Source organism: Primulina tabacum, chromosome 9, assembly GCF_025594145.1.
Source record: "Primulina tabacum isolate GXHZ01 chromosome 9, ASM2559414v2, whole genome shotgun sequence".
Classification (NCBI taxonomy): domain Eukaryota; kingdom Viridiplantae; phylum Streptophyta; class Magnoliopsida; order Lamiales; family Gesneriaceae; genus Primulina; species Primulina tabacum.
Window position 1 is genome coordinate 33,078,165 of NC_134558.1, and position 63,158 is coordinate 33,141,322.

At 33.5% G+C, this 63,158-nt stretch overlaps 6 protein-coding genes across 7 annotated transcripts in view; 4 read left to right on the forward strand and 2 right to left on the reverse strand.

The window, feature by feature from the left end:
* LOC142504428 (uncharacterized) overlaps positions 1-2,542 on the reverse strand; it is a 7,113-nt gene extending 4,571 nt beyond the window's left edge. Inside the window, exons 1-2 of the mRNA XM_075617296.1 lie at positions 2,156-2,542; positions 1,875-2,000 (exon numbers count right to left, since the gene is read on the reverse strand). Of these exons, the coding sequence (XP_075473411.1) occupies positions 1,875-2,000; positions 2,156-2,542 (513 nt within the window). The remainder of the gene's footprint in view (positions 1-1,874; positions 2,001-2,155) is intronic.
* A 24,296-nt stretch (positions 2,543-26,838) lies between these two features.
* Positions 26,839-28,218, forward strand: LOC142555318 (AP2/ERF and B3 domain-containing transcription factor RAV1-like). The gene has a single exon (XM_075666137.1). The coding sequence runs from the start codon at positions 26,934-26,936 to the stop codon at positions 28,017-28,019; it is 1,086 nt and encodes a 361-aa protein (XP_075522252.1). The 5' UTR covers positions 26,839-26,933; the 3' UTR covers positions 28,020-28,218.
* A 5,014-nt stretch (positions 28,219-33,232) lies between these two features.
* LOC142555319 (methionine aminopeptidase 1B, chloroplastic-like) lies at positions 33,233-40,561 on the forward strand. Of its 2 annotated transcripts, none has more exons than XM_075666138.1 (10): positions 33,233-33,452; positions 34,072-34,147; positions 34,913-35,150; positions 36,974-37,135; positions 37,215-37,256; positions 37,789-37,860; positions 37,978-38,057; positions 38,733-38,830; positions 39,687-39,734; positions 39,970-40,561. In XM_075666138.1, exons 1-10 carry the CDS (start codon positions 33,305-33,307, stop codon positions 40,113-40,115), a joined length of 1,110 nt encoding a protein of 369 aa, XP_075522253.1. In that variant the 5' UTR covers positions 33,233-33,304; the 3' UTR covers positions 40,116-40,561. The 2 variants fall into 2 exon arrangements, with proteins under 2 accessions (XP_075522253.1, XP_075522254.1); XM_075666139.1 differs by having other exon boundaries at positions 33,234-33,446.
* Positions 40,562-48,669: 8,108 nt separating this feature from the next.
* On the forward strand, positions 48,670-51,681 carry LOC142504429 (uncharacterized). Its single transcript, XM_075617297.1, has 6 exons — positions 48,670-48,889; positions 49,032-49,373; positions 49,455-49,673; positions 50,006-50,359; positions 50,715-51,182; positions 51,341-51,681. Exons 1-6 carry the CDS (start codon positions 48,670-48,672, stop codon positions 51,679-51,681), a joined length of 1,944 nt encoding a protein of 647 aa, XP_075473412.1.
* A 3,610-nt stretch (positions 51,682-55,291) lies between these two features.
* LOC142504430 (putative mitochondrial protein AtMg00820) lies at positions 55,292-55,969 on the forward strand. Its single transcript, XM_075617298.1, has one exon. The coding sequence runs from the start codon at positions 55,292-55,294 to the stop codon at positions 55,967-55,969; it is 678 nt and encodes a 225-aa protein (XP_075473413.1).
* A 2,767-nt stretch (positions 55,970-58,736) lies between these two features.
* Positions 58,737-60,143, reverse strand: LOC142504431 (zinc finger protein WIP6-like). The gene is made up of 2 exons (XM_075617299.1): positions 59,751-60,143; positions 58,737-59,210 (listed from the first exon to the last, which is right to left on the reverse strand). Exons 1-2 carry the CDS (start codon positions 60,141-60,143, stop codon positions 58,737-58,739), a joined length of 867 nt encoding a protein of 288 aa, XP_075473414.1.
* Between the last annotated feature and the right edge of the window lie 3,015 nt (positions 60,144-63,158).

A 63,158-nucleotide genomic window follows, 5' to 3' on the forward strand; every position in this document is an offset into this window, starting at 1 on the left:
TTGAATTGGCTGCCATCGTCTTTGCTTTGAAGATATGGCGACACTACCTTTACGGTGAGAAGTTTGAAATCTATTCTGATCATAAAAGCTTGAAATATCTCTTTTCACAGTCAGAGTTGAATATGAGACAGCGAAGATGGCTTGATTTGTTTAAAGACTTCGATTGTGAAATCAAGTACTATCCGGGGAAATCTAATGTAGCAGCAGATGCACTGAGTCGAAAGGTGTGTTCTTTATCCTTGTCGACGATTGGTGTTTCGAATTTGATAGAAGATTGCTGTTTGTCTGGATTAGCTTTTGAAACAGATTGTCAGCCTTTGAGATTATGTGCTATTCGAGCTGAACCAGAATTGATATTGAGAATCAAAGAAGCACAGAAAGTTGATCAGAATGTGCAGAATTCGATTGCTATGGTCAGAGCTGGACATCAATCGGAATATCAGGTTCATGATAGTGTTTTGTATGTGAATAATCGTATTGTTGTGCTGAATGTTTCAGATTTGAGACAGCGGATACTAGCAGAAGCGCACAGCAGTCGTTCTAGAATTCATCCTGGTGGCAGAAAAATGTATAATGATTTGAAGACACAGGTATTGGTGGAAACAGATGAAATCTGATGTTACTAAATTTGTAGCCAAGTGTCTGAATTGCCAACAGGTGAAAGCCGAGAGGAAGAAACCAAGAGGTTTACTGCACAGTTTATCTATTCCTGAATGGAAATGAGATCACATTTCCATGGATTTTGTGACGCAGTTACCACGTTCCTCCAGAGGTTGTGATGCGATTTGGGTTGTGATTGACAGATTGACCAAATCCGCATGTTTTATTCCATACAAGATGACGTACAGATATGACCAGATGGCCGATATTTAAATCAGAGAGGTAGTCAGATTGCACGGAGTGCCGAAGTCGATTGTTTCGGACCGTGATCCTCGGTTTACTTCGCACTTCTGGCAGAATTTACAGCAGGCTCTAGGTACGAAGTTACATCTGAGTACCGCATATCATCCTCAGACCGACGGACAGTCAGAGCGGACTATTCAGACATTGGAGGATATGCTGAGAGCCATAGTGCTTGATTTTAGCACTAATTGGCAGGATGCATTGCCACTTTGTGAGTTTTCGTACAACAACAGCTATCAGACGAGTATTGAGATGGCTCCTTTCGAGGCATTGTACGGTAAGAAATGTCGATCCCCTTTATATTGGGACGGATATCTCTGAGGTTCCTGAGATTGGACCTGACATGATCAGAGATATGACTGAGAAAGTGAAGCAGATTCAGAAGAGAATGAAGGCAGCTCAGAACAGGCAATCCAAGTATGCCAACATCAGACGACGACCGTTGGTATTTGAGGCAGGAGACCGAATATTTTTGAAGATTTCACCTTTCAGAGGAGTTGTCCGATTTGGCAAGAAAGGGAAGTTGTCTCCACGATACGTTGGTCCATATGAAATTCTCGAGAAGATAGGAGATCGTGCCTATCGACTCGCATTACCGCCTTCATTATCGGGAATACATGATGTCTTTCATGTATCTATGCTGCGGAAATATCTCCCTGATGATTCTCACATTATTCAGCCAGACGAGGCAGAACTCGATGAAAGTCTAAGTTATGTCGAAAAACCGATCCAGATTATTGATCGCAAGGAAAAGCAACTTTGAACGAAGACTATCCCTCTTGTAAAAGTTCAATGGACGCGTCATGGTACTGAAGAAGCTACTTGGGAGACTGAATCAGATATGAGACAGGAATTCTCAGCATTATTTAACTGATGTGAGTTTTATATTCACTATTCTCTTATATACATTTCCTTTCGATATGATTTGATTGCCTGTGATTTCGGGGACGAAACAGAACACATCGCATCACCTTCTCAACCCATATAGGATTAAATCCGAGCTTACCCATAATTTGTTCTAGGAAGCCCCATTCCACTCTATCGTAGGCCTTGCTCATATCAAGCTTTAATGCCACGTATCCCTTGCTCCATTTTTCCTGCTCCGTATCCAGTGTAGAGCCTCATAACCCAGTAAGATGTTATCTGTTATCAGTCTGCCTGGGAAAAATGCACTCTGGAACTCATCAACTACCATAACCTAAATCTTCCGAAAATGATTAGTTAAGGCCCGGGAGACGATTTTATAGCAGACGTTGCATAAGCTAATAGGCCAGAAGTCCTTCATAAGCATAGGATTTTTAATTTTTGGAATGAGAGTGATTATAGTCTCATTCCACTCATGAAGCGGAGCTCCATCATTCAGAATCCTCAACACAGCCTCTGAAACCTTTAGGCCTACCACCTGCCAATATTTCTGGAGAAAGAATGCCGACATACCATCCGGTCCTGGAGCTTTATCCGGATACATATCAAACAAAGCTTTCTTAACTTCCTCAGGCGAAAATGGAGAACATAATAGCGAGTTTATCTGCTCATTAACCTTCGGTTGAACACAGTCGAGCACCGGATTTATATCTTGGATACTTGGGTCGCCTGATTTAAATAAGTTAGAGAAATAGTCCACCACAATCTCGGCCATCCCCCCCTTATCAGAACACCAGTCATCATGCACCGATAGCAGCCCACTAATAAGTATGATACTTGAATAAATATATGATACTAATGATAATTTTTTAATCCTCGAAATAATATATGATACTAATGATAATTTTTTATGAGGTTAATCTTCGTTCATTTCTATTTATCAGCGGATAGGTTTCACATGATGGGCCGGGCCTAATGTATTTTTTGTGGTCCGTTGACAGTGGATCTGTAAAATTCGCAAATTTTAAATTCGATATATTATTTATATATTTGAAATTTTGTATTAGATTATCAAATATTATATTTAATAATTATCTAAATTATCTAAAAGTGTCGTGAGATAATTAAATCTCAGTATACAAAATATCTAAAGAGTTCAAATTTAAGATGATAATATGTCTATATTTCGATTTTTTAGATATATAAAAAATTCAAGATCCTAGAATTTAATAAGGAGATATTGTATATATACAATTATGTATACGTGTATTTCGAAATTTTGGGTATATACTTTAAAATTTTGGTAAATAAAATACAAGATAAAGATATATGATAAGAAATAATAATAAAGATGCGAAGATAATCTATCATAAATTCAAGATTTAATTTAATATTTCAGACTGAGAAGATAGAAGCTCTCATTTGAAATTTGCACATTGGTCCAATCATCACCTCAGCCAAACCCTCTCATAAGTGTGTAAAAATTTTGACTATTTATTCATCTCATTCTACATTTTACGTTAAAACAATTCACTCTCAAAATTATCTCTCTTTCTACAAAGAACGTGAAGTTCAATCTGGAAGGATTCAAGTTCTCTTGCATTCAACATTGATTTCAACACTAGTAGAAGATCGTAAGTGGAACGTGTATTTTCTTGATATTTTTATAATATTTATCTTCATTGTATGTTGAATTTAAATATATGATGTATTACATGACCATGGATTTCAACAAATATTTTGTGATGTCTTGATCTTGTTTGTGACCTTGTCTAATAAGGTAATATTAGACACTTATGATCCAGTACGAGGAGTTAAGCCATATACTTATGATCCATTTGGGGAGTTAAGACAAATATTTAATGTTCATTGTTTTATATTTTAGATCTACTTGTGAATAAGTTTTAAACTTGAATATATGTTACTTCCAATTACTGTGTGACGACCATATCACTAACTTCTTACATTTCATTTCAGATGAGAATGAGATAGAATATCAAGAATCGACTGAATTTCGAGGATGGTGATTTGGCTAGAAAATTACTATTTCTTTGTGTAATGTTAACATTTATTCGAATAAGTTGAACATTGAGTTTTTTTTTTTTTGTCATTGGGTTATAAGATAATGAATTCGTTGAATAAAATTTATTTTAGATTTAAACTATTGTTGAGGCTTGGTGTTTTTGGTTAATTTAATTATTGAATTCCAAGAACATTGTTGATGTCCATGTCATGCATCTCGGGGCGTGACATATGTGTATATATGTTGGTTCATACTGTAACTTTTCATCCTCAAACTCAGACAATTCATATCATCTCTGAGAAATCTGGAACATTGAGTTTGTTTCTTCATTCGTTTAACCTTAATCATCTGAAATTGGAATGTGACAAATATCAAGGCTATTCTTGGCTTCAGGTCAGTGGATGGTTGTAGTTCAGCATAATATGTCAAAGACTTGAAAATTAGGTCTGGTCAGCGTTCAAAATTGACAGTTCCGGCTATGGAATAGATGGTTTTGACATATGTCAATGGTGTGTCTATAGTTCCACAGTTTAGCTGCAGAAACACCTCGTATCAGTAAAAGACATCAAGTGATGACAAAACTCAAGGATATGACTCCTATTTAAGCCAAAACTCAAAGTGGTGACATTGTAACTTATTTATTAAAAAAGTAGGACCCTGTTCTTCCAGCAGTTTTCGCCTCATCTTCTGTCACAACTTCCTCCTGTCTCTGTATTCTGCCAAAATGCCTATTCTTTTATATTTGGTTGTATTCATCTTGATTCTTGAAATGCTGTATGCATATGCACATCATATCTATATCATGTTTCACGCTGCGATTTCTTATCAAACAATCTTTTCCTGCAGCACTTGCTGCTAAGAGAAACAGGTATCAAAGACAAAAATCCTTGATGGCTCTTGAAATGGAAAGCCAACATGCCAAAGAATTCATACCCACGTACAATGTGAATTGATCATTTTCTTCGATAAGAATAAACATATTTTTTAAATATATATGCCCCAATTGTAGACACGGATACTAGTTGCAGATTGACTAGTTGCTTCAGAATGATGCAGCTCGATGGCCTTTCGATTTTTTCCGGAAGCATGTGTCAAAGAGTTGTATTGTGGTGATGAAGAACGACATGGTTTGTCATGTAGTTTAATTTTTGTTTGTTCACTCGCACAAAGTAGGTTAAAAGTAAGGCAAAGTAGCTTATATTGCAAAGTTTTTGCCATTTGGTATACGTAAAAATACTTATAAATTCGCATCGAGGTTACCTTTAATAACATGTGGTCTTGATTGTTGGCAACTCATTTGGTCTATTGTCTTACTCTTTTTGTTATTATGTGATTAATTTATAAATATGATAAAACAATGTGATAATAAATTGAAAAATGGGATGAAATATCTATTTTTTAACTTTAATTATCGTAAAACTTGACACAAATGTTCCACATATGTATTGAACAATTAATTTAGATCTTCTCATGAAATAATATCTAGCATTAGCATATTCGATTTTATGCTATATTTGATATTATTTTCTCGGGTTATTCGTTATTTGTATTTAGGCGAACCGATTAATTAATAGTTTTTCTAACCCTTTCTACTATCACCACACGTCCCATGTACAAAAAAACATTTCTCGAACTTAATATTTCCATATAGAAAACCATATGTCGAAACCCAAATGCAAAAAAGAAGAAAAAAATAAGCCTTTACAATTTGCTTCAGTTGTCTCTGAAGCGGCAACCAAATTAGCATGTCAAATGGTCGACGATGCACAGAAAAATCGGGTTCTTGGCTACCTGCTTTAGGGCATGGCTGTTACATCTTTTAGAAACAAACATTTGGGCTCGAGGCCCGTGTGTGTTATTGTTTGCCTTTTACACCATTCCTCCCTCTGATATTTGTTTAAAGTTGTAATAATAACTTAATTGGTTTTTCAATTCAATTTTGTAGATTATTTAAATCACATTTTTTTTTCTCGAAATTTAATTCGGAATTCGAGTATAACAAGCATGCACCAATAATATTGTAACATCTAATTAAATGCACATGATATTTTAGCCATAACGTGATACTTGAGTTGGAGTATATCTACATAGATGAATAAGAATTCTTAAAAATCTTGTAGGAAGTTTTTTTTTTTTTTTTTTTTGAATAATTGAAGGGACTAATCAGTCAAAGACATAGATTTGATAAGCGTATGCGTGTAGAGTAGGTCTCTTGTGAGACGGTCTCACGAATCTTTATCTGTGAAACGAGTCAATCTTACCGATATTCACAATAAAAAGTAATACTCTTAGCATAAAAAGTAATATTTTTCATGGATGACTCAAATAAGATATTTGTCTCACAAAATACGACACGTGAGACCGCCTCACACAAATTTTTGTCATGTATATAAGGGACCTATATATTGATTTTTCTTGTAGTAATTATTATTAAAAATATATATTTCATTTCACGTTGCATTGAATTTTTGAATTAAATAATTATTGCTATGCTTGGAAGTCATTAACGCTTTTCTTCGATTTTCTTATTATAGGGAAAATTAAATGAATTATTCAGCTAAATTTAATTTCCAACCATTTTTTTTGGTTGTATATATTATTTTATTTATATCTATGCATCACACACAAATATACACACACACACATAGAATTCAAAAGAACATAATTATTGATGTGATAAAGTTGGCCCAAAGAATTGACACAGAACAAGTGTAGTTTTGATTGAAGCAGTCAATGTAACTATGAGATTTGTTTAAAAAATAATAATGAATGTATATATCTCTATCTTACGTTAAGATTTTGCCTAATAAAACAAAACTCAGAATGGAAAAATGGAGTCGCGTGATTATATATCGATTATATGATTTGACCGATAAAAATACGTGATTATATATATATATATATATATGTATATATAATGTGAATGTTAATGCAAGAAAAATAATAATTAGAATGATTATATAATTTTTATCAGAAACATAAGAAACCAAAGTACGAAATTTGGAGTGGAGACAAGTTAGATTAAAGAGACATGGCCAAGTTGCGTACTCGATGTTGAATTTGCAACCCTAAGTTTCTTCGCACCGTGTCGGCAACATAGAATGGCATAGCTTCAATTTTTTATATCCACACAAATATATATATATATATATAATGGTACTCTCAACAAATATATATATATATAGTGTAGGTAAAAATATTTTGAAAAGTCTTTGTGACAAAAACATCAATTAAACATAATATATGAAGGCTGCGTTGGGTACGTGTGATAAGATAAGTAAATGATTAATAATTAGAGTGATTAAAAAATGAGATATATGGATTAATAGTATGTTTGGATAAATAACATGGTGTTTGGTATGATTCTAAAATGATGGATTAATTTTATAAATTTTATTGTAATGATCAAATGCCCCAAATACTAATTAAATATATATTTTTAAAATAATTGGATTGATAATTAAATAATTATAATTATAATTTAAATTTATTAAAATTAATTTAAATATATTTATTAGAAATAAATTTGTAAATTTGTATTTAATTTAATAATTAAAATAGCAATAATATTTTCGATGTTAACGTTAAATAAAATTTTAGTAATAATTACAATATTATTGTTTTTCTTAAAATAATTATAAATATTTTTAAAATAATTTGATAGATAATTAAATATTTATAATTAATAATTAAAATAGTAGTAATATTTTGAATATTAATTTTAATATTAAATAAAGTTTAGTGATATTATAATATTATTGTTTTTTTAAAATTATTATAAATATTCTTAAAATAATTAAATAGATAATTAAATATTTATAATTATAATTTATGTTTATTAAAAGTAATTTAAATATATTTATTAGAAATATATTTGAAAATATTACGATAATCATTAAACACAATAAATTAGAATTTAATAAATATTTATCTTCATAAGAGATAGGAGGATAAAAATGTAATTTGTGGTGTGTTGATAACTTATCACACTTAATTTGTTAGATTAATAATCAAATAATTAATCATAAAATTAGGTCTTAAACCGGGTCAAAATGATTAATAATATATCTTAAAGTTTTAACCAAACATTAGATAAGTATGTGATTATTCATCTATCCTTATTTAATCACATCAACCAAACACATCTCAAATGTATAATTATAAACATTACCGCCACAACACACATTGCATTTTTACACAATCATTTATTTATATATATATATATATATATATATAGACACACACATTGCATTTTCTAGGATCGAGTGCTTATCGCTTTACCAAAAACTGTAGCTAGTGGTAATGGTGCAACTCAAATCTTTTAAACCGCACAGCAGCTCAAGTACCACGATTCGATCGCTCTACCAAGCAGGGACAATTATTGCACCCAACAATCTCCCTCCCAATAATCGCACTCCTTACAATCAAAGAGAATCGAACCCGTGACATTTGCTCTGATACCAATTGTAGGACCGAGTGCTTACCGCTTTACCAAAAGCTATAGCTAGTGATAATGGTGCAACTCAAATCTTTTAAACCGCACAACAGCTCAAGCACCACGATTCGATCGCTCTACCAAGCAGGAACAATTATTTCACCCAACACGTTTTACACAATCATTTATATATATACAGTCAATTTTGTCATGTACAGTCCATGAAATATGAGTTTTTTTTGGTAATTTGTTGTAGAACGCGATAAAATGGACATTTATATATTGTAAAATTATGATGATATGATAATTATCAAAATTGATAGGAATGAGATATATGATAATTTTACAATTAGTCAGGACAAAATAACAATTATCTATCAAAACATAATAGTGATAGAATAGTAAATCAATGATTAACCATACCAATAGACCTAACTTTTGTCTTTATTTTCTACAATCTTTATATATATTATAAGATTTTTTTCGTCTTTATTATTTATTATATTATAATAGTTTAACACATTTGGATTTGTTTTCATATTCGTGTATCAGGTTAAAACTTACACACAACGCATGTACATCAACTGTTAGTTTTTATAATTTCCAGTTATGTTATTTGTAACAGAGGACTGATAAATATTAATTTGTCAACCATTTAGGATAACCTAACTCGAATTATTAAAGATATTATAAAATAAATTGAAAAAATTTACAAGGACTAGATTCAAGCTTCTATGAACTATATATATAAAAAATAAAGATTCATCATTTTTTTTGTGTGCCAAGAATATAATGATTTACATTATTTACAGTTCAGAGAGGGGATTAAAAATAATAAAATAGAGTATGTCTTTTGTGAGACGATCTCACGAATCTTTATATTTGATACGAGTCAATCCTACCGATATTCACAATAAAAATTAGCACTCTTAGCATAAAAAGTAATATTTTTTCATAAATGACTCAAATAAAAGACATGTCTCACAAAATACGATCCGTGAGACCGTCTCAAACAAGTTTTTGTCAATAAAATAATAGCGTAGATAGTTTCATCTTTTGAACTTTCAAATAATTGATAGTTAAATATTCTTTAACAACGTCTAACTAATTCTATGTTTGCAGTGGTTCAGTTTACGTAGTTCGAAAAGCACACACATTACTCATATTATTAATTAATTTTTAAAAAATCCTAAAAAAATTAATTTTTTTATTTTATTTATTTATTTATATATACCAGGGTATACAAAATAACAATCTGGTTTGAAATAATTTTAAAAAATCACACACTTGTGTGCGTGTTGATGTATGGGGTGTGTGTAATATACAGAGAGAATTATATTTTTGATTCTGTAATTTACATTTGTTTTAATTTTAGAGAGTTAATTGTATTTTTAGTGTATATATATATATATATATATATATATTCAGTTTTGGTATTTTTTTTCAATCAAAAATTGTCTAGCTGATGGTCGGTATATTGAGTTGGAAATTAAATTTGAGGATTTTGATTTTTGTTGGGAAAGTAGTATGACTTCTTTTATAAAAAACTTTCACCTAAACAAATAAAATAAAAGTGAGTCTATTATAAAACAGTTTCACAAATAATTTTTGTTTTTGGTGGAAAGAATTCTATGCAGTTTTTTTTTAAAAAAAATTCCACCTAAGTAAATAAAAATAAGAGTAGATCACTCATGAGACGAGTTGACTTGATCCATATTTGCAATGAAAATAATATTTGTGATATAAAAATAATATTTTTCATGAGTCGGATCGAATTACAATCTAATAAGATATTTTATAATAAAAATAAATTGAAAGTTACGCGACCAAAACTGTAAAATTATCAATTTTGTGAGATAATTTAATCAGATATTTTATACTAAAAAATATATTACAAGTTACGAGATCATAAATGCAAAATTATAAATTTTGTGAGACAATCTAATAAGATATTTTATACTAAAAAAATAAATTATAAATTATGAGACCAAAAATATAAAATCATCTTTGTATACGTGTGAATATATATAATCGTATGCTTTGTATGCACACACAACAAAAGCAACTTGGACACACATTAAAATTAACACGCTTTCTCCCACTTGCTAACGCCAAGTTGGCCTTGAGTCAACTCTACTATTTCAGTAGTTCCTTTCGACAAATCTTGAAATCGGTGTTTTAAAATCACCCACTTACTAGTAAATATTATATATATCCTTTTAAATTTAATTCATAAAAAATATGCTAAATTGATATCCATTTTCGAGCACTATTTCAACGTTTCATTTATCAGCATCCTCCGGATTTTAGGCTGATCATTTCAACTGGACTAATTCCACACATGATTTTTTAAAAAAGAATCTTAAATATAACCATCCATTTGTATTTGCACAAAAAAATCTAGACTTTCACTTTACAATAAAATTTATAATTTAAAAGTTAGCTAAAGTTTTGTTGGCTCTCGCAAATATATATATATATATATATATATATATATATATATATATATAAATATATATAATGGATTTCAAATGTATCAATGTTGAATCAAGTGTTTATCGGTTTACAAAATTCTATAAGTAATGATAAATATATAGAAGATCAAACTTCATGGTTCGATCGTGCTTTAAATAAAGAAAATTATTGCACCCAACTATCAAATATTCGTTTTATCTGGACTCCAAATTTCAGTTATTTCTAACAAATCAAATACTTGGATAAATGACAATGACTTGAAATCCACCCTAGATAAATTAGCACCAAAATTCAGCTAAGTTTAAAAGATTTATATGGTACTTCTGAGTATCCATAACTAAAGGTTTTGATACAATTATAGGCACTCTCTAAGTTTGATGTTGGAGCCACAATTTTACGTTAAATTCACATTTATCGCGGGTCGGATCCATTGTTAAGATGAATGTTATTTGATAAATTAAAACGAAGTTACGTACAAATTAATATTTTAATAGTCTCCACGACCAGAATATGTCAATGGCGAAGAGATGTGAGTTCAAACTCCTGCAAAAATAATTTCCGGTTATAATATTAGGATCAAATGTTTATCCGGTTATAATATCAGGATCAAATGTTTATCAATAGATCAAAAGTTATAATTGTTAGTTAAGACTCAAATTTATTATCTTATACTCGTGGCAACGCCGAGTGCGTTTCTTTGGGTGCTAATGGGTCGGCTGTTAGTCCCATGAGTTCGGAGATGTGTGTGTCTATCTACAAATGTTGTCTCATATCCCGTAGATATTAGTCTTGTCATTTTCTTATTGCCGACCCTATCCCCAGCAGAGACAATATTACCCGTTAAGATTTCGTGTCACTTTTTTTACGGCTCAACTGGCCAACTAGATCCAGCGACACAACGTCAGTAGCTTGACGCACGAGAACTTTCCATGAGACTACTCATCTCAGTACTACTCTCATTCATGGACGCTTAACCCAACCTTCTTCCCCAATAAGTATATAAATATGTTTTTTGGGAGACTTGAACTCATGATATTGCTATGATATCAATTGTTAGGATCAAGCACTTACCACTATGCCAAAAGTTATACATGTTAGCCAATACACTACTTTATTTTCTTATATTTATGGCAGCGCAGAGTGCATCTATTTGAGTGATAATCGGTCGGGGTGTTAGGCTCATGAGTCCAAGGAGGTGCGTGGACGTGTTCAAACTTAAAACCGAAAATCCAAACCGAAAAAACCAAACACAAAACCGAACCAAAAGCCGAATTTTGTAATTCGGACACAAATGTTAAAATTGGAGTTTATTTGGTTCGATTTCGGATTATATATGTCAAACCGAAAAAATCGAAAAAACTGAATTTTAATTAAATTAATAATTTTGTTTATATTTTTATTATATTATATATTTTGATATGATATTTAGTGAATGAAAAACCATTTTGAATAATTTTTAATTGTTTTAGACCTTGTATTTAAATATTTTACTAAGAAATTATGTACAAAAGTTAACATAATATATTTTACAATATATTTATATTATTAATTTAAATAATTATATCAAAATCGAAATAACCGACCGAAATAACTGAACCGTTTTGGTAGAAAACTGAATTGAACCGAAGAAAAATTGTTCGGATATCGTAATATATATTTCTAAAATCGAAAAAACTGAAATAAAAAACCAAAAATCGAATCGAACCAACCGAAGAACACCCTTAGATGGGCGTGTCTATCTGCCGGTGCTCTCTCATATCCCTTACAGATCAGACTTATGTTTTTCCTACCATTGGCCTTGTCTTCAACAAAGACAATTGCTCGTTAAGATACGTCGCTCTTTTTACGACACAACTAGTCAATCATATCAAGCAATACAATGTAAGTAACTTGACACAGAGAACTTCCCAGGAGATCACTCATCTTAATACTACTCTTACTCATGCATACCTAATACAACACCCAATGTAAAAAAAAAAAATATTTTGTCTTTGAGGGGGTGTCCGAGATTATGAAGTAGATAAGCTTTTATCAATGATTAAGAATTCGATTTTTCCTATCAATATATTCTCAGAGAACCCTGTTGCACATGATTTCCTAGTATGGTTTGACTGATTAATATAATTTGCAAAAAATTATGTTAACCCGTTAGTTTACTAAGATATCAACTACGATAAATTCGTCATTAAAAAAGTAGTATTTGTATATACTTATATTTTTTAAAACTGACCTAGTATCAATCCATTCAAGGCAGTTGAATAGTAGCAGTGTTTAAGCCGATGAGTCAATCATTAATTAATATAATATTAAATATTTTGTTACATAAGAAAATAAACATGATAATACACATATATTTAAATAATATTTTATTAAAATATTGCCAATAATAAATATAAATTTATATATATTACATGATCAAATATTTATCGTTTTATCAAAAAATTGATAGTTATTATACGACTACAATTTTTTAAATAGTGTAATAATTCAAGTATCTTGTGTGAACTCTCTCGTATCATTGACAATTATTGTTTTCGACAACCTCATTATAACAATCACCCTTATTGCAATTTATAAAAATCGAATGCCTGACTTTAGTTCTGATATCATTTACAGAATTAATAATTTATCATTTCACCAAAATTTATAAATAATGTAATAATATAAATCAAATAATTTAAATCTTACAACGTACCAAAAATCTCAAAACTCTAATGTGAAGACTGATTATTATTTCTCAACATATATATAATATACTCCGAACTTTAGTGTTCCTTTTCCATTATTGCAGGCACACACAACTTAACTGATAGAGGTCAACTTAAACATTATTCAATGTGAGGTTTTTTTATCTTTCGAGATCCAATCCGAGTGGAAGAAAAGTTTGCTTGCTCAGAATCTGATTTCCACCGTTCGAAATATGCTTTCATATATTTTTAATAACATATCCAAATTTCAACTGAATCCAACTGTTAGTGTTTCATTTGTAGCATTCTCAAGAAAACTGCTCAGATTTTAGTTGTGAACATCATACCTACGGTATTTTTGTCTATAAGAGGGTTAAAACGACTTCCAAACACGATCTCCATCGTTCATAATTTATTTGACGTACTTGTGAACGTACTGTAAAAGTTTAAGCCCGATCGAACGGTTCAATAAGGTGGAAGTAATTTTATAAAGCAGTTAGTTTCTCGGTAGATGTGTTGCTGTGTTTTCGAGTGTCGGTTGCATGATTTTTCTATGGTTTCCGATTTCTTCACGTTTTCTTCAAGTCTAAAGTAAGTGAGTTTTTGCTATGTTATAATTTGCACACTTGTCCTTGGTAAGTGGGCTTGTTTTATAATATTTTGTGTATTAATTATTTCGTTTATGAAAGTTTCGATCGAGCACCGTTATTATGTTTCTATCATTTCTTGATACGATTATCGTATCGTTATATGGCCCCGTCCCTTTATAAGAGTAAAAATTAAGGACTGATATCAGTAAACAATGGAATATAGAGAAATCTCAATGTTTTGGCCAAAATTATGTTTATGGTTATAATAATGACATGTTATGATGATATGATATGTGGTTTTTTAAATTCATGTGTATTTGTTATGTATGTTCTCGAATGACCCTCGCTTACTGAGTGACGACCATATAACTGAACCTTACTCTACCTTCCCCAGATAAATCAGAAGAGAAAACCGAGAAAGATGAACAAGACTAATTTTGAAGCTGATAATAAGAAAAATTAAGAAATTTATTTTAGTTTTCGTTTAGTAAATTGTAAACGCTTCTGTATATTTTTATCATTTTAAAAATATACGTTGTAAAGACAATCTTATGATTGATTATGAGTCATAAAATGGTTTTTGGTTTATAATGTACTATGAGACTTGTTGTTTTCAATTGTCTGGTTGTCAAACAAAGCCGATGTCGACTAACCTTGGTCCTGGGCGTGACAGTAGATATTCTTGCACGTGTGAAAAATACATAATATTATCCTTAATATTAATGAAATTAAGTTGTGATTCAAAAAAAAAAATTTAGTTCTCGACTTCGAATAAAAATATATAGGTTTAAAACTAGAATACAAAAACTCTCATGAAATAGTCTCACGAGTCAATTTCGTTAGACAGATCTCCTATTTTGGGTCATCCGTGAAAAAATTACTTTTCATGCAAAAAAATATTATTTTTTATTGTAAACATAGGTAAGGTTGACTCGTTTGACGAAAAAAGAGTAGGTCTCTTGTAAGACGGTCTCATGAATCTTTATTTGTGAGACATGTCAACCTTATCGATATTCACAATAAAAAGTAATATTCTTAGCATAAAAATTAACATTTTTTCATGGATGACCCAAATAAGAGCTCCGTCTCACAAAATATGATATGTGAAACCGTCTCACACAAGTTTTTGCCATATATCCGTAAAACCATCTTACAAAAGATTTACTCAAACTAAAATTAATAAACTGCATGATCCGGTAGATTGTTATAAATCCAGTTGTCAAGAAAACATCCAAGCGTGTTGTGAACAAACCAACCGGTGAGACATAAATTATTTCATTGAATTATTCTGGTTTTTTAAATGTAATTTTCACCAAAATAATCTTTCACCATGTTTTGGTCAAATTTATCATAAACAATCAGGTCTAAAATTATTAGTGCCCTCATTATCAAATTATTGAATATTTCAAAACTTAGTTAATTGCAACTTTTTAAAAAAAAAAAAAAAACAATATATACTAAATCTTCGAAATATTGATATATATTTCTTATACCATTCAATATCGACGAATTGCTTCACTTAAAGCATTTTTTTTTACTTCTTCTCTAAGATGAACATGTACTTATTATAAATAATTGTCAAATTTAGGACTAATAATTGTTTTATTTATAGACAAAAACTTGTGTGAGACGATCTCACGGGTCGTATTTTGTGAGACGGATCTCTTATTTGGATCATTCATGAAAAAATATTATTTTTATGCTAATAATATTACTTTTTATTGTGAATATCGGTAGGGTTGATCTGTCTCACAAATAAATTTTCGTGAGACCGTTTCACAAGATATCTAATCTCGTTTATATTAAAATTTAATAATATAAAAAATTGTTAATCTTTAAAGTGTTTTTGCCCTTTATGTGTAAACAGGATACAATATTTAGTGATGAATATGGCAACCAAAACCTAAAACAAAAGATTTCACGGAAGCTTTTCGCCATCAATTCCAACAAGAAAATATTTAAATCTGAACGTAAAAATCCGGATATCATGAGATTTTCAGGTGGCGTGGCATCGCAGTCTCTACTAATTTATTAACTCATCTTCCAACTTGCAAGAATAATTAATTTAAACCTACGGAGTTGGGAAAAAGTGCCCTTTCGGTAGACAAACTCGTGTAAAATATTTTTATGAGATTAAGCCTATAAAAATATATATTTTAAAATTCGTTGCAAACAAGTCACTAGCTTGAAAAAGTTGGATTGGACGATAACATATGTGACTAGGTGAAACGTATCCGACGGCCAACCACTATATTTAATATTTTATATATATATATATATATATATATATATAATTTTGATACGATTGCATCAATTGAAGATATCTTTTTATCTATCACTTATGTGACATTCAAATATTTTTGACGTAACAAATAACTAAAATTGTGAATTTACTAGGTGATTGTCACTTCAAGAGTAGATACAGAGTTGAACTTTGTTGATGATGAACAACATATCAAAATTGTAAATCGTTGATCAATTCGATCCAACAAATTTAACGTGAGTTTCCATTTTTTCCTCTTATTAATAAAATAATAATAATAATAATAATCATCATCATCATCGTCATCGTGATATTGTCATTGCTTTAACTGATTAACTGAATTTCGAGGTTGTGATAAGCAGCGATGTTAGAAGATAATCTACAATAATGATATTGATTATCCTCTCCATGTTGTAAAGCTAAAAGGAGAGAAGATAATAGGTTCATTGAGATTTCGATTTGTAATTTTCCACTTCCAAAACCTCACGTTTTCCAGGTCAAGATAATCACCAAATAAGGCCCTACCACTAGATTTACATTTCTTTTTATTTCTTGCATGTCATCATAAAAAAGGATCGCAAATTTAATTTGATTTTGTTCCTGTTTTTTTACTTAGTTTTTTAAGGTTAGCTAGACAGATGACCATGCTTCCAATAAATTGTACGTCATTTGTACATTTTTTTTAAAATTTCCAACTTTGCACATCTTAAGTAATCCGCTCCATTTTAATTTATTCTATCTGCTGTTTCCTTCTCCATTTTAAGTATCATGGAATCGAGTTCTATCACAAAGTAAAGGATACAACAGAGCAAATGAGTCGAGTCGAGCTGAGCTTGAGTATTATTTAAATTTTGTGATCTCAAACTTGATCGAATATTCATTTTCAAGCTCGAGCTCGAATCGTGAAAACATCAACTTACTCGAGTTCGAAAGTTTTGTAACATAATTTTAGGGTTTAAAATTTATATTTATATGGAAAAATATTATTTCTTAAATTATCATATAAATAATAATAATATATAATTACTCAAGTAGCTCGCAAGCTACTCGAGTTTGAAAAGTTAAAATTCGAACGTACACGACTCGAGTGTGGAGTCGAGCTACTCGAATCAAACTCAATCAAATCAAATTCGAGTCGAATTTTGATCGAATAACTTGACTTACTTACACCTCTGGACACATACATGATAATTATTAATCTTACAATTCTGGTATGATCAATCATAAAGCAATATGAGGTTAAAACATACCAAACTAGAGAAATTGTTACACAAACTCAAATAAAATTGTTGATACTTGACGCTATATTTTGCCATAATTCCAAGAATCCATCACGAAGTTACAAATTACAATATGATCGATTACACATGTTATTAAAATTTACATACTCATAATTAATAGTGGAAAGCATGTGAGACAATTTTATAGAGTAGGTCTCTGTGAGATGATCTCACGAATCTTTATCTGTGAGATGATCGTGAGATGAGTCAATCATACCGATATTTACAATAAAAAATAATATTTTTAACATAAAAAGTAATATTTTTTCATGAATGAATCAAATAAAAGATTGTTCTTACAAAATACGAAATGTGAGATTGTCTGATACAAGTTTTTATCAATTTTAGTCTGATTATCCAAATTAAATATAAAATTGGTTGGGTACAAAATTTCAGAGAAGACAGTTGATAATAATATATATAAAATAATAATTAAATGTCTTGTCGACCGATCGTACGTTACATGCATGTGACGAAACCCAACAAGTTCACGCGTTCCCACCTGTAAGTATTTCCACCGCCACACCAAGGACAGCTTCTCCGTATCACTACGCACACATTTGGTACCGTACCTTTTCTCTACGTAACATTTTTCAAAAATAATATCATTTATTGATCGCAAGACTAACTCCGGTCCCGACCCAACATCATCAGTTATTACACTATCTGATTTGATTATCGTTATGATAATTCGACCCTCGTACGCTCACGCATATATATTTAAGAATAGATTTTTTGTGAGACGATCTCACGAATTTTTATCTGTGAGATGAGTTAACCCTGCTGATATTCACAATAAAAAGTAACACTCTTAGCATAAAAAGTAATATTTTTTCATGAATGACTCAAATAAGATATTTGTCTCACAAAATACGATCCGTGAGACTGTCTCACACAAGCTTTTTCCTATATTTAGATCAGATCTCATTTAAAACTTAAGATTTTGATCACAAATGGATAAGTTACAAGTCACCGACTTTGACGCAATCTCACCTGTACATACACGTATATAGAAATGCTGATTAATTCTATATTGAATTAAAACTTTATATTTGACATGAATTACCGACGTTGTAACATGGGACCTTGAGAGTAGCAGCTAGCTAGCTAGGACTATTCGTACGGAATCCCAATATTCTAATCATATTAAATATTATATCCTTCCCATGTTACTCAACATTATTATTATTATTATTATTATTTATAGAGTTAGGAGATTTATGAGAATAAATGCTATACTATATTTCTATACAAGATGCCGTAGCCCACAGATTGTACGTGTTTGCAACTGCTTCTTTGATAATTAAAATTATCAAACAATATTGGTCAAAGCTTTCGATAGAGGAAAATATCTTTTACGAAAGTAGAGAGTATTGATGACTAGGTATTGTATGATATATATAAAAGTTTTAGTGGTGGAGAATATTGCACATGAGCTAAGTATGATCTTGGCAAAAATTTGACCAAGTCCTCTCTGATTTCAAATGCTCGATTGTTGAGGGTATTGACTAATTTGTCAACATTTATACCTAGTGGGGTGGGCTCAACAAGTGGTAGGAAGATAGACAGAGTCATCCCTTTTAACATATATGTTGGTTTTGTTGTGAACAAGTAAAAATTTATGGTAAAAAGTAAAAATCTCAAACTCTCAAAATTTACCAAACTACACACTTTATAATATTTTTCTCTCTACTCAATTGTGATTTTCTTCACAAATGAGAGATCTATTTATAGGAAATCTTTACAAATAATCCAAAAATAAAATACATCATTACCTACATCATCACACACTAATTTTCAATATTTACAACTCTTATTTTCAACATTCAAATATTCAACATTCAAATATTCAATACACATATTTTAAATATTATTTTCCAATACTCCCCCTTGTGATGATGATCATGATACGATGATGTCTTCATTACGTGTTTTTGTACTGCCTCGTTAAAAACCTTACTTGGAAAAACCCATTGGGATAAAAACCATAGTAAGGGAAAAAGAGTGCAGTCACGTAAACTCTCCCTGATGTTGACATGAACAATTCTTCACAAATTTCGTAGATTGCGCATCCCAATATTATATATGTGCTTTCTGAATATTGACGTAGGAAGTGCCTTTGTGAAGAGATCTGATGAGTTTTCACTTGATTGAATGTGACGAACATCAATACATCTATTCTTCTCAAGCTCCTTGGTGAATGCGAAGAACTTAGGAGGAATATGTTTAGTTCTGTCGCTTTTTATGTATCCTTCTTTCATTTGAACAACACATGCAGCATTATCTTCATATAGTATCACTAGGCTTCTCATCAGATGATAATCCGCATGAAATTTGGATATGTTGGGTCATTGATTTTAACCACACACATTCACGACTTGCTTCATGTAGTGCAATAATCTCGGCATGATTTGATGAAGTTGTTACGAGCGTTTGTTTCTGAGAACGCCAAGATATTGCAGTGCCTCCACGAGTAAATACATATCCAGTTTGGGAACGTGCCTTGTGTGGATCAGATAAGTATCCAGCATCAGCATAACCAATTATACTTGGATTAGCATCTTTTGAATACAAAAGTCCCAAGTCTGTCGTTCCTCGTAGATAACGGAATATATGTTTAATTCCGTTCCAGTGTCTCTTTGTTGGATATGTGCTAAATCTTGCCAACAGATTCACGGCAAAAGATATATCAGGCCTTGTACAATTTGTAAGGTACATAAGGGCACCGATGGCACTTAGATATGGTACTTCTGGACCAAAAATATCTTCATCATCTTCACATGGACGGAATGGATCCTTTTCTATGTTTAATGATCTAACAACCATTGGAGTACTTAAAGGATTTGCTTTATCCATATTAAAACGTTTAAGGATCTTTTCTGTATAATTTGTCTGGTGAACAAACATTCCACATTCTTTTTGTTCAATTTGTAAACCCAGACAATACTTGGTTTTTCCAAGATCCTTCATTTCAAATTCTTCCTTCAAGTATGACACAACTTCTTGAATTTCTTTATTCGTTTCAATGATGTTTAAATCATCAACATATACAGCAATAATTACGCATCTGGATGTTGTTTTCTTAATGAAACACAAGGGCATATTGAATTATTTACATATCCCTTTTTCATCAAGTGATAACTTAGTCGATTATACCACATTCGACCTGATTGCTTTAACCCATATAATGATCTTTGGAATTTCACAGAATAACATTCCCTGGGTTTTGAACTTTGTGCTTCAGGCATCTTAAATCCTTCAGGGATTTTCATATATATATTACTATCAAGTGATCCATATAAGTAAGCTGTAACAACATCCATAAGACGCATTTCTAAATTTTCAGATACCGCCAAGCTAATCAAATACCGAAACGTAATTGCATCCATCACAGGAGAATACGTTTCTTCATAATCAATTCCAGGCCTTTGAGAAAAACTTTGTGCAACAAGCCGAGCTTTATATCTTACTATTTCATTTTTCTCATTTCGCTTTCGAATAAAAACCCATTTGTATCCAACAGGTTTTACACCTTCAGGTGTAAGGACTATAGGTCCAAAAACATTACGTTTATTTAGCGAATTTAATTCAACCTGGATGACATCTTTCCATTTTATCCAATCCTGCCGATTTTTACATTCACCAAAAGATTTTGGTTCATGATCTTCGTTATCATTTATGATGTCGATTGCCACATTATAAGAAAATATATCATCAATTTCATCTATATCTTTTCGGTTCCATATTTTTCCAGTATTAATATAATTGATAGAGATTTCATGATTCTCGTCAGTTTGTGGTTCTGACAGAACATTTTCATCATCATGTGTTTCTTCAGGAACACCATTCTCTATTTTGTGATCATCATGTGTTTCTTCAGAAACGTCATTCTTTATTTTGTGATCATCGTGTTTCTCTATGAATTTTCTTTTTCGAGGATTTTTATCCTTGGAACCGACTGGCCTTCCACGCTTCAGGCGTTTAATGACATCATGAGTATCTTCCATTTGTTTCTTTGGAATTTCAATTCGAGCAGGGGCATTTGCAGCATGTATATATGGTTTAGTTACCCCTTTTGTGTCTGCAAATGCATCTGGTATTTGATTTGCTATTCTTTGCAAGTGTACAATTTGTTGTACATCTTTTTCACATTGTTTTGTTCTTGGATCCAGATGTAACAATGATGATACATACCATGTAATTTCCTTTTCGGTATGTTTCTGTTCTCCCCCTAACATTGGGAAGATTTCCTCATTAAAATGACAATCAGCAAAACGTGCTGTGAACACGTCGCCTGTCTGAGGTTCAAGATATCGAATGATTGATGGACTATCATAACCGATATAAATTCCAACCTTTCTTTGAGGTCTCGTTTTCTTTCGTTGCGGTGGTGCAATAGGCACATACACCATACATCCAAAAATTCTCAGATGAGAAATGTCTGGTTCTTTACCAAATGCAAGCTGCAATGGGGAGTATTTATGATATGCACTTGGTCTGATGCGAATTAATGAAGCAGCGTGTAAAATTGCATGTCCCCATATAGAAATAGGGAGCTTTGTTTTCATAATCATTGGTCTAGCAATCATTTGCAGACGTTTAATCAATGATTCAGCCAATCCATTCTGTGTATGTACATGAGCAACAGGATGCTCAACAATGATTCCCATAGACATACAATAATCATTGAAAGTTTGGGAAGTAAATTCACCAGTATTATCAAGTCTAATTTTCTTGATTGTATAATCGGGAAATTGATTCCTCAATTTTATTATTTGAGCAAGTAATCTTGCAAATGCAACATTTCGAGTTGATAATAAACATACATGTGACCATCTGCTGGAGGCATCAATCAATACCATAAAGTATCTGAATGGTCCACATGGTGGATGGATTGGTCCACAAATATCACCCTGAATACGTTCAAGAAACATTGGTGATTCAGTTTGGATTTTGACTGGTGATGGTCTTATAATAAGTTTTCCAAGAGAACATGCTTTACATTGAAACTTATTATTCTGAAAGATCTTCTGGTCTTTCAGTGGATGACCATGTGTATTTTCTATAATTCTTCGCATCATTGTTGAACCAGGATGTCCCAATCGATCATGCCAATTGGTTAATATCGAAGAATTATCAACTACCATGTTTGATTCAATGGGACTTATATGTGTATAATGCAATCCAGTAGGGAGCATTAGTAGTTTTTCAATCACATATTTCTTTCCTGATTTATATGTGATAAGACACATATATTTCTCATTCCCTTCATTCATTGTTTGAGTATCATACCCATGGGAATATATATCATTAAAACTCAACAAATTTTTTTTCGATTGTGGTGAATATAAAGAATCATTGATCAAAAATTTTGTACCATTAGGTAACAAAAATTGTGGTTTACCACATCCTTTAATCAAGTTTACAGGACCTGATATTGTATTCACCGTTGTTTTTGTTGGTTTTAGTTCCAAAAAATATCTTTTATCTCGGAGGATGGTGTGCGTTGTACCACTATCGGGTATGCAAACTTCAGCTTTGCTCATAGCATTTTCCATATTTGAACTTCAAAAAAATATGCAATGAAATAAATTACTTGCAATATATATTTAAATATAACACAAATCATAATTATACAATAAAACATTATTCTATGAATACATGAAAAATAGATTATTGTACATTTATATTCTACCATTATATTGTTCATTTTCAGAGAAATCGTTGAGAAAATCTGCAGCATCAATATTCTTCATTTCTATCCCACCAACATATTGATCATTTCCAGAGAAATCATTCATAAAATCACCAGCATCAAAATGAGTTGAATCACTCAAACGGTCACTGCGTTCAGTGAAGTTGGTCTCCTTTTCTTTCCCCTTTAATGATTCTTTATAAAGTTTACAAAGGTGCTTAGGGGCTCGACAAACTTTGGACCAATGTCCTGGAGTACCACATCTGTAACAAGAACTTTCATATCTTTTTGAGTGCTTCTCATTAACACTTGTATTCTCATGATGCCTTTTCTGTGGATGGTTTGGGACGTTCTTTTGAGATGAGTTATAAAAATAACTATCTCGATTATTTTCAAAACCACGGCCTTGACCACGGCCTCGGCCAATTCCACGTCCACGTCCACGTCCACGACCTCGACCTCGACCAAAACCTTGTCTTTGAATTTGATTTTGGTTTCCAGGTTTAAATTCATTTTTACTTACAGCATTTACTTTTGAAAATGCTGTTGATCCAGTGGGTCGGGACTGATGATTTCTCAGTAATAGCTCGTTGTTTTTTTCCGCCACAAGAATACAGGCGATGAGTTCAGAATATCTCGCGAATCCACGTACTCTATATTGTTGCTGTAGAGTAATATTTGATGCATGAAATGTGAAAAATGTTTTTTCAAGCATCTCAGATTCTGTGACCTCATGTCCACAAAATTTTAATTGCGAGATTATTCTATACATCGCCGAATTGTAATCACTGACTTTTTTAAAGTCTTGGAATCTCAATGTATTCCATTCATCCTGGGCGGTCGGAAGTATAACTTCTCTTATATGTTCGAATCTTTCTTTTAATCCCTTCCACAAAACCATGGGACTTTTTTCAGTCAGATATTCACATTTCAATCCATCGTCGAGATGTCGACGCAAAAATATCATGGCTCTTGCCTTTTCTTGTGACGTGCATATGCCATTTTCTTTAATGGTTTCGCTTAGACCCAATGACTCAAGATGCATTTCTACATCTAGAGTCCATGGACATATAATTCTTTCCCGTGATGTCGAGCGCAACAAATTCGAGCTTTGTTAAATTTGACATGGTGGTACTAAAAAAAATTACGATGCATTTTATTAGTTAATAATTATTGCAATACAAAGTAACGGATAAACAACGAGTACAAGTATTTGTAAAAATAAAGAAAACGCACGAGGAGGATATTCTCCGATAAATACAAGACTCGTGAGTATGACAACCAAAATAATTAAAAATATCCTTGAGAAAGCCATCTTCTTTTTTCTTCGAAAAATTTGATGATGAATAATTTTTAGAGAAGAAGAGAAAGTTGGAGTGATGGAATGTGTTTGTGAGATCATATTTATAGGGCAAAAACTAGCCGTTTTTTACCATTTATGACCGTTGGGGTACAAAAAAAAAATAAAAGTATGTATTTGTATAATTTTATGGTAATAATATGATATATATAATATTAGACATGTTTAAATAATTATGTATATCATATCATAATATTATAATGAGTGTCATAATTTATTTTGTTTAAAAACCTTATAGGCTTTTATACTTGTCGTATCCCTTACCGGGAGTGTGGGATGTCGTCTTAACATCCTCCCAGGATTTATAACAAGTTTATGAAAAATTTATTTTTATTATTTCTAATAATAACATTATATTGTATATTAAATAAATACACAATAAATAAATAACAGTAAAATAAATATAATTATTTTTGTTACATTTTTCTTCTGTTTGAAGCTTGGAAAAGTATGTAGGACTTTTAGAGCTTCGTGCTGATAACGTGTTGTGAAAAAGTAAAAATTTATGGTAAAAAGTAAAAATCTCAAACTCTCAAAATTTACCAAACTACACACTTTATAATATTTTTCTCTCTACTCAATTGTGATTTTCTTCACAAATGAGAGAACTATTTATAGGAAATCTTTACAAATAATTCAAAAATAAAATACATCATTACCTACATCATCACACACTAATTTTCAATATTTACAACTCTTATTTTCAACATTCAAATATTCAACATTCAAATATTCAATACACACATTTTAAATATTATTTTCCAATAGGTTTATATTTGTTAACAATTTCAAAAATATCCACATTAAAATTTTATGAAATTGTGAAGGGTTCGTTGGAAAATATACATGCATTTTATGGGATAAATAAATTATTTATGGAACCAGATGTGCTAAACTGAATCCAGCCAATAAAACAAACAAAATATGGGGATGAAAATTCAAATCAAGACAGGTAGGACTTGGTGAAGAAAATTCTTGTTGGATGAGTTTCTCATGTCTCTTTCGTTTCAAGTCTATCCAGTTATCCTTTTCATTAACATTGGCCCATACACCCCCATACTAGTGGAAGCACATAATTGTTACTCCCCAATCCCCCATCCATTATTAGCCCCTTTTTCTTTTATTTGCATTCATTGTTTTCCAGATAAACATCTCCACACAAACCTTATAATAATATTCATACATACAATGTGTTTGAATTGGTTGAGTATACGAGTGTTTGAATAATAGTTATGAGTTTGATTTCTCCTATCAATACATTTCTCGGGTGAATATGTTGCACAAAACTTGCCAATACGGTTTACCTGGCTAGCATGATTTACATACTACTACGTTAACTCGAAAGTTTACACAGTACACATCGAAGAATACGTAGCGGCTTGAAGTTCCCACCTCATAAAAATAAATATATTCATACATACATGTGTACACACAAACATATATACATGAGATATTTACATTTTTTGTCCAATAACTTGCAAGGTTTTTCATTTTTAGTCATATTGGTCAATTCACAATCTTATTTCATTAATTTTCACCTTTTGTTGTGATTTTAGTCCCTTTTCCCTTTATTGTTGCCGTAATATCGGACACATCGACAATTTATGACACCACATCAACATTTTTTGACTACTTGTCATCGGCTTCTAAGTAGCACATCATGTTCTTCCCTCACATCAACGTTGATATTTATATGAGTATTACACATTGATCAACAAATGGAAGTTAAAATAATAAAAATATAATTTGTCCTTTATAGGTAATTTATATGGTGCATGAATAGTAAGTAACTCGCAAGAAAATGTAAATCTACATGTGTGTAAACATAGATGGGGTGATCATGCTAAATGTCAGCAGCAGCAGCAGCAAAACCCAGGGGGGGATGAACTTAATTACTTAAACAGGTCCACGCTTGATGCATGTGAATCCCACCAAATTGCTCTCGTTATTTTCTTTACCCCACCTCAATGCGTAGCCTACACAACTCCGGCACTTGTATTTTGTTTCGTACGTACATACGTATTCATCATTTGTACATGGATTTAGATATTTAATGGAGTTTACACATATCGAAGAACTTGAAATTTTTATAAAATACTTAACAAAATTAAAAATCATTTGAATTGGTAGAGACCTCATCTTCCTCACCATCTCTAGGGTTGACCCACTCCAGATAAAAATAATAAAAGATGATGTACGATATTATAGCAACTATTTCATCATGTTGTTATTATATTTCGCTATATATATATATATATATCCACCCTTCTTCCCAAGTCCAAGAACTCATTTCATAATTCACTCGTTTTCTTTACAGAATACATAATTTGCTTTCTTTTCTACATACATATATATAAAATGGATGCGAGCTCAGCAGATGAAAGCATGAGTGACTCCACGTCTGTCACACAGCCGCATACCACCTCACCGGCAGCCGTGACCAAGTCTCCGGTGACTCTCTGCCTTGTCGGCAGCGGAGCAAGCGTCATCATCGATTCGGAGAACGGTATCGAAGCGGAGTCCAGGAAGCTGCCTTCATCAAGATTCAAAGGCGTGGTGCCGCAGCCTAATGGAAGGTGGGGTGCGCAAATTTACGAGAAGCATCAGAGGGTCTGGTTAGGTACTTTCAATGAAGAGGAAGAAGCTGCCAGAACTTATGACACTGCGGCGCAGCGGTTCCGTGGCCGCGATGCTGTCACTAACTTTAAGCCGTTGTCGGAGACTGAAGATGACCGGGTCGAAGCGGCTTTCCTGGATTCTCATTCGAAAGCTGAGATCGTGGACATGCTGAGGAAACATACTTACATTGATGAGCTCGAGCAGAGCAGGAAAAACTATGGCGTCAATGGCGGATGTAGCGGCAAGAAAGATGGGACTTTCGGTTTCATCAACGGCGGAGATGCAGCGGCGAAGGACCGGGAACAGCTCTTCGAAAAGGCGGTTACGCCCAGCGACGTTGGAAAGCTTAACAGATTGGTTATTCCTAAACAACACGCGGAAAAACACTTCCCTTTACAAAGCGGAAACAACACAAAAGGGGTGCTGTTAAATTTCGAGGATATGTGCGGGAAGGTTTGGAGATTTCGATATTCTTATTGGAATAGCAGCCAAAGCTATGTGTTAACAAAGGGTTGGAGCAGGTTTGTGAAGGAGAAGAATCTTCGGGCCGGCGACATTGTTAGTTTCCTACGATCAACCGGCCCGGATAAGCAGCTGTACATAGATTGGACCTCGAGAAACAATGGATCAATAGTGGGGTTGGGCCTGGTCCAGCCCGGTCAGATAATTCGGCTGTTTGGAGTGAACATATTTGAGGCACCGAGTAGGGTTCATGCTGCTGCAGCCTTTGAAGATAATGGTAGCTGCAGTGGGAAAAGGATGAGAGAAATCGAGCTTCTGGGATTGGACTTTAGGAAGAAACAAAGGGTTATTGATGTTTTGTGACAATAATATCTTTTAGTTTCTTAATCACTTTTTTTTTTCTATTTTTCTGAATTTAATTTTGTTTCGTTTTCTTTCTTTTTCTCTGTAATGTTGTTGTTGGAAGTTGCTAAAAGTTCTAATTGTATAGTATTTTGACAAAAAAAGAAGGTACATAGGGATGAATTCCATGATTAGAGGTGGAGAGAATTTGAAATATGAGTATGTCTCTTTGTGAGATGGTCTCACGAATATTTATCTGTGAGACGGGTTAATCCTACCGATATTTAGAATAAAAAGTATTACTCTTAGCATAAAAAATAATATTTTTTCATGGATGACCTAAATAAGAAATCTTTCTCACAAAATACGACCCGTGAGACCGTCTCATTTAAATTTTTGCATTGCAATATTACAAAAAAAAACGTCATTTGTTTCTTGGTTTTGAAGTGTAACCTTTACCTTTCATGATTAATTATCGAATTTTCTTGTTATGGTTAATCTTGTGATGGATTAATAAACACTTATTAAGAATGCTTTGAGTGACTGATGAAATCTCTTTTGCAATCTCTAGAAGACAAGGAAATTGAACATAAAAATGAATCGAAATTAATTAAACTAATAAATTATTCCTTGCTTTTAAAAAAAAAATTTAATGAAAGAATCGTCAATCCCTATTTTTAGTGTGCTCTGAGTAACCTTCGACTAGCGCAATAATCTGCAAATTATATTAGTCAGATAAAATATACTGTGCGAGTCATATGTGACAAAATCGTCAAAAAATGTTAGTAAGAAGAATCAAATTTTTAAATATTGATCAAATATTCATGTAATCGTCAATTGAAATATTTTGAGACACTCAACTTTCGACCACGTATACATTAAAAAATTGATTTTTACGTGCCTTGGCCTAATGTGTTGGGATTCTAGTTATACATATCCGATGTTGAGTATGCCTTCTTTGTTGTCTGTATACATTGTACCTGTTTTACTTTCTCCACTTGCATTTCTTGTCTCAAAGTACAATCGATTTCAGAGATTGCAAATCATTTTTAAGATTATACACATCAACACCGGAATCTTTATAAAAGTTATTTCTCTGGTAACAATGTTAGCTACGATGAAATCACGTTTATTTATTGGATATGATGAAAATATATATTCGATAAATGTATGTCTGAACACCGACTAAGATTGCATCTACCTATTGGATTATATATATATATATATATATAGTTTTGATATGATTAACGTCTATTTTGGAGATTATATATATATATATACATACATTAAATATTAGGTATATTTCTCCAAATCAATATCAGTATCCATCTGGCTCCTACTCTGTATCTACCTGCTAAGTCTATATGATGCATGGATCTAATCATAAAGGCCATCTTGAAAGGCTGTAAATCCTTTTCTTTTTCCACCCCAAATATTCCATTTCCCAGCTCCTGAATTAGAGAACATCACAATTTTCAGAGTTATAAGCGGGGACACGAATTTTTTTTCTGACATGCATGGGACTAATTAGCATAATTTATGCTACAAAAATTTAGGATATGATTGGTCTTTTTCTTTTTAAATATTTTTTTTATGGTTTTCATCTTTGCCAAACTAATTTCAACTTGTTAGAAATTGAAAAATATTTAGGGAATCATGGTCATAATTTGCGGTTTAACCGAGCAAAAGGAACAACACTTGAAATGATCAGCATTATATCTTCCATTTCTCTTTGCTATGCAAAAGTTTAGACAAATTCGGGTTAGTTAAGGCTACACTTTTGGCTTTTGTTATATTTTTCATCTTTTTTACACATCCATAATCTGATTCACGCATACAAATAATGTGTTAAACTCTCATCGCCCCTCGATCGGATCATGTTGAACTCGTGTAAAACGCAGAGACATACATCAAACGACATAAATTTATTTTACATAATTCAATAACACCACATGACAATAAATTATTTTTGACGATTTTAATGTACGAAATCTATGATTTTTTAGCTTGATTAGATTTCTTAGCTTGATTTCCGTAATTTTAAATATATATTCTTGAGATTAAGGTAAACATCAGCGTATTTTCTTGGTGACTTCGAATGAGTTGAAATGGGAAGGTTAATGTATAATGTGGCCACGTTCTGGCCACACTCGATTCTATTATATATCATCACTGTCAAATATACTTTTAACCCAATTTATAGGCTTTTTACTCTTTCTTTTCTTCTTTTTGGAAAGTATATATAGTACGGTGGCTTGCATTGGAATATTATTTCCGCATTTTTTAAGGTAAAATAAATTCATTTTAATTAATAAAAAAATTTCTATTTTCAAAATTTATATTCTTACTGTATTAAACTAAAGGTGAATGAATCTGGTACAAAATCTAAATGCAATTTTACCATTTTATTTTATTTAAGAAAAAAATACAATTTTGATACTATATATTTGTTTATTTATAATTTTGATATTTTATGTTTTTCAATTTTACTTTTAGTCCTCATGTTTCAACTTTTAGTATTTTTGGTCATTTTTTTATTGGAATTATTGATGTGATACTTCACATAAATGCTTCATGTCGAAGCCTTGTAGGCGCAACATATATGTTGCAAATGAACCAAAATTGCAAAAGTAACGGAGATAATGTACCAAAACTGAAATTTGATAAAGTACATCGGTGACCAAAATAGACAAATATACATAATTAATATGACAATTTTTTTTAACTTATTCAAGATTATCAATTTTGGCAGATGACTTATCTGACACTAAGATTCTAAATTTAAGACGATTCAGATTATCTCTCCCAACTAAAAAAATTATGAGATTACTCAAAGAAATTTAGGGATTCAGTTGTCGTAGAAGCTTTAATGCTGGACCAGAATAATGGAATCATGTTCTTGCAACTTGTCACAAAACATTCAAATTACACTAACCGACGTTCAACATGTTTTTTTTGCCGCTTTTAAGATTAAGTTTTTGCCTTTTATTATCACTTTACACGAATGATCGACATTACACCGAATATCTTAAAGGAGGTGATCGCATGAAAGACTTCACATTTGGGAAAATTACAGTTTTGGTCTGCATATTTATTTGTTTGAGATTTTGATCATTTATTATGTGGTCAAATTTCAATCTTAGTTTATTATCTTTGACTTTTTCTCAATTTTAGTATGTAATGGAACAATAGCACTCATGGAAAAAGACTTAAATTTCAAAAAATCGGAAGATACAAGGTTAAGACTGAAGTTTGATAAAATAAAGGATTAAAATCGCAAATAATCAAATACATACTATCAAAAATGCAATTTTGTCTTTCAAATTTTTAAGATGAGTTTTTCAGGGTTTTTATTTTTTGGGTAGGGAGGGTTATTTACATTTGAAGAAATTAAATCATCAAAAAAAAAAGGATTTTCTTCAATTTCTTTAAAATATATATTTAACGTAGAATCAATCGCTACTAAAAATTACCTGTAAACGGTACCATATCGTAACAGATAAAAACACTGGCATAAATTTTAAAATATAACGTATTTTGTCGATAAATAGTATAATATACAATTAAAAAATGTTGGGAAAATATATTTTGGTGAATAAAAGAAGAGATGAAATTATATTAAACTTATGGAGAAATAATTTCTTTGTCCATTAACTTGTTCATTTTTTTAGTTTTGATTCATTAAGTTTTCAAATTTTGGTTTTCGTACATCAGCTTTTAATTTTCGACTATCTCATTCAATTACTGACGTGACACTGAAAAATATTGACATGACATTGAAAATACTAACGTCAAATAAAATTTTTTGAATCGTTGAATGTCTCGTCATCGATTGGATCAATATAGACAAAATTTAAAGTCATTATATAAAACCAAACTTTCACAATGTAAAAGACCAAAAGCCTAAATTAAACAAGTTAATGGACAAAAAAATCATTTTCCTAAATTTAATTTTTTTTGGATATAAACGGTCCGTGGTCGGGTTGTTGTTTTTAGTTTATATCCAAATTTGTACAAACGAAAAACCGAAGAAAAGGCCGACATTGATGATCGGGCGATGGAAATTCAAGAATCAAATATACTTTGCTGAATGATGTGTAAAGTAGAATCCTCATCTTTGAAATTTTTTTTTTAAAAAAGAAATAAATAAATAAAGGAATCCTCTTTTTGTGTTCATATATAAATGACAAAAACTAATTGTGTGAGACGGTCTCACGAGTCGTATTTTGTGAGACATATATCTTATTTGGGTCATCCATGAAAATATATTACTTTTTATGCTAAAAGTATTATTTTTTATTGTGAATATCGGTAGAGTTGACTCATCTTACAGATAAAAATTCGTGAGACTGTCTCGCAAGAGACCTACTCTATATAAATATCGCCCTTTAGATATAAAGTACATATACTTGTATTAATTAAGCACACTTTAATAAATATATTTATATAAACACTCACTGTTTATGCCTAAATTTAAGTCATTGAAAATTTATGGAACAAATTATAATTTAAATTCGCAGAAAACTACCTATGTACCAAGAAGTATTAGAATGGGATTTGAATATATTATAATCCCTCTTAATTTTAAAACTAGAATAAATCAAACTCTATTAAACGACAAAATTTTTTAAAAAAACATATAAAAATAATAATAAAGTAGACCAAAATTGATAATTTTAGTTAAAAATAATGCAGTGTGCGGTTTTAAGATTGACCCCCTAATTTTAGCCCACTAAATTAAAGCCCAAATAATCCCATGTATTTCTCCCATCCCTTATACTCACAATAATTACCCATCTTCAACTTGAATCGAAACTAAAGTAAACATCCGTCTCGGTTGGTAAGTAGATAAATATTTTTATATATATACTACTTTACCAACGGAAAAACTCTTGCTTGTGAACGTATTGATAGAGTATATACGCCAAATCGATCACAAAAATTACCGCAAAATTTACATCATTTTTATGTTTGCCATGAATCTTAAAAGGGCATATTGGCGAAATTTCTTCAAAAAAGATTGTATTTCTAAATAGGAAACTTTTGCAATTATAGATATTTTTTTTATAAATACTTTATTAATATTAATGATTTCTTGTCACTTGAATCTAATTGGATTTTGGTTTTTCTTAAAATTGAGTGCAACAAATGTTTACGGGCCCAAGCATTTGTTCGAACCAAACATGGCATGGGCCATATTAAGGAACCCGTTCTTGAACCAAACGGTCCCTTGTCAATCTTGGCCGTTAATTCAATCGCAAACCAGTAGACAGTGGTCTACTTTTTCCGTCCGAATTGAAGTGAGAATGGCTTTTGCAAATGCTTCAGTGTCAGCAGCTCCCCGACTCAGCTCGTCTTCTCTTCTTCATGACGAACCCAAATTATCGGCATCTTTCAGTGTTCTTATGGGGGCTCCGCTCACCTCTTGCCACCCGTTGCCTCTTTCTTGTATGCGTTCGTGTCTGGATAAGGATTTTGAATTATCAATCCGTTTTGCAAACATTTTGAATTGAGCCGTTCTTTTAGATTGGTTTTAGGTGCATTCTACGCCTGCGTAATCGTTCATCTGTATGTCTTTATTATTTCTAGTTTCTATTGTAAGCTTTAGCTCCATTTGCTTTCGTATCAGTATTCACGATAATCTAGTAATATTTTGAATTGGGCCATTGTTATACTTTGAAAATTTAGGCCATTTTGCGTCTGAGTAACTGATTATGTTTGTATTTCATCATTTGAGTAAATTTTGAATTCTTTATGCTTGTTGATATTTGATATCATTATTCATGACAATCTTATAAAATTTTGATTTGGAAATTCTTTTACTGTGATTTAGCTTCATTTTGCAACCAAGGGATATAAAATTGGAGTCTTTGTTCGTTGAAGATTGCTCATAGTAGATATATTATGTTAAGCTCTCACAAGATGATCTGTTAATCCCAATGTTTAAAAAATTGGAATCTATATAGTATACATTTCATGTGCTTAGATTGAGTTTTGTTTTATGAAGGATTTTTTTCTTTTGTGATATTGGATTTAACTATCGTTGTGACATTTTTTGTGAAATTGGTTGTAGGTTCAGATTTAAAAAGGCATTTTGTTATTTATTCGAAAAAACTGTCGGGTTTGGAAGAGGCCATTAGAATAAGAAGGTAATTTTATGCTTTTGTAGGATTATCATAGGTCACAAGTAGCATGAAGTGATTTTTTATAATTTTATTTATTATTATATATCTTTCACTTATAATCTGGTTAAAATAGAAATCAACACTTATTTTTACTGCAATATTTTATTTAAGGTTTACCTTTACAAGTAATCAAAAGCAATGTCGGTTGATTTGGGCATTCTTTCTGTAAAATAACTCATATCCTAGTCTAGTTTCTTGTTCACAAGTTCCTTTCTAGACTTAGATCAACGTAGATAAATATTTTTGTAACTTGATTGATGTGGAACAACAATGTAGCTGGCCGGATTGGGGGAGCAACAGATTTGATTTAAAATTATGTAAATAATGATTTTTGTAATATGTAGAATGCCTACTACAGAATAATCTCTTGAATACTTTTTCTTTTGTGAGTTTGAAATAACGGCAATTGATTAGAACAACTGCTAAGATAAATCTATAGATGCAATTAGACCTAAAATACTATGGGGTGACGAGGATTGAAAAGATATCCGAGTCTTTGTTACTGAGCATGACTGAAGCAGAACCACAAGCTTATATTGTTGTATTTCTAATACACGTGAAATGAGTTTTTATTGAGTCGAATTGAGTTTTTAAGTTTTATATTCCATTTATCGATATATTTGTATTGATACAATTTCTATTGATGCAAATCTTTATTAAACATACTTTCTATCTTGGTCTGCTTTTGCCCAGCATTTCAAGATTGTGAACTTTTTTCTATCAACACAGGGCACATGATCTTCGGAAGCCAACAGTATATAAAAGAAGGCCTCCTCTAAAGCGTGGAAAGGTATCACAACGGCTTCTTGTGCCTGATCATATTCCTCAGCCTCCTTACCTTAGTTCAGAAGCGTTGCCAGAAATTTCAAGTAAACATCAAATTCATGATTCTGAAGGGATTTCTCATATGAGGGCTGCTTGCCAGCTTGCCGCTCGGGTGCTAGAACATGCTGGATCATTGGTTAGGGTGAGAATGAACAGTTTTATTAACTCTAGTATGAGATATTGATACTCTTGGTGCATGTGTCTTTGAGTGGTTACCTACATGTAGTTATTCATTTGTTATTAACAGTTCTGGTCAAAATTTTCTTTTCCCTCTGGGACTTAGTTGAGGCTCGTGTAGCCAAACCATTGAGGTTAAGGATGCAATTACATATCTGAATCAGAGTCTTGCTAACAGCAGTTTGGTTGAACATTTGGACTTACTAAAATTTCTCTTTAACCGATGATGTTTTCTCTACTAGATCTGTTATTTGCGGATCTCTTCTAGTGATCTCCCTTTATTGAATTTTGTTTGGACCATAGTTGCGAAGTGCATCTAGGCCATCCCTTTACTGAATTTTCTTTGGGCCATAGTCATGAAGGGCATAACCATTCATTTTTGCTTATTAGCTGATAAGTATTTGTTTATTTAATAGTCTGTGAAGTACATCTTTGAAACTTCAATTCAAGGAAACATATACCTCGCCTTGCACTTGTTATAACTCTGCACTAGGCATTCGGAGGCATATAGGTTCCATGGGCCTAAGTGTTAGGCAAGGGATGCAAGTTATAGGTGTATTAAGACAGAATATTTTAAATCTAGATGTATGAAATAGATTTTGTTGTAGAAATATATATGTTACAAAATTTTGAACACAATGTGAATAAAATATTATATAATATACACATTTGGATTGTTGTTGCATTGCATTTTCATTGAATCAACAACCATGTAATATTAAAAAGAGCAAAAACAATACTTCTTTCACAAACTCTTCATCTTCCGGATATGTCTTAATGGTCAATCATATTCATTTCTAGAAACATCAAATCTTACCCTTCCATATCTTCTTCATGAATTTCATTTAGGTTAATTTTATCCTCGTCTTCATGCATACTAGTTGACCTATTTGATTTCGAGAAGGATGAAACTGGTCTATTTTGGCTGCCATTGTTATAGTTGACCTTTTTTATTTCGAAAAAGATGCATATCAAGATCTGAATTGGCAAATAGTGCAACGGACTACCCAAGCTTGTATAATATTGATGCATGTTAAATTTTTATTATCATACTCAAAATTATTCTTATTCTCTTCATCACTATCAATATGCAATCTTTCCACAAGCCATCCATTGTTATTATCTATGTCATCTAAAGAAATAGTGTTAATGATGTATAACAACTAATATTATCGCATCAAAGCCCCATTTCATTTGATATGAACCAAATATGTCAGCCGTGTCGGTGCCAACCTACTTATATATTTATTTTGGAGTGAAGCTGCTAACAACAGATACAAATTCCACTACAATTTGAAGTTTATACTAATATACAATGTAATACTTGAACAGTTAAGACACTTCTATTCTTGGATAGTCTCCTTTTTAGGAAAATAAATAGATTCCTATTTTACTCACGTTTTAAAGAGCTACAAGTTAGGTTGTGAACTTGTATGACAAACATACCCAATTCTGTCATTGAAGACCTATAAATCGACAAACAATAATCTACAATTAGAGTAATATTATTATAATCGAAAATATTTGATGACTCGGTGGATTATTATTGAGAAAATAAACTGAATTTATTTTTTAGAATTTTTATAGACAATTGATTTTTGGTTTGTATGTCTGAGGGTTAAAGGAGTTCTAAAAAGTCGATCATTATGTTTTGATAGACTTGATCGGTCATCTTAATTTTCAATCATTACCTTCAACCAACCTTGATAATTTAGGAACGATATGACTTTGTTGGGAGATTATTTTTACTTGACCATTGAAATATACTGACGTTAAATTGCATCCTAGCCATCGGTAACAACAAATGAAATCGATAAGGCTGTTCACCAAATGATCATTGATGCTGGTGCATATCCTTCACCTTTAGGGTATGGGGGTTTTCCAAAGAGTGTGTGCACATCAGTTAATGAGTGCATGTGCCATGGGATTCCCGATTCTCGCCAATTACAGGTATTTTTTCATATGATCAGGTCATGCTTGACTTCTAAAATTGAATTTCTGCAGTAAAAAAAAATTCATCTGTATGCAGGACGGCGATATAATAAACATTGACGTGACCGTGTACTTAAATGTGAGCTGCTGATTATTGATTTCTTGTCGGTACCCATAGATCACTAACCAAACCATTGGGTAGAATATCATTTTTTAAAAATTACATACCATTATAATATTACTTGCCAAGACATGACTGTTTATCGTACACTTTGGACTCAACTAGTGTACGAAAAAATAAACTGTCTCTGCAAATTTGTGAATTAAATTCAGTGATGAAATATATTTTATATCTCTTTTTGGTTTTTACAACTTCAATGTTGCACTTCTCCCACAGCTGAAGATTATGTTTAAGAATTATGTATGGTTCAGCTTACCATTGAATATCAAATTTAGCATGTACTAGACAGCATGAGAAGTTGGTCATGCAGAGGTTTTAAAATATAAATTGATACTCTTAAGAATTTACACAATTGATAATAAATATTTTTTATCAAAGCATTCTAAAAATGTAGGATTTCAAAGATGCACATTTGTCTAAGCACCATATATCTAATCTTGGTTGAAGTCTGAGATTATCTGTAATCCTGTTAATCAGTTGTCTCTTTCAGGGTTATCATGGGGATACATCTAAAACTTTTATTTGTGGCGATGTGAATAACGCAGTGAAAAGGCTTGTTAAGGTATCTTCTGCTTTTATCTGCACCAGCAAGCCTGCAACATCCTTCTAGTTGTATTTATTTTGAGACATTTAATAATTGCGATTTTAGTACCTTTTTACGTTTTCTATTCAATGGCAGGTGACAGAAGAATGCATGTATAAGGGCATTACTGCTTGCGAAGATGGTGCTCTTTTCAGGAAAATTGGGAAGAAAATCTGGTATTAAAATTCAGCTATGCATTCCATATATTGCATGGAATTGCTCGTAGCCTGGAAAGCTAAATCAGAGATATTGTGTGAACTGTGAAAGCTTAGTACCGTACCATAGAATGACCAATAATGGGATATTATAATCTGCACAGATATGACAATCCAGTACTTGAGGATTCACCACCGTATTCAGATATTATAATTTTCACAAGTGTGGTTAATGTTTTTTCCAGTGTCACCTTTTTGGTGAGTGCCAAAGTCTTGCAGGATGATTTATTAGTCCTGTGATTAAAAGGCCAATTAACGTGCACCAATCCTTTGCAGAACCAACAATCCTTGATTTGCATTGTGTTTTTATTTGTTCTTTTTTTTTTACCACAACTAATGATATTATTTATGCTTAGAATTTTTGAAAAAACAGAAGATGACAGTAAATTGGATCTAAAAGCACTAAAAAAAATGGAAGCCGTTATCACAGCCTGGAGAAAATTTTCCTTTCTGATAGTATAAAATAATATATTTTACTAGTTAAACAAAGTGTGGAACAGAAGGCATGCGGTTTTCTTTATTTTATTTTTTTTGTGCTGATATATCTGCTTATGTTGATCTGAAATCTTATAGTTCTGTATTGCATTGAATAGAAGTTAAAATTGTACAGTTTTCAATTTCTTTTTGGTGTCTCAGCGACCATGCTGAAAAATTTGGCTATGGTGTGGTGGACCGATTTGTGGGACATGGCATAGGGACTATTTTCCATTCTGAGCCTCTCATATTTCACCACCGTAAGGCCATTTCTTGAGTTCTACCATATGTATACTGGTTTGTTAATTAGCATGAACATCTACATGCACCTCAAGGGATGATTAATGTTATTTTTATTTATAATTGTTCGTATGCTTATCAGTGCAAAGACTAAAATGATCGAGTATATTAAGTAAAAAAAAGTATCATACTAGGCGAGAGCTTGTGTAAAATTGTTTGATCGGTCATAATTATGGCATTTATCAGTCTACATCTTTTTTATTGTAACCTCTCTAACTTCGTTAGGGTAAAAATTCATGGTAAAGGAACAGTCAATGAGAAAAGGTCATAAAAGGAACTAAAAGTGTTTGGTTGACCAAAAACAAACTAGTTTCAATTTAAATTCAATGAGGTCAAGGATATTGGAACACACTACATCTGTTATGGTTTTACATATTAATTATTCCCCCAACTTGCTCATGTGGTTTATTATTATTATTATCATTTTTTTTAAAGATCATATCACCTTTCTTGAAAGAGAATTTGTAGTGATTGCGAGAAAAACTGATCTGTGTTTTGTGCCTAATAAAATCAATATACTTGTGATAATTTTATTCTTATTTCACTAGTGTACTATTTTGGATCCTGAGGAAAGAATTTACTCATGTTTAAGCAGTAGAGAAATTCGTTCTCTTCCCCTCGATTGTATGTGTTCTACTGGATCCTCATCGCGTTCGTTATTTTGTGAATTCGTTTAAGCAGTAGACAAATTTGTTATCTTCCCCTCCGTTGTATGTGTTCTACTGGATTGTGTTTGTTATTTTGTTATGTAATAACGAAAATTAAAATTCTTGATTGGCCGTGTTATATAATTACGTAAATTATCTTCTTCTGCAGGTAATGACAAGGCTGGCCGCATGGTTGAGGGCCAAACATTTACCATTGGTGAGTGCTGTACATTTATATGTCGTACATGTTATTCTTTTTTGGCTTTGAATCATCGGATGATATTCGAACAATATGAACTGGAGAGGAATATCAAATCTTGATTTGTCCCTTCGAATACAATTGAACTTTGCTACAAATGCTTATCTGCTGATACAAGTTAAATTGTTGCCGGAGAACACATTTCTTAATTTTTTTGGTTTATTTGTTAAAGAAAAGTTTTCCATTCGCGCAGAACCGATTCTTACATTGAGACCTACAGAGTGCATCACATGGGAAGACAACTGGACTACTCTAACAGCCAATGGTTGCCCTGCAGCACAGTTCGAGCACACAATTCTCATTACAAGAACCGGGGCTGAAATTTTGACTAAATGCTAAAATAACCTGTTTAATTTTTTTCCGGCCTTGTCTGTAATATTTTCAAGACAGTCAGCATAAGCTCAGGTATTTGTAAGAACATATGAATCGGGTTCTTCCTGCCATCGAGCCAGAGATAGTGGCTATTGCAGCAAGTTTTACCATAGGTTGCCATATTCGATTTGGCCTGGAGAGCACATTCTTGATTATAGTACCACAGAACCTATGCTAAGTGCATGTGCAAAATTTGCTTCAGGAATGGTATCCCATGTCGGTATTGTTCACCTCTCATATGCTTAAAAAAATTTTCCTTCAGCTAAGGAAAATTCGTCTCTTCTATGATATCTGGTGTGAATTCCATGTAAATTGCAGATTTTTAGTGTGAGAACCCTATTTAATTAGTGTTTGGGTCCCCTATATTGGAAACATGTAAGTTAATGCATGAATGTGATATTGACTTTATATTTCCTTGTGATTTAAGCTTTTAATTGTGGTAATTTTTTCCTTTGCTCGGAAGATAGTGACTTATTTTCGTTCTCTTCTTGTCGAGACCTGAGTTTACTCGTGTAATGTTAAACCCCTTACTGACCATTTTGCCTGCAATTTTATGTATGCATGCATCCTTTAAACCTCATATATACTTTTATGTAAAGTAAGATTAATTATTGCAGAAAAGATAATTAAATTTTAATAATTTTCCATACCAATAAATGTTAAGCCTCAGGTCTAGATTCGTGCAAGTGCGACTGTATAATAAGTTTATATAGTAACTAATTCGTATTTATCAAAGTTTTACAAAAAATAGTTAACTTAAGTTGTTATAAAAGTATATTCTAATCGTTTGATTACCCAATTCAAATGGTCCTCATGATTCAATGTAAGATGGAGTGTGAAGTATCGCGCGATAAAAGTATTATGAGAAATGTTCTTTTAAAGAAAAAAATTGATGTATTTGAAATACCAAATCGATTACTACAAAAATAATCTCTAAAGCAATGATATTGCATGGATATGAAATATGTTTAGACATTGTTTGGTGTGCATGATAAGAGGGGATTGGTTTTTAATCTTTCACTTATCATGTGTTTGGTGTGCATGATTAAGATTGTAATAGGTTCGTTCAGCCCGCATCCGGCCCGCACTGTATGCATTATTATCTTCTTGTTGGTGATTATATAATCATTTGGGAGAGAAGGATGATGTTTGATTAATTTAAATTTTCTTTTAATATCCTAAAGTTTAAAATAATTATAAATTCAAAAAATTTAATAATATTTAAATATAATTTTTAATTTGACTAATATTATAAATAATTTAATTATTATTGATCATATTTTTATTATTATATTATTTTTAACCATAATATTATAATTGTTATTAACCATTATTTAATATTCAAATTTGTATTAATTTTTTAATTATCACAATAAATCCATATTTATGTTATTATCAAAATTTGATTATTTTCTATAATATTAATCAATTTTTTTAGTTTTTTTCCGGAAATTGGAATTAATGAAAATATAATAATTAATATAATATCTTAATTTTATTTATAATTTTTTAAATCAATTAATTCTAGAAATTTTATTTATTTATTCAATTATTTTAAGAATATATTACTAATTAATATATGATGAGGACATTTTAGTAAATAATTAACAAAAATAATCAAGCAAGTTAAAATCATGTCAAACATCATATAGTTTATCATAATGTGTTGTTTATCCTTACTTTTTATTTTATAAACAGTCTTATTATATATCATTTACTTATCCTATCACACGAAACAAACGGTGCCTTATAGTTATCGTACTTTGTTTCGAAATTTTCTTTCTGTGCCTTGCTAGTTTTCAAAGATCACTGCTAAATCAAAATGTGTAAATTAAAGAAAGTGGTTAAATATAATATTCGGAAAATTATTTATAAAACCAATAAAAACAGTTTCATATCCAAAAATCATATCAGTTTTATATTTTATTTAACTACAATTTTTAATGCCAAAATTATATTTTACCTTTGACACGTTTCTTCCAAATTATTCCTATAAATAAATTATTTGAAAATAAATTATTTGAAAATAAATTTTATTTTTATTCATTGTACGTATATTTCCGAACATAACAAAGTTTATTATAAAATATTAAAATGAATTAAAATTAGATGAAATCAAATTCTGATAAACTAATACTGATAGACCAAACTTTCTCAATAATTCCAAGGTAAAATTCTAATATAATTCTGTTAAAACTATTATATAATACCAGTCAATTTTCAAACACATAAATTTTATTTAACATGGGTAAAAATAAATATTTCAATTTTTTTTTTCTGTATTCACGTATCTAATAATTTTAAAAAAAAAACAAATATTTTGTTATTTTCACATCACGACCTTCCGATCGGAGTTTATTTCTTCGGTCTTCTCCTTCTGAAAGCTAAGTACCATCAACACCAATTGTCTATGTAAGGTATCTGATAAATCTCAGATTCGAAAATATTTCCTCACCCATTTCTAATCACCAATCAAGAAATAATCTGCAAGATATATCACTAGATATTTATATAGCTAAATATATGCACGAGTACACATATTACATATACATATATATTGATAATCTATATATATACACACATGCTTGGAAAAAGCCGAACATAAAGTCATATATTATACATGCATGCGCATGCCAAAATCAATGGAATTGTACAAACACGAGACAGTAGGACGTAAATGAAGAGACATGGAACTGAGGGATCGGAAGGAAACAAAATGGGAAGGGGCTTGATGTGATGGTGACACTGTGTGATATAAAAATGGCGGTGTTGTTTTTGGGTAAGGGTTAAAACATTCTAAGTTAATTTGTAATTTCAAGAGTCACTTTCTAGAATATTTATTAGTATTTTGAAAGTCATCTAGGAAGTTTAAATATCTAGTTAATAAGTCTTGAAAAATGTGAGACTAGGTCTATAAATATGCTTATGTAATCTCCATATTTTCTAATCCAAAAATATAATCAAGTGTATTGCATCACTTGAATTCCTATTTCAAAATTTATTCCGCTGTGCCCCTTCAAATTTGGTATCAGAGCCTTCAAAGGTAAGCCTTGTTAGTATTTCTTTTGCCGTAATAAGTGGCAACAATTTTTCAGAAGTTGCCTACTTCTTCAAACTACTTGTTTGTGCTCACGCAATCAAATTGCAACGCAGAGAAGAAATTATAAGTCCACTTTGTTCTCTTTCTTTATAGTAGCAATACGGTATATTGCAATGACTGAAAATTTTCAGATCACAATGTTTAAATATTCTTCGACAGAGGTACCCATATTTGAAGGAGAGCATTATGATTATTGGAGCACCGAAATGATGGATTTCTTCATCTCCGAATATTTATGGGATATTGTTGGAAACTAAATTCCGGCGTTTGACAAAATATGAACCAACTGATACGCGCAATTCAGCAACTGGACTTAACAACTGAAATCAGCTGATCTAATAAAGAAAACTGATCAGTTGGAAACCGATCAGTTGATACATTCAGCCGTATGCTTTTAAGCTAAGCATCCTTCAACTGAACATGCCTCGGAAAAGAACATTCAACCGACAAAGAGACATAGAAGACTGCAACTGAATATGAAACGCCGCACTTCAATCAATACAGCTTAGAACAACGCATTTCGGCTAAAGCAGTTAAGACGCCGCATTACAATAAATGAAACAAACAATGCCCAAGAAATAATGAAGTGGCAATCAACGGATACAAAGATTCAAATATATATCAAGTTATCGTTGGAAGGGAAGCATATAAATATGACAGAAGAACAGCTGAAGAAAAGTGAAGATCATTCCATTCAAAGGTTGCTGTTATTCTGCCAAAATCTCAGCTCACTCTTATTTGATTTATTCGTAGCAGTCAAGGCTACACTTTGAGCTCACTAGCACTTTGTAATAATCGTTAAATTCGATAGTGCTAAGATCAGTTACGCACTGAGAACATTTTGTGATACTAAGAGTTTCAGCTTTTGGCAGTGATAAGTCCAAACTGAAGTGGGTCAGTACAAATCTTGTATTCGATCAAAGTCTTTTAGTGGAAATCCTATCCTTGAGATAGAAGGGGTGACGTAGGAGTAATTGAAATCTCCGAACATCCAGAAACAATCCTTGCGTATTTTATTTTCGTATTCTATCTTTCAGTCAGTTACTTTCCGCAACTACTTTAGCTTAACTAATTGTCATTGACCAACAAGATTCCGAGAATCAGTTTCCCACCAAACTGAACTCAAAATTCGAAAAGATCAGTTTTAATTGTGAGTGTTTATTCAACCCCCCTTCTAAACACTCTTGATATGTTAATCGATCCTATCAGATATCATTGAAAATGATTATCCAGAACCACCTACCGAAGATGGTGCAGATTGGAGTCAAGATCAACAAAATAAATACAAACAAGATCAGAAGAAAGATGCTACTACACTTCGGTATTAAAGCAAGGGGTTAGTAAATCTATCTACCCTAGAATATTCAACAAAAGAAAAACAAAAGAAGCATGTGAAGTCTTGCAAAAAGAATTTCATGGAAATGATAAAGTTGTGTCTATCAAGCTTCAATCTCTATGGAGAGATTTCGATAATCTCTTGATGAAGGAAAGCGAAAATATCAGAAGTTTTTTCTCTAGAGTTGCAGAAATTGTGAATAATATTCAAAGCCTTGGAGATAATATTCAAGACAAACGAGTGGTCCAGAAAATCTTGCGAAGTTTACCACCAAAGTTCGATCATTGTGTTGCAGCAATCGAAGAATTGAAAGATCTTTCCAACTTGTCGATGTTTGAATTAATGAGCTCTCTTCAAGCACATGAAGAAAGAATTAATCGGTCATCAAAACAACTTTTGGAGCAGGCATTTCAATCCAAAGTTGGATTTTCTGATAAGAAACCGAATCATTTTGGGACTTCAAAGAATTCATGGCAGAATAAAAATCAAAGTAGCAAAGGAAAGTGGGAGAGAAATGATCGAGGAAAAGATGAACAAAGAAGTGGGGTGCGAAAAAATTCTCATGATGGTCCTTATTGCATCATATGTAAGAAGGATAATCATGATTCGAAAGATTGTTGTTTCAAGTGTACAAGATGCCGGATTCCTAATCATTCTCAAAGAGATTGTTGGCATCAAAAGAAACAAGGAAAAGAGCATGCCAACATTTCAAAGGAAGAAAAAGAAGATCTCATGTTCTACACTTGCATGAGTGCTGAAACTGAAAATCAAAATGTTTGGTATATTGACAGTGGTTATAGTAACCACATGACGAGTAAGCTTGACATCTTTGTGGAACTTGACAGAAATTTTTCTTCTGAGGTAAAGCTTGGAGATGGCAAGATACAAAAGGTGGAAGGGAAAGGCACCTTCGAGGTTTACTCCAAGCAAGGTAACAAAAAACACATCTAAGATGTTCTTTATGTGCCAAATCTAGCTTAGAATCTGCTAAGTGTTGGTCAACTTATTCAAAAGGGTTATTTGGTTCATTTTGGTGACGATGCATACATGATTATTGATAAGAAGCAAAATTTGACTGTTGCTAAGATTGACATGGCTAGCAACAAAGTTTTTCGTCTCATCATGCCTTTTGATAAGAGTTTTTGTAAGATCCGATTTTTTGCCATGCAATTATAATTGTAAGGAAATTTTAGGATTTGATTTTTTGTATATTAATAAGATATGGATATGGGCAAAGAATTAATTGTTGGAGGTCTTTGTTACCAAGTCAAGATTATCTACACTAAGTCAATCATATTTTCGAATTTGGTAAGAAATAAGTGTAGATTGGGAATACAATATTTAATTAAAAAGGAATGAGTCATGCATGGACATGCATAGTTTCGAAAATTTGGGAGGAAATTTAGAAGGATTAGGCATGATATTTTCAAAATTTTACTAGAGTATATGCTTAGATATTGTGATGCATGGATGCATGGAAAAGTGGAAGAAAATCATCAAACTTGTGCATAAAATCCTTGACTTGGCTACCAAATTTTCGAAAATATTGGAGGACAAGGAATTAAGGAATAAATCTCACAAATTGGTAGAGAAATAAACTCATCATGGAAGGGTTTTTATTTTAGCAAAAATCGTGTGATCTTGTATGCCAAAGGTAGGATTTTAGATGCCATGTTTAGCTCCTTTCCCCTCACCTATAAATACCACACTATACCTAGCCATTCCTCACACCTAAATTTCGAAATTCTAGAGCTGAGAAACTCGAAATTTCCAGCAACTCCCCTAGCCGAAACTCTGCCGAAAAACGTCCCAAAGTCGTCCAAGAAGCCAAGCCAAAGTGCCATCGAGTGAAGGGCAAGGAACGATCGAAATTTCAAAGCCAAGCATCCACGTTTTCTTACATCAATAATTATTGTAAGTGGGCTGTTTTAAATTTCGGTTTTATGCATATGAATTTTCGGTTTTTGATTTTAAAAATTCGGTCGAGCACCGTCTCCCATCTATACGATTTTATGAAATTTTGGTACGTTATGTTTGGCACTGTGAGGACTCCCTGAAAATGGGTAAATTCCAACATATGGCTCTCAACGGTGGGATAGAACCGTTTTATGGCCTCGTCCCCCTAGAGGATTAAAATTTAGGGACTGACGTCAGTAACCGTTGAAAGGTGAAAAATCGCAGTGTTGTTATGTTACGGATACGATGTTACGTTTATGAAAACCATGCTGTATTTATATGTATGTTTCGAAAATGTTATAAAATTGTTATGTTGTGTTCAATATCCCCCATTTACTGAGTATTCTCAAAATACTCACCCCCCTTACAACCTGTCCCAGAGAAATCCGAGGAAGAACTCGAGGAAGAGAGTCCAAACAATTCTGGGGATGGTGATGATTCAAGAGTCTAGATTAAGTTTAAGTTTATTACTATGCAGTTTACGTTTCCGCATTTAACTCTGTCGTTTTTATGAAATTTCGGTATTGTAAGACAATTGTTATTTTCTTTGAAATTATGATATATAAACAGGTTCGGTTAATACTGTGCTACAAAAGGCTTGTTGTTTCGATTGTGTGATTGTTAAACAACGTCGGTGTCAATCCCGAGTTTCGGGGCGTGGTATTTAAGTGGTATCAGAGCCGCCAGGTTCATAATCCGGGTGGGGAAGAAATTTTTCGGGAAAATTTTCGGTGAGATTTTGAAAATCGGCCAATGCTATCCCCTCCAAAACGGCCAACGAGCGATTTTCACCACTTTGTCGTGAGGTAGAAGTCGAAATCGTGAAATTCCTCTGTTTAGGCCTCCGAAACTTCGTTTTTGCCGTTTTAGGAAATATTCGTAGACCCTATAACTTCTCATAGAAAATTCCGAATCCGATTCCTTCGATTGTTCTGGAATTCCCTCGACATATGCTTCGAACCTATATATCTAATTCCAAACTTTCCATTTTTGGAAAAAAAAATATATTTATGTAACTTTCGAAAAATTCATATATATTGCATATTGTCCCTTTGTTATACACTGTCTCTTTCCGATTCTGAGCATTTTCATTTTTTTGATTTCAGGAAATGGTTCCATCTACTCCCATGCGACCCCGCACCCGTGGCCAAGCTGCCATTCGGTTGAAGGAGCTTGCCCTTCACTATCAGTCCCGTCAGATTCAGAGACTTAGAGTCAGACTGAGTGAGAGGCGGAGGGAGGTCGAGACTTTAGCCGCTGAGAAAGAGGAGATTCGTGTGCGCCTTAACCAGTCTATCTATCAGGGTGAGCTAGTTATAAGTGATAACATAGACCTAAGAGATGTCATAGAGCAGTGCAAGTCTCAATATGGAAGGCTACGAGAGGATGCGGAACGTTATCGCAATGAGCTGGAGGAAGAGAAACAGCAGAATGCCAAGGGTAAGAGGAGGCTGGAAAATTCGTGTGAGGCCATGAACAGCCTCGCATATGTAAGCTAACGTCTGACTCAGGAAGTGGAAGCTCTAAAGGACCAACTCAAGCAGAAAAAACAGTATCATCGGCAGTATCAGCAGCATTGGAACGACGAAATGGAAATGGCTGAGGCGGAGATTCAGGGACTTAAGGCACAGGTGGCACAGCTCACAGAAGAGAACGCCCAGCTCACCCACATAGTGGAGATACTTCAAGAGGAAGAGCCAGAGGAGGAGCCGGAAGAGGAGGAGCCGATAGAGATCGACGAGCCTATAGCTGCCATAGGAGATGGAGAGATAGATGATTAGAGTTTCTTAGTTACCTTTCCTTATTACTAAGAGTTTATCTTTCCATTGTTGCTATTTTATTTCAGTCAGTACTATTTGTTTCTTTCAGTACTATTTGTTGCATTCAGTTGTTCATCTACATTAAAAAGTAATAAAGTTATGTTTATTTATTAATCTCAGTTGTTCCAGCATAACTTAATTATTCAATCCTGTCATTATGCATATCAAATTCTTAGAAGCGTTTAAATTGTAGGAAATGGCCGGTAGACCACCAAGACAAAACCGCAACCCCCATTATGCTAACAACAACAATGCCAACGGAGGAGATAATGGGCCACGCCTGGGTTCAGTCTTAACCAGGCCGACCTGATGGCCATAGCCACGATCGTGGCAACAACACTGCAAGGGTTAGTGAACTCGAATGCCAATCAACCACCACCACCTCCACCACAGCACGGAGTCAAGTACCACTATGAGTCACTGCGCAAGAACAGGTGCCCAACTTTCAGTGGCGCTGCTGACCCTGAAGTTAGCCTAGAGTTGGCTCAAAAGCGTGGAGACTCAGCTATGAATATTGGAAGTCCCCAAGGTACTAAAAGTGGACGTGATTGTGCCTTTTCTGGAGGATAGATCAGGCAAATGGTGGGAAGCAATCTCGCCAGCCATGACAGCTGCTGGACAAATCACGTGGCAGCGTTTTAGAGAAGCTTTCCTGAAATAGTACTATCCAGCCGAGGTCAGACTGCAGAAACTGAGCGAGTTTGAAAACTTCATTCAAGCTCCGGATATGTCAGTCGTGGAATACACCTCCCAGTTCAACGCCTTAGGATCTTATGCTCCGGCAATCATGGCGGAAGAAGTTCTGAAATTGCACCGCTTTAAGAAAGGGTTGAACAGCAGGATCCAATCAGCTCTAGCAGTCTACCAACCTGCAAATTTTTCAGACCTGATGGGCGCAGTTATCCGAGCTGAAACTGATATGCAGCGCAGGGAAAAAGAATTTAAGAACAAGAGGCCTATGAGTAGTCAACCCCCACGTAACGGTCAGACTTTCAAGAGGCCTAACCAGTCTGGTTGACCATCAAAAGGGCCTTCGCCTGCCACAAACTACCAAGATATTAAGCCTTGCCCAACGTGCCACTTACGACACCTAGGAGAGTGTCGTAGAGCGAGCGGTGTCTGCTTTGGGTGTGGGAAATCGGGGCACAGAATTGCAGAATATCCTACCGCCGCCAACCGACCAGCAGGCCCGAACAGAGGAACTGGGCCAAACGCAGGAGCAGGCCCTAGTAAACCAAAGGAGGACAAACCAAATGCCAGGGTGTTTGCAATAACGCAAGAGAAGGCAGACGACGCGAACGATGTCGTGTTAGGTACCATATTTATTCAGCAAGTGCCTGCTTATGTGTTATTTGACTGCGGTGCTACACATTCTTTTATGTCTAAGAGATTTGCTAAGAAGTTAAGATGTAAGCCTGAGAAACTAAATGAGTCCCTTTCGAATAGCCACACCTACAAGTAGGGCCATTGAAACGCACGAAATTTGCAGAGATTGTAAAATTAGTATCAGTAGTCAGACTTTTTAGCGCCGACTTGATACAGTTGATCATGGTTGATTTCGACGTAATCTTAGGAATGAATTGGTTAGCAAGAAACAGTGCGATGGTAGATTGTAAGGGAAAGAGAGTCAAACTCTGAACCCCAGATCAGAAGGAAGTCGTCTTTCAGGGTAAATCCAAGGAGCAAAAGTCATTGCTTTCCGCCTCTCAAGCTTGGAAAGCCATGAAATCTGGAGAGGACATCTACCTAGCAATGGTCAGTGAAATAAAAGAAGAAGTCGAGCTGAAACTGAAGGACATCCCGATAGTGAGAGACTTCCCAGATGTTTTTCCAGAAGAACTCTCGGGGACAGTCCCGAACCGCGAAGTGGAGTTCGAGATCAATCTGGTCCCCTGTGCTGCACAAATCTCTAAAGCACCTTACAGGATGGCACCAGCCGAACTCAAGGAGCTGAAAGAACAACTCCAAGAATTGCTAGATAAAAGGCAAATTCGACCAAGTGTGTCCCCCTGGGGAGCTCCAGTACTCTTCGTGAAGAAGAAAGACGGGAGTATGAGATTGTGCATCGACTACAGAGAATTGAATAAGATCACAATCAAGAACATGTACGCTCTACCTCGGATAGACGATTTGTTCGATCAGCTTAAAGGAGCCGCCAGTCTTTTCTAAACTGGATCTGAGAACAGGTTACCATCAGTTGAAGGTCAGGGCTGAAGATATCTCCAAAACAGCCTTTCGAACCAGATATGGGCATTATGAATTCACAGTGATGCCTTTTGGACTAACCAACGCACCGGCAGCATTCATGGATCTGATGAACAGAGTATTCAAGCCATTCCTGGATCAGCTCATAGTGGTATTCATCGACGACATCCTCGTCTATTCTCCTGATGAGACAAGCCACGAAGAGCACCTTCACATTGCTCTGCAAACTTTAAGAGAGAATAAGCTCTATGCCAAGCTTAGCAAGTGTGAATTCTGGCTAAGGAGCGTGTCATTCCTAGGACACGTGATATCAAAAGAAGGAGTGTCAGTGGATCCAAGGAAAGTAGAGGCAATTACAGAGTGGCCAAAACCGAAGAACTCCACCGACATCAGAAGCTTTCTTGGACTGGCAGGTTACTACCGGAAGTTTGTCAAAGGGTTCTCCTTGATAGCCGTGCCACTAACGAAACTCACACAGAAAAATTCAAAATTCATCTGGAATGAGGATTGTGAGAAGAGTTTCCAGACACTGAAAGAGAAACTCGCATCCACGCCAGTATTGATCCTGCCCGCAGAGAATAAAGATTTCACTATTTACAGCGAGGCCTCTAAGGACGGTCTAGGATGCGTACTAATGCAAGAAGGAAGAGTGATCGCTTACGCAAACCGCACGAGCAGAACTACCCTACTCATGATCTGGAACTAGCAGCGTTTGTCTTCGCCTTAAAGATTTGGAGACACTACCTCTATGGTGCTTAATGTGAAATCTTCACAGACCATCAGAGCCTCAATTACCTGTTCACCCAGAAGGAACTTAATATGAGGCAAAGGAGATGGATCGAACTTCTGAAGGATTATGACTTGACCATAAGTTACCATCCGGGTAAAGCAAACAAAATGGCTGACGCGCTAAGTCGGAAGGTCCCAGGCAAAGTGACTCTAGCTTCTCTCTCGGCCCAGCCATGTCTGCAGGAAACAGTCAAGTTAAACCAAGATCGAGACCCGTTAATGATCAAACTTAAGGATCAAGCCAGAGAAAGGAAATCTCAAGATCATCAGATCGATGACAATGGGAATCTTATGGATGAAAGGAAGACTGTCTGTGCCCGAAAGTGATAACCTCCGCCAAGAGATAATGACAAAGGCACACAAATCAAAATTTTCAGTCCCTCCAGGCAGTACGAAAAGGTACAGGGACCTCAAGAATAGTTTCTGGTGGAGTGGCATAAAAAGAGATGTAGCTGAATTCGTCTCCCGATGTTAGGTATGCCAGCATGTCAAAGCAGAACACCAGCGACCTGGAGGATTACTGCAACCTCTGGAAATTCCCGAGTGGAAATGGGAGCATATTTTCATGGACTTTGTGGTAGGATTGCCAAAATCTAGGCAGAGCCACGACGGTATATGGGTGATCGTAGACAGACTCACGAAGACCGCACACTTCCTATCCGTTTGCATGAATTACAATCTCGACAAGTTGGCTTCACTGTACATGGACAACATTGTGAGGCTGCATGGAGTGCCAGTGAGCATCTTATCTGATAGAGATCCGAGGTTCGTCTCGCGCTTTTGGAAGAGCTTTCAAGAGGTCATGGGAACGAAAGTGACCCTAAGTACGGCCTATCATCCTCAAACCGATGGGCAAACGAAGAGAACCATACAAACCTTAGAAGATATGCTGAGAGCATGCGCCCTGGAGTTCAGTAGCAACTGGAGCACTCATCTACCCTTAATTGAGTTTGCTTACGACAACAGCTATCACAGCAGCATTGGAATGGCTCCATACGAAGCTCTTTATGGAAGAAAATGTCGATCACCACTTTATTGGGATGAAGTGGGAGAGAAAGCTATAGTGGTACCCGGGCTAGTACAGATGACCGTGGACAAGGTCAAGATCGTTCGAGAAAAGCTCAAGGCAGCTCAAGACCGACAGAAAAGCTGGGCGGATCTTAAAAGAAGGCCGGTAGAGTTCAACGTGGGCGAGAAAGCTTATGTGAAAGTCCCGCCTATGAGAGGAGTTGTTCGATTCAGTAAGGCCGGGAAATTGAACCCTCGATATATTGGACCTTTTGAGATCTTGGAAAAAGTAGGGCACGCTAGCATGCAGACTGGCACTGCCACCAAGCATGTCAAGAATCCACAACGTGTTCCACGTGTCCCAACTGAGGAGGTACATTCCTGGACCCGAGTCACGTGTTGGAAGTAGAACCACTCTTGACCGAAGGAGGCTTGGGAGAAGACCTGAAATACGAAGAAGTTCCTATCAGAATCGTGGACACCAAGGAACAAGTCCTCAGATGACGCATCATTCCCTACGTCAAAGTGCAGTGGTCTAACCATACTGAGCGAGAAGCAACTTGGGAAGTGGAAGAGAAAATGCGAAAGGATTATCCCTACCTATTTGGAGACCAAGCCAACTCCAGTTTCAAGACGAAACTTCCCATAAGGAGGGAGGGATGTAAGATCCGATTTTTTGCCATGCAATTATAATTGTAAGGAAATTTTAGGATTTGATTTTTTGTATATTAATAAGATATGGATATGGGCAAAGAATTAATTGTTGGAGGTCTTTGTTACCAAGTCAAGATTATCTACACTAAGTCAATCATATTTTCGAATTTGGTAAGAAATAAGTGTAGATTGGGAATACAATATTTAATTAAAAAGAAATGAGTCATGCATGGACATGCATAGTTTCGAAAATTTGGGAGGAAATTTAGAAGGATTAGGCATGATATTTTCAAAATTTTACTAGAGTATATGCTTAGATATTGTGATGCATGGATGCATGGAAAAGTGGAAGAAAATCATCAAACTTGTGCACAAAATCCTTGACTTGTTATCAAATTTTCGAAAATATTGGAGGGCAAGGAATTAAGGAATAAATCTCACAAATTGGTAGAGAAATAAACTCATCATGGAAGGGTTTTTTTTTTAGCAAAAATCGTGTGATATTGTATGCCAAAGGTAGGATTTTAGATGCCATGTTTAGCTCCTTTCCCCTCACCTATAAATACCACACTATACCTAGCCATTCCTCACACCTAAATTTCGAAATTCTAGAGCTGAGAAACTCGAAATTTCAAGCAACTCCCCTAGCCGAAACTCTGTCGAAAAACGTCCCAAAGTCGTCCAAGAAGCCAAGCCAAAGTGCCATCGAGTGAAGGGCAAGGAACGATCTAAATTCCGAAGCCAAGCATCCACGTTTTCTTACATCAATAATTATTGTAAGTGGACTGTTTTAAGTTTTGATTTTATGCATATGAAGTTTTCGGTTTTTGATTTTAAAAATTCGGTCGAGCACCGTCTCCTATCTATACGATTTTATGAAATTTTGGTACGTTATGTTTAGGCACTGTGAGGACTCCCTGAAAATGGGTGTAATTCCAACATATGGCCCTCAACGGTAGGATAGAACCGTTTTATGGCCTCGCCCCCTTAGATGATTAAAACTTAAGGGACTGACGTCAGTAAACCGTTGAAAGGTGAAAAATCGCAATGTTGTTATGTTACGGATACGATGTTACGTTTATGAAAAGCATGCTGTATTTATATGTATGTTTCGAAAATGTTATAAATTGTTATATTGTGTTCAATATCCCCCATTTACTGAGTATTCCCAAAATACTCACCCTCTTACAAACTGTCCCAGAGAAATCCGAGGAAGAACTCGAGGAAGAAGAGTCCGAACAATTCTGGTGATGGTGATGATTCAAGAGTCTAGATTAAGTTTAAGTTTATTACTATGCAGTTTACGTTTCCGCATTTAACTCTGTCGTTTTTATGAAATTTCGGTATTGTAAGACAATTGTTATTTCCTTTGAAATTATGATATATAAACTGGTTCGGTTTATACTGTACTACAAAAAGCTTGTTGTTTCGATTGTGTGATTGTTAAACAACGCCGGTGTCAATCCCGAGTTTCGGGGCGTGACAGTTTTGCACTTAAGCATGAAACATGTCATTATTCTTATTTGTGGCATTTGAGATATGAACACTTGAGTTATAAGGGACTACATTTGCTAAAGTCAAAAAATATGGTTGTTGGAATTCCGAGTGTTGAGAAAGACAATAAAATCTGTGAAGGGTGTATATATGAAAATTGCACAGGTTTCCATTTCTCAAATCTGCTTGGCGTGCAAAAGCTCCATTAGAATTGGTACATGCCGATATTTTTGGTCCTACTCGGACTAGTTCAGTAAGCAACAAGAGGTATTTCTTATTGTTTGTCGATGATTTTACTCGGATGATGTGGATATATTTCTTGAGTGAAAAATCAGAGACATTCTCAGTTTTCCTTCAGTTTAAGGCTCTTGTTGAACGTCAGATTGGTTATTTGATAAAGACTCTAAGGACAGATCGTGGTGGAGAATTTATATACAATGAATTTATTAATCACTGTAAGGAGAATGGAATTCAAATGCAGCTCACAGTGAAATACACTCCACAGCAGAACGGTGTCGCAGAAAGGAAAAATCGAACAATTGCTGAAATGGCTCGAAGCATGCTTGAACAAAAAGGTTTGCCAAAAAAATTCTGGGCAGAAGCTGTGAATACAGCAGTGTATATACTTAATCGTTCACCTACGAAGGCGGTTTTGAATAAAACACCAATTGAAGCATGGAGTAAGAGAAAACCACAAGTCGATCACTTGAAAATTTTGGGTGCATTTCTTATGCATTAAATCAGTCCCCTAGCAAAGATAATTTTGATAAGAAAAGTGAAAATGATTTTCATTGGTTATAGTGATGAATCAAAAGGTTATCGATTGTGGAATCCAATAAAGAATCTGCTTGTTGTGTCTAGAGATGTTGTGTTTGATGAGATGGCTGCATGGCAATGGAATGAATATGTTTGTCAAAGTCCACCAATTCACGATTTCGTAGAACCACCATTTTTTCACAATTGTGAGTCACATCCAAGCACTTCTCAGCAAAGTCCAAAACCTACTACGGTGGAGTCAGATTCTGAAATCTCGGATCCAGATTCTCCAATAAGGAAGGTACGATCCTTGCACGAAATTTATGATTCTTGCATTCTTGCGTTATTCTCTAATGAACCGCAGTTCTATGATGAAGCAAAAAATAATGATGTTTTGATTCAAGCAATGAAAGAAGAGATTGCAGTTATTGAGAAAAATAGAACTTGGGATTTAGTGGATTTGCCTAAAGGAAAAGATGTGATTGGTTTAAAGTGGATTTACAAGACAAAATATGGTGAAGATGGGTCAATAAGAAAGCACAAGGCTTGTCTCGTAGCCAAGGGTTATGCTCAACAGCCTGGAGTGGATTTCAATGAAACTTTTGCTCCTATGGTTCGAATGGAGACAATAATATCAGCTCTTGCAATTGCAGCTCAATTACAGCTCAATGTGTTTCAGTTAGATGTTAAATCAGCTCTTTGAATGGGGAACTTGAAGAGGAAGTTTATGTTATTCAGCCACAGGGTTTCATGATTGAAGAAAAAGAAGATAAGGTTTACAGACTACGAAAGGCCTTGTATGGTTTGAAGCAAGCCCCTAGAGCTTGGAATTGCAAAATTGATGGGTATTTTCTCAAGAATGGTTTTGAAGGAAGCAAGAATGAACCAGCTCTGTATGTGAAAAAGGATGGGAATGATTTCATGGTGGTATGTTTGTATATTGATGATTTGATTTACTTTGGAACTAATACGATTTTTTTGAAGGATTTCAAGGAAAAAATGATGGCATATTTCGAAATGACTGACCTTGGAATGATGAAGTATTTCCTTGGTATTCAAATAAGACAAGCTAATGGAGAAATTTTTCTCTCACAAGAAAAGTATGTAGAGGATTTGCTCAAAAAATTCCGCATGGCAAATTGCAAACATGTTAGCACTCCAATGACTCCAAGTGAGAAGTTGCAGCTCAATGATGGGTCTGAAAAAGTGGATCCAAAAATCTATCGAAGTTTGGTTGGATCACTTATTTATGTTACTCATACGAGACCTGATATTTCATTTGCAGTTGGTGTCATTTGCAGTTGGTGTTGTTTCAAGATTTATGCATGATCCTTCCAAAGTTCATTTCACTGCAGCTAAAAGAATCATGAGGTATTTGCAAGGAACAAAGAAGCTGGGATTGCATTATGTCAAAGATCAAGACAACAAATTGGTTGGGTTTACTGATAGCGATGGGCAGGATGTCAAGATGACAGGAAGAGCACTTTGGATACATATTCTGTCTTGGCTCAAAAGTGATTGCTTGGAGCTCAAAGAAGCAAAAGACAGTTGCTCTATCTTCAGCTGAAGCTGAGTATATTGCAACAACAGAAGCAACTTGGTTAAGGAGAATTCTTGGTGACTTGCAGCAAGTTGAAAGTCAGCCAACAAAAATTTATTGTGATAACATGTCAGCTGTGACAATGACAAAGAATCCAGTGTTTCATGCTCGTTCAAAGCATATTGAACTTCGACATCACTTTGTTCGAGAATTGGTAAGCAAAGAGCATATTCAAATGGAGTTCATTAACACAGATGATCAAGTTGCAGATTTCCTAACCAAAGCAGTTACCGTGGAGAAATTCGAGAAGTTCAAACAGCAATTGAAAATTACAAATTAAGGGGTGTTAAGTTAATTTGTAATTTCTAGAGTCACTTTCTAGAATATTTACTAGTACTTTGAAAGTCGTCTAGGAAGTTTAAATATCTAGTTAATAAGTCTTGAAAAATGTGAGACTAGGTCTATACATATGTTTATGTAATCTCCATATTTTCTAATCCAAAAATATAATCAAGTTTATTGGATCACTTGAATTCCTATTTCAAAATTTATTCCGCTGTGCCCCTTCAAAACAGTGGGGTGTGTGGTATATGTGTGTGTTTCTTGACCTCAAAATAGTTTTAAAAAAAAGTGATGCTTTGGGTGAAACACCAAAACAGAAACTTGCAGTGGTCCATTATCGCCCTTCTGACTGAGCCTGAGGTGGTCTCCATTAGCAGTCCGAGTCAAACCTCAGAACTAGGGAGAATGAGAGAAGGCTGTTTCACCCTCCTCATACTGTATCTTTATCTCTTGTAGACACTTTATTATCTTTTTGTATTGTTTTTTTTTATTTTGTATATTTATCTACTTACGATTTCCATCAAATTTCGATCGTAGCATGTTATATTTATTTTCTGTAATTTTGATATTTTTTTGACGATATATAAAATTGGATTGGCCGCAAAATATACACGTGATAGTTAGTTAGGTTGTGTCAAGGCTTCTATTTTGCTGACGTATGGAATTTTTTGCTTTTTTCTAAATATTTCTTCTCCCTATTCTTTATTATTTTTTCTCACATAGCTCTTATTGTAATTTTCTTCTACTCTTTGCATTTATCAAACCTGATTCTTTTATTGCCTCTATAAACTAATCAATTTGCTTCGCAAAACAATGAAACATTTTAATACGTTTATGAAGAAAAAAATTCCAAAAATACAAAGCATTAGAACAGTAGATATGTTCTGAGACTGCAGCACAGTACAAAATTCAGAAATGATGTCTGCCACTTTATTTTGTTGCTGTGCTGAATTTCCTACACCAAAACTACGCTACTTTGTCTTCTATATTCATTTATCTCCGCATTATTAATGCACACAACCACGGCTTTCCGTACTAATTCTTCACTCTCTTTTCCATCCAAAATTCCTACATTACAGCGGCCGGCCGGGTTAAATGGAGATATTCCCTCCCCACTTAATCTAATATTTGTTATTTGTGTCTGAAATTATCAATTTGAGTCTAGCTCACAGATATTCGATTATATTTTAGGTCGAGTTTAAAGCAAAATGCATAAAAGTATTCTCTAAATAGATCAACTATGGACAGAATGTAAACAAGTATTTTTAGTGTTTTGAATGAGCTAAAATAGAACTAGATTTCGAGCTTGATTTATAAAATATATATATAGATAGTATTAGATTGCATTAATGAAGGTGCATATGCAAAACACTTCACATACCCGAATTGACCTAACTTTTACACAGCACATAAATTTTTATTTTAAAGATCAGCACATTCCTCCAAAGCCAACGAGTCATCGATGAATATTCCAAACAACCAAGTGAGCAAACCCAACACTATTAACTAAAGGGAATTGTTTTTTAAAGATCATCACATTCATCCAAAATCTCCATTTCTATTGCATTCAAAAATTCTAAATTCTTTCTCAAAAAAAATATATTCTAAACTCTTCCCCATTATCATCTTCCTCCCCCTCTTCTTCAGATTCTTCCACAATATCAACCTGATCATACGGGCACAAATTCTCGCTATGCGCCACATGGCCTTCACCAAATGCCCGCACATGATCTTTAAGGGACCTCTTGTGCTTAAAATCCGAGCCACATATACAGAACCATAATTTTTCACAATTCTTCTCATGGGTTCGCCAGTCACCACGCACGGCAAATGGCTTGCCGCACTTGTGGCTGCGGAAAGGTTTTGTCCCATGTTTCCTCTTGTAATGCGTTTGAAGTGTTCTGAAGTCCTTTAATGGCTTTGATCTTGGGTGAGCTATGTTGTTCTTGCAGCCCTCAGCGCAGCAGTAACATGGCATCCGTAGAAACGTGGAAGCGGACTTTGTCCCTCGAAGAGATTCCGGGCCCTTTCGGAATTCAGAGCCATGCCCCCACATATGCATCTATGAGATGAACAAGAAGGAAACAAAATTTATTATTGCTGCTAACATGAAAGAGAGTTCACGTATCAAGAAATTTAAGAAACTGTTAATTATTCTGGGTTTTAGAATACTTAGTCTTGAAGGATGTTTGGTTTAATGTAATTAATGTTAAATTTTTTTCAATTTTTGGACCTAGTACGTAAGACAGAAAACCAGCACATGAATATCGGTGTTTTAAGGAGCTGCCAAAGAATATATTATTAATTTTAGAAATTCGAATTTAACTGTTTATTTTATTCAACACTCTTGTACTTAGGTGGGGGTGTCGAAAGTCACTCAGCTAAAATCATTAAAAAAAAACAACAGAAAAAGGGAAGTAATGAAAAAGGAGAAACACGGTTCTTACAAGAATCCTACATCAAAGCAAATCGAACTTTTGAACAGAAGTCCAAATGTATATTGGTACGAATGTTTATTGAACATAAACTCATAACAAATCTGTCTTCTAGCATATATACAATTACAAACTCAAAGAGCGAATACTGTGGAAAATTCAAGAACCTGCATATTGTTGTATCTGCTGAAAGCTTTGTTGCATATAGAACAACAGAACTGTGTCGGGCCAACAAGGATTTGAGCTGCGGTAGAAATCCAGTACAGTTCTTCACCAACACTCATTGTTCCATTAGTGCTTCTGTCGGCCATAACTACTGGAGAAGAAGAACTTGGTCGGCCAATATGTAGAGCTACAGTCACACCATCTTCATCTTTAGGGTTTCGGGAATCCTGGCCCTGCTTGTGCGTACCGAAACTGTGGTTGTACTTTCTCTGGTTTTGGCCTGGAGGGCAAAGAGAGAGCACAGTTGAGCAGTCATCTTTGCCTTCTTCATCAGGTTCCAAGTTGCAGAAACTGTGATCACTGGAAGATAAGTGTGAGAAAGAATGGGTTTGCATGGCGGTGGGTTTGTTTCTTGGAATTTCGCGAAATGTTAGGCTTCATTAGGGAGACAAGGTTGGAGCGGTAGACCCCTTTTACTTAAATGATGATATCAATATTCTCTTTAATTTATATTATAGTTTATATATATTTAAATGCATATCATCTAATATATATACACACACACTACCATTTAGAACATCAGATTTGGGATCATTTGTTGTGTAAAATTTTTAATTTGCAAAAATAGAAATGAGAATCAAAATTACATTTATCTGAGTTACATTTTAATAGATTTATTGTTATTAAACTAACATGACCACCATTTGTTCTCATTTGTTGGGAAAATCAATTTCATCTTTGGGATCAGTGGATTTTGGCATGCTTGGATTAGGGGGGAGACACAAGGGGAAGTTCAGGGGAAAAAGTGCATAGAATGGTTTATCTTTGAATCAATACTAATTTCTCCAAGACTTTTTAAACTAATTTTCCAAAACCACAAAAACTTAAGGTAAAAGTTTGAGGTAATTGAAAAGGTCGATTTATATTTGATACAATTACAGACATATGGACTCCAAATTGAAATTTTTAAGTAGGGCTGGACCTTCTATGAGGCCAAGTAGGCCACCGCCTTGGGGTACGGTTATGGAGCTGGGTCAATTTTTTTATTACATATATATATTTGAGTTGGTGATCACTGAAATAAAAATTAATTAGCCCAATATTTAAAAAAACTAATTTGAAAATTTTATGTTTATAATCGATCAATCTCCATCTTTTCTTAAAATTCATTTTGAATAATTCAAATAATATCAAAAGAATTTTCGGTATTTGCTGAGTTTGAAGAAGTTAAAGAGATGTTCTTTAACTAGCTTGATTAAGTATTGCACGAAGTTTTAATCATTTTTGAATATGCTATAGTGTTTGGCGAATTTGAATAGTTTATTCTCAAATATTTAAATTGCCTACAAAATTTTGATTGTCATATCAGTAACATTTGCATAAACAGAAAGAAACTTATCAAATTTGAAATTAATAAAGATTTATCTTCGATCAACGACATGCAAAGCATCATGTTGGCTTGGATTAAAGCCTGTCATGAAGCATGAACCGTATAAATAGTTTATGGCCCGAAACACAACGGGCCTAAAAACCCATCTTTTAACAATTGGACTCACGCCTTAAAATATCACTCAAGAACATCCCATTTTAATTTTTAAATTTATCAAGGTTAAATCCAAAGCTCTATTCAAAGTCAAGAAAATATTATAAAAATTACTCTTTTATTTCGTAAAACACTTAATTTTTATGATACATTAGTTTAATAACCTCTTTGTTTGACTTTTCAATATTTTTATTGACCATTTTAATTTCACCAACAACACTCCTTAAAATAGTATAAAAAATTAATTCTAAAATTTAATAAAATAGTATGTTTTTATCATTGATTCAAAATATAATAAATAGTAATATGATATAATTAACTTAAATGCTTGTATGACACATATAAAATAAAATGTAATCAACTCCTATGAAAAAGAAGTGAGAAAATAAAAATAATAATAGTTTGAGAATAGATTATGTTATATTATTTTTCACGTATAAACTAGAATAATGTAAGGTTGTATTTGTAGAGATGAATTCGAAATTTATAATTCGATTCCAATTTTATTGTTAACAATGAAATCTTAAATTTATACATTACTTATTTACACATTATTTACAAAAAACAGAATGAATTTCAAATGTCTCTAATAGTAGATGAACTTGAAAGAGTATGTCTCTTGTGAGACGGTATCACGAATCTTTATCTGTAAGAATGGTCAACCCTACCGATATTCACAATAAAAAATAATACTCTTAGCATAAAAAGTAATATTTTTCATGGATAACCCAAATAAGATATATGTTTGCCAACTTGAAATACATCATAATTAACATGCAACACTATATAAATATCAGTGTTAGTAGAGGTTGTATTGATATCTTAATTCTCTTGATGTTTTTCCCCAAATATATCAAATTATTAACATCATATAACATATTATTGTTTTAATAATTAAAACTATCATATATATACATAATTGATTTGAAGCATGTTAATCAATATGCTAGGTTTCATTGATGAATGTCATATTATAAGCTGTTGAATACATACATTGCATGAACAAAAAATTAACCGTAAATATAATGTTTAAAGATTTGAGGCAATATTGATTATTTAAATTTTGAGGTGGAAAGTTGAAAAAAATATATGGTGGTTTAATTTGAAAGGAGAGATGCCGATTAATTAAAAGTAAAAATTATGTGAGAGAGTCTCACGGATCATATTTTATGAGACAGATCTCTTATTTGATTCATTCATGAAAAAATATTACTTTTTATGATAAGAGTATTATTTTTTATTGTGAATATGAGTATGATTGATTTGTCTCAGAAACAAATACTCGTGACACCATCTCAAAAAAATTTATTTTAAATTAAAATTCGAGTTCGAATTCGAGTTTATCAAAATATCTGAAAAAGGTTGGCACGGGGTTTAAAAATTAATATGAAAATATAAGATAGGTATCAGGATAGGGAAATTCGTGGGGTGGCTCAAGAAACACGATAGGATCTATCCTCGTCTCCAAGTCGTAACGGGGTGCGTGTGTTACACGGAACTTGGACGAGAGGATTGGGGGATTATTATATTTGATATTGGCCTTTAGAGTACGCGAAAAGGCGCATCTTTTTTAAAAATGGCTCCAGCGAGGCGAGGGACAGGCCTTATGCTACGCAGTGGTCGTGGAGTGTGTAAATCACGCTCCTTCGAGGAAACCCTTGCCAAGGGATATTCCATTTTGGTGTACAAATATTGAAGAAAAAGCAAGGAATGAAATTGCATATTTGACCCTTGAATTTATGCCATTTACATTTTAGCTAGCTTTTGATCAGGTTCATTCTTAAAAGCACGTCAACCTGCTTAGTAATCTTATTGGTAACAAGATTTCGTGGTTTTGTATTAAGTCTAAATTTATATATTTTAATAT

Excerpts from the sequence above, each read along its gene's own strand:
- LOC142555319 (XM_075666138.1), top strand. The coding sequence starts at position 33,305 with ATGGCTTTTGCAAATGCTTCAGTGTCAGCAGCTCCCCGACTCAGCTCG. Across the intron at positions 38,058-38,732 it reads AAAATTGGGAAGAAAATCTG|CGACCATGCTGAAAAATTTG; the intron begins GTATTAAAATTC and ends TTGGTGTCTCAG. Across the intron at positions 38,831-39,686 it reads GCCTCTCATATTTCACCACC|GTAATGACAAGGCTGGCCGC; the intron begins GTAAGGCCATTT and ends CTTCTTCTGCAG.
- LOC142504430 (XM_075617298.1), top strand. The coding sequence starts at position 55,292 with ATGATTTTCATTGGTTATAGTGATGAATCAAAAGGTTATCGATTGTGG.
- LOC142555318 (XM_075666137.1), top strand. The coding sequence starts at position 26,934 with ATGGATGCGAGCTCAGCAGATGAAAGCATGAGTGACTCCACGTCTGTC.
- LOC142504431 (XM_075617299.1), bottom strand. The coding sequence starts at position 60,143 with ATGCAAACCCATTCTTTCTCACACTTATCTTCCAGTGATCACAGTTTC. Across the intron at positions 59,211-59,750 it reads GCAGATACAACAATATGCAG|ATGCATATGTGGGGGCATGG; the intron begins GTTCTTGAATTT and ends TTCATCTCATAG.
- LOC142504429 (XM_075617297.1), top strand. The coding sequence starts at position 48,670 with ATGGCCATAGCCACGATCGTGGCAACAACACTGCAAGGGTTAGTGAAC. Across the intron at positions 48,890-49,031 it reads GAATATTGGAAGTCCCCAAG|CCGAGGTCAGACTGCAGAAA; the intron begins GTACTAAAAGTG and ends AGTACTATCCAG. Across the intron at positions 49,374-49,454 it reads CAAGAGGCCTAACCAGTCTG|GAGAGTGTCGTAGAGCGAGC; the intron begins GTTGACCATCAA and ends TACGACACCTAG.